Here is a 72,089-nt window from a genome sequence, read left to right on the forward strand (position 1 = left end):
CGAGCAAAGTTTGAAGGAATTTACTAAGCTTCAGTGATATTCGAAAAAATGGGTATTACATTGAAACATTGGATGAGGCATAAAATGAGTATCTCCTGATAACTCAAATTGTGAATGGCAAAAGAATTGTGAAAGAAAAATTGCCATCATTTTCTTCTGGCTTATATTATTCAAAAGTCAGTGCCGTTGAAATATATCACCTAGTAGACCAAATGGCTGCTAGCGAATTTAAAACTTGGCATGATCGACTTGAGCATCCTGGCAATGTAATGCTGAGACGAATTGTTGAAAATTCAAATGGTCACTCATTGAAAAAGAAAAATATTTTGAGTCCGAATGAATTTTCTTGTGTTACATGTTCCCAAGGGAAGTTAATAATCAGGTCATCTGCAACAAAAGTTGGATTTGAATCCCCAGCTTTTCTGGAAAGAATTCAGGGTGATACTTGTGGACCAATAGATCCACAGTGTGGACCCTTCAAGTACTTTATGGTACTAATCGACGCGTTAATGCGATGGTCACACGTATGCCTGTTATCTACTTGCAATCTAGCTTTCGCTAGACTACTTGCACAAATAATTAAATTGTGAGCACAATTTCCAGATCATTTTATAAAGAAAATACGTTTAGATAATGTTGAAGAGTACTCATCACACACATTTGATGATTATTGCATGTCAATTAGGATTACTGTGGAAAATCTTGTTCCCCATGTACATACACAAAATGGCCTAGTTGAATCCCTTATCAAAAGATTGCAATTAATTGTTAGACCATTGTTAATGAGGTCTAAACTTCCCGTATCATGTTGGGGACATGCTATATTGCATGCAGCAACCCTCGTGAAAATAAGACCGGCAAGTTATAACTGTTATTCCCCTACTCAGTTGGTTTTTGGAAAAGTACCAAATATATCTCATCTGCAAATTTTTGGGTGTGCTGTTTATGTGCCAATTGCGCCACCTCAACGCAAGAAGATGGGACCTCAAAGAAGGTTGGGTATATATGTCGGGTATGAATCACCCTCGATTGCAAAATATCTTGAACCAACAACGGGTGATTTATTTACCGTAAGATTTGCAGACTGTCATTTTGATGAATCTCATTTCCCGACATTAAGGGGAGACAGTAATCAACTAAAAAAAGAAATTTCGTGGAAAACACCACTTGAAATTTGATCCTCGTACGAAACATAGTGAACTTGAAGTTCAAAGAATTGTGCATTTGCAGAAAATTGCAAATCAATTGCCTGATGCTTTTAATGATGCTGCTAGAGTTACGAAATCATATATTGCAGCAGTAAATGCACCAGCTAAAATAAATATACCAGAAGGGAAGGTGCCGAGTGTCAATGAGCATACTGCCCGCGTAAAACGTGGCAGGCCGTTGGGTTCCAAGGATAAGAATCCACGAAAGAAGAAAATTTTAAATACTGGTGAAGAGATCAACAATGATCAGATACCTGAAAAGGTCAATACAACCCCTGAAGAGGTTTATACTAAAAATTCTGATTAAAGTGAGGATGGAGTTATAGAAACTTCTATTAACTATACCAACAGTGGAAAATATTGGAATAGAAAGAAAACAAATATTGATAATGCATTTGCATATTCTGTAGCACTCGATATAATGAAAGATGACGAAGATTATGAACCAAAATCAGTTGATGAATGTCTGCAAAGAGATGATTGGGCAAAGTGGAAAGACGCAATTAAGTCTGAATTGGACTCATTGAATAAACGGCAAGTATTCGGACCCATAGTCCAAACACCTGAAAATGTGAAACCTGTTGGCTACAGATGGGTGTTTGTGAGAAACAGAAATGAAAATAATAATATCACAAGATATAAAGTAAGGCTTGTAGCCCAGGGTTTTTCCCAAAGATCGGGTATTGACTTTGAAGAAACATATTCGCCGGTCATGGATTGAATAACATTCAGGTATCTAGTGAGCCTGGCAGTACACAATAATCTTAATATACGATTAATGGATGTAGTTACTGCGTATCTTTACGGCTCTTTAGACAATGACGTCCACATGAAAATCCCAGAAGGGATCAACATACCTGAATTATTCAAATCAAAGCCAAAAGAACCATATTCCATCAAATTGCAAAAATCTTTGTATGGGCTCAAGCAATCGGGCCGAATGTGGTACAATCGTCCCAGCGAAAGCTTAACCAAAGAAGGTTACATAAATGACCCTATCTGTCCATGTGTTTTTATAAACAAAAATGGGTCTGAATTTGTAATCATCGTTGTATATGTCGATGATCCCAATTTAATTGGAACTCCTGATGAAATCCAGAAAGCTGTTGAATATCTGAAAAAGGAGTTTGAGATCAAAGATTTTAGAAAAACTAAGTTTTGCCTTGGTTTGCAAATTGAGTATTTGGAGAGTGGAACCTTTATCCACCAATCAAATCATACGAAAAGGGTACTAAAACAATTTCTGATGGATAAGTCACATCCGCTAAGCACCCCAATAATCGTCAGAGCACTCGATCTAATAAAGGATTCATTTACACCAAAAGAGGAAAATGAAAAAACGCTTGGCCCACAAGTGCCATATATGAGTGCTATAGGCACATTGATGTATCTTGCTAACAGAACCCGACCTGATATATCATTTGCTGTAAATTTATTGGCAAGATTCAGTCCATCGCCTACTCGACGACATTGGAATGGGATTAAGCACATTTTTTCGCTATCTCCAAAGAACAATGGATCTCGGGTTATTTTACTCGAAAGATTCTCGACATGAATTGATTGGTTTTGCCGATGTAGGATACTTATCTGATCCTCATAAAGCCAAGTCACAAACTGGCTATATATTCACTTGTAGTGAAACAATGATCTCTTGGAGATCGATGAAACAAACTTTAACTGCCACTTCTTCAAATCATGTTGAAATATTGGCAATACATGAAGCTAGTTGAGAATGTGTTTGATTGAGGTCAATGACTCAACATATTCTGAAAAATTGTGGGTTAATACTTGACGATAAAATTCTCCCAATTACATTGTATGAAGATAATACGGCTTGTATAGCCCAATTGAAAGGGGGTTACATTAAAGGAGATAGAACGAAACATATTTCACCAAAATTCTTTTTTACTCATGATCTACAACAAAATAGTGAAATCAATGTGCAACAAATTCGATCAGATAATAATTTGGCGGATATATTAACCAAGGCGTTACCGACTGCAACATTTGAAAAATTGGTAAAGAAAATTGGAATGCGTCGGTTCAGTGATCTCAAATAATGCTCAGATCAGGGGAGAATCAATACAAGAATGATGTACTCTTTTTCCTTCACTAGGATTTTTTCCCACAGAGTTTTTTCCTAATAAGGTTTTAACGAGGCACATTCTTTGTATAAAGCATAAGGGGGAGTGTTATACACGTAGCCGCTACAAATCCATTTATGTAATGTATACGTAGGCAAAATGTGGTGCTTTCATAGCCGAATGTATTGAATGTATTTGCCTATAAATAGGCATTACACAATAAAAGGAATAAGATTCAGTTTCATTCACTCGCTTATGCTCTTTTCATCCCTCCATTTTATTAATTATTAGCCTAGCATATTATATATACATATATCACTACACTAACATACACACAACACATATATATATATATATAAAAGCATACACAGCGCCACACACACACTTATATCTATTTACATATATTTATATACACAATATATATAATATAATACAATATATATAAAATAGTGTTAACAGTAAAAATAATTAATATTTCTATTGGTTATCCCTATAATAATATTACAACACACATAATGTAATTTTTTTTTCTTAAGAAAAATTAAAAATATAATGTCAATCCAGATGGAGATTAACCTAACGCACTTAAGTTGGATAAAATAAACTTAAAGCAAAAGTTATTTTTGGTCTTATTGAATATCATTATTATTAGTTTTGTTCCCATATAAAATTTTCTTATCAATTTTGGTCAAACTCAAATAAAAATTTATCAATTTTAATCTCATTATAGTTGATTGAGACTGAACACAGCCGTTTTAATTTGAACACAACCGTATTTGATGACTCAAAAGGGTGATTAGAGGCCCCAGACCACCAATACGGCAATAGTGGGCTCAACACAACTGTGTTGATTATTCTGAACTGAACATGACCGTGTTTATGCCCCTGTTCACGACCATGTTCTGAACACAGTAGTTTTTTTGCCCGTGTTGATATCCTGTTCTCAATACAGCTATGTTTTTTCCCATGTTCACAATTCTATTCTAAACATAACCATGTTTTAAGCTAGGTTCATGACTCTATTGTAAGTCATATTTATGATTATTTTTACTTCTTTGTTAAAATTATTTGATATATATTTATAATTCAACAAAAATATTTTTGATAATTATTTCGTAATATAAAAAAATGATCAATTTTGTATATTTTAAAAAATAATTACAAAAAATATATATATAAAAATAATAATATATTAATATATATTTTTAATATATTTTATATTTCTAAAATTATAAATTAAAATTATTTTTAAAATTTTTTTATAAATTTTTAAATGTATATAAATTATTTTATATCTTATACTATTTCTAAAATTGTAAATTAAATTTATTTTTAAATTTTTACTATAAATTTAAAAAATTCATATTAATACATTATTATTTTTATATTAATTGATTTAAAATTTGATAAATTTTTATTTAAATAAAACCAGAATCGATAAAAAAATTTATTAGGATTAAAATTGACAATATTGAATGGGAGAAGTTTTACTCCTAAACTTAGCTCTTTTATTAAGGAGTGATAGGCTTTGAATGCTTTTGACGTCACCTATAAAATCTTTCTGCAATCGCTGGAAGGATCATTATTTCTGAAACCCTAGCCTCCACCGCACCGATCAAAACCCTCACATTTCTGAATCGCCATGGGCAGAAAGCGAAGATCCCGCGCTCCCGAAGGTACACAGGAGTCCGGGCTGGCGGAGGCCAATGAACCGGCTGTGGAGACGGAGCCGGATCGGGAGTCTGAGCCTCAAAGTGAGGATACGCACGAAACAGCGCTTGGAGAAGACCAACCTGTCGGTGAAGATGTGAATGAAGAGGGGGGAGAGGGAGAGGAAGATGGCGATGGCGAAGAAAGGGAGCTCGGGAAGACGGAGGAGATGGATAAAGACGCCGGTGAGGAGAAAATGGAGCAAGACAGTGAAATATCCGAGAAGCGGGCCGTTTCGGAAAATGGAGTTGAGAAGGAAGGTGAGGACGAGTTAGAGGAAGAGCCGCTGGAGAAGCTTCTCGAACCCTTTTCTAAAGACCAGTTGACGCTTCTGATTAAGGAGGCGGTTGCTAGGCATCCTGATATAATGGAGAATGTTCACAAGTTGGCTGATGCGGATCCAGCGCACTGCAAAATCTTCGTTCATGGCCTCGGATGGGATGCGAGCACGGAGACGATTACTCCTATATTTGGTAAGTACGGGGAGATCGAGGATTGCAAAGTTGTTAGGGATAAAAACTCTGGGAAATCGAAGGGTTATGGGTTCATTCTTTACAAGCACCGGGATGGGGCGCGAAAAGCTCTGAAGCAGCCTCAGAAGATAATTGATGGTAGGATGACCTCTTGCCAGCTAGCGTCTGCAGGGCCAGTCCAGACGCCGCCACCTCCTGCCGCAGTTTCAACGCCTCCTGTGTCAGAGTATACACAGAGGAAGATTTATGTGAGTAACGTGTCTGCTGAACTTGACCCAAAGAAACTATTGGAGTTCTTCTCGAAATTTGGAGAGATTGAGGAAGGGCCTTTAGGGCTGGATAAACAGACTGGGAAACCTAGGGGTTTCTGTTTGTTTGTGTACAAGAGTGTTGAGAGTGCAAAGAAGGCATTGGAAGAGCCACATAAGAATTTTGAAGGACATATTGTGCATTGCCAGAAGGCTATAGATGGTCCGAAGCACAGCAAGGGTTTCTTCAACCAGCAGCATGGCCAGCCCCAACAGCAGCAGCAGCAGCAGCAGAATCAAGGGTATTACCACCAACCAGCAAAGAAGGGGAGGTATGCTGGAAGTAGTGGTGTGGGGCACACTGGTGCGCACCTGATGGCGCCTAGTGCAGGGCCAGCTGTTCCTCCAGTGGGGTTTAATCCTGGAGTTCCTCCCGCTGCATTAGGGCAGGCTGTGGCGGCCTTATTGGCCACGCAGGGGGCTGGATTGGGCATCGGAAATTTGCTTGGTGGGATTGGAGGAGGTCCGCAAGGAGTGCCATCTATGATGAATAATCCAGGCTATGGTGGGCAGGGTAATGCTGGTGGCTATGGAGGTCAGCCAGGTATGCAGGGAGGCGGCTATGGTGGCCAGCCACCAATGGGTCAAGGTGGTGTTCGGCCACATCAGGGTGGTGCACCCTACATGGGCCATGGTCGCTAGGTAAGTGAAGGTATGTATCTGCTTGCTTGTTACTAAAATTCTTAAACTTTCAAGTAACATTTCACATGTGTTTGGAGCTAAGCTTTTTACCTGTTCTGGTAGAGGATTAGTTTGCATTTGAGATTAGGATCAAGTTATAATTAACTTGTCTTCACTTGAAAGATATGAAGTAATTGGAACGCAAAATGGAGCTTGAGTCTCTATCAATTTGTTGTAATTTAACTCATATGAGCTGAACTTATATGTAATTATGTTTAATTAAAGATGAACATGGGTGCATGGTCTCTATATTGGCTTGAGAATTCGTACTTGCTATTACGTAGACCTCCTTGTGGATCTTCCTGCTGTGAACCATACTGAATTTTCAAAATAAAAGAGCGATATAATTTTGGGATGGGATGGGATGGGATAAAAAAATTATATTTTCTGATATATGATATGCAAGGCTCATTATTATAATGTAATTGTGTAACCACTTTTGGCATCTTTCTTCCGTCTGGATTTGCTCCTATATAGAGAATAACTTGACTATATCCAGCACCTAGTATTTATGTGGTTTTTGTATTCAGGATATAATGTTTATAATTATTTTGGTTGGTGAATATTTTTTGCCTTGGTGGACTATCATGCTTCTATTCTAGTTAAATGTTAAAAACTTTTTAATGGTAAATGTTGGCTTCAGCTTATTTGTTTCTTTGAATAAAAATAAGTTTCTTTCCAAATGTCTTTTTATGATTTATGTATTCATTGTGCAGATTCTTCATAAATGCATCAAACTTTTAGTTTTGGACTCTGGTGACTCTTCTGAAGTTCGGGCAATCATGCAAATGAAGTCTTTCCTTGTAGCAAAAAGATAATGTTTGCCTAAAGAATAGAGTCTAAAACCTGTATTAGTTTACTGAACTCCTGTCTGTTGAATATTTTTAAAAATTTTATCTTATTTCGGTCTATTAACTTTTCAAGGGAGTGAGAACTATCGCTAATATTTCTACTTCTTTTTCTAATACTCTACATCTGTCTCTCCCTGATTTTGAAGGGTTTTTATTTGTCCTTCTCTATTTCCAACATTCATTTTCACCTGATAATCTCTTATAATTTTGCAATATATTTGACACTCTACACTTTATGTTGAATTCTTATAAATGCTTTTTTCTTATTCTGCACTGTCCAAATTTGGAATTACTGTGTTGCTTTGTGTTTTAAATGGGTATAGTCTGCTAATTGTAGCCAAAAAGTTAAATTTATTGCTCTTGATAATATACTGCAAGGATGACATCTTTAGTTGATGGATTGTTGACTAACACTCCTCATAGTTTGATCTTAACAGCTCTGTTGCAGGATATTTGTAATGCAGAGAAGCTAACAATATCAGTGCTGCTGCCACATATTGCCTTGTCTTGTTTGTTTATTGCTTGCTCATGCAGTTAGACTTAAGGGCAAACATTAAATACAAAATTTCTATTTCAACCAACATTGCCCATTCACTTGATTTAACAAAAAGATGCTGCGTCATAATTTTGCATTTTATCCACTCACTTCAAGCAAACCATTCTGCATGATGGCATTAACTTATTTTAACCACAGATACTTAGTCAAAGTTATGCATTTTGCCCTTTCACCTATTTTAAAGCAGATGTGATTCGGTTTGCATGTTGCCTTATTTTAAGCAGGCAACACTTCAAATTTTGTGTTTGATGCTGTAGGATGTTTTTAAAGTCTATATGCATTTTACTAAATTATAGCAGCCGGTTTTTGTTGAGAAAAGATTTTCTTCATGATTTGACTTGTCAACATTCTTAGATTCGGAAAGTTGGAAGGTTTCAATTTTGCTTCAGCTTCATTACCTTACCCAGATTATTTCTACAAATTTATGCTTCAATTTTTGGATTTTGCTTTAGTTGATATTTCCTTAAAGCTTAGTTAGAAACCCGAACTCACTGTTCCTTAAAAGCTCTAGTTTGATTTTCTTGGGTTTTTACTGTTTGGGGGTTGACCTTCATTGTGGCTGGGCTAATGATCAGAAGTTGATACCTGATGAGCAGCAGCAGCAGCAGCAGTATCTTTGCTGCAAATGGTTACTATAGGTTGAAGCGATACTTGTCCTGGAAGCCATGAATCATCTGGTGGTTAGATTGAGTAGGATTACCCTTGTGAAGAGCCTTGTCTCCATATTCCTATGTTTTTAAAGCAGGTCAGAATCCGGTAAATGTTACACACTTTGGATATTGTTTTTCTTTTTTTTTTTTTTTTGTTAAAAGAAAATTTATGAACCAGATATGCATTCACCTGTCAATTAGTGTGGTCTGTGGTTTTTTCTCACCTAACTGTCATTTAGACGTTTAGTTGATGGCTGCTAATCTTCCTGGTCGTCAAGTAGTTTTAATTTGGGAGTTGTGAAAAGCTTTTGGTCTTCAGTGACTTTGTTAGGATGGGTTGGCCCCAATCTACAGGCATTAAATGGGACCAATCTAGTCTGTCTTTACCATCTAATCTTAGGGGTTTTTTTATTTTTTATTTATATATATATATATATATATATAGAGTAAAAGTTGCATTAGCACAAGTCATGTTTCTAATGGAACATGCATTTTATAGAACACTACTGAACGTATCACTAGATATTTCTTTTGATGCATTCGTTGTTAATCTATTCCCTTTGTCTCAATAAGTTTTTGAAGAAAAGTTTTAGGTTTGACTGAGTATTGAAGTTCACTAGAATATGACCTTAAATTATAACGTCTGCTTATCCCACTGGTCTTTTAAGTCGCTTCAAAAGGTACTTGTATAATACATATATATATATATATGTGTGTGTGTGTGTGTATGCATGCAAGTACGTAGGCAACAGAGCTTTCAAGTGAGGAAGTGCTCCAAATCCTGCTTCTTAATCCTTCCCAAATATACCAAATTGGTTCTTGCTCTCGGCTAGCCTTTTCATATTGCCAATGCTACTTCTCAATTTTCTTTTACAATAATTTTAAAATGTATCACAAAATATTGCATAAGTCTGGTTTTCAATTCTTATGGCTTGGTTTGTCTTCATGTAGTTTAATTAGGTGCGTATTGCCTTCAATTGAAGTTATGTTGTGGGCATATTTTTCCTCTAGATGTCGAAATCAAAATCGTATGTGTTTAATATGTCCCACATTGGAAAAATATGGGATCTTCCATTGGCTTATAAGGGTGATGAAGGTCACTCCACCTATCAACAATTGGTTTTAGGTTGAAAGTCTGGATCCCTTCCTAATATGATATTAGAGCTATGATGCCCGTGTTGGGTTTGGATCCTGCATGAATTTTTGAGATTATTATCATCTCGAGGAGGAGTGTTGAATATATCCGGGTCACTCCACATACCATCAATTGGTTTAAGGTTGGAAGTCCGGATACCTTCCTATAAATATGGAAGAATAAATGTCATCTCTACTTGAGTATTATAATAGTAATCTCTTTATATAATCAGTTCTAAATTGAGCCATTGTATTTGGTGTTTCTGCATTCATGTTGGAATGGCGATTTCTTGTTCCACTAAGATTTGATCAGATTTTGTGAAATACTACTGCAATATTTTTATATTTGTTGTAAATATTATTATAGGAATAACAAATAGGAATATTAATTATGTGTATTGTTTTTCACTCGCGTGTGTGTATATATATATCTTATATAATATATATTATGTGTGTATATATATTGTTATATGTATGTATTATTGATGGATGTATGTATGGATGTATATATATATATATATATATGTTTATAGAGATGGACATGTGATTGAGAAATTGGTGGAGGAAAGTCTAGTGCTTTTATTTCATTTTACTCTCTCTCTCTCTCTCTCTCTATATATATATATATCCTATTTATAGGATGAATTAGCCGATTAAGTGAATGGCTGGAAGTTGGCCAATTCCTTTCTCCAATTACAAATTAATATGTAGTTAACTTGCGTTGTATAGACGCATGTGTATGATATATATAATAAAACATCCTCCCTTGATGCAAAAAACCCTGTGATAAAAAAAGTCTCAGTGAAGGAAAGAGTGCATCATTCTTTTAGAATGTGTTTGTTTCAAGGATTTTGAGAGATTTTCACTAATTCATAGATACATAGTTATGAGACAGAAAGGGAGTATAATTTTTTTTTTAATAAATATCAAATTAAATAACTGTATTTTTATTTTTTATATTATATTAAAATTTAATTTTATATTTAAAATATTTCATTAATATTTATGAGCAAGAATCAAAAGTGGTACTATTCAATATTACTTCTGACATTTTTAGTCTCATTAAAAATTAATCTCATTTAAAAATATTTTTATCAAGTTTAATCATTTTCTTCACAACCAATGGACAATAGTGACGGGGACATAACAAAATTTGGTATGGAAGCTAATAATTCGAAACAATGGACAATAGTGTCGGGGACATAACAAAATACGGTATGGAAGCTAATTCGAATAAAACATGGGAGTTCGAATTAAACACGGACATGGTATGAAAGCTAATTTGAATCAAACACGGACGTGTTTGAATTAATATGGCCGTGTTTATACAATCACCCACCCTTTTTTCCTTTTCTCTAGCTCGGCAATTATTATTATTATTATTATTATTATTATTATTATTTGGGAATGATCCCTCTGGCTTTGTTCAATGAAGATGCAATTATGGTATATTTGAATTGCAGCAGGGCATTTTCATGATCAGAAAATTAAATAAATGGTCGTGTTTGAGTATATACATACATATATATATGTGTGTGAAAGAAATGAGTAGCATTTAGAGATAGGAAGAAGTGAGGTGACGTGAAATGAATATGTGATAGGATAAGTATGACGTGGGTGTATATATATCCGGAATATTTAATATAGAGATGAGGGAGAAGTGGAGGAGGAAGTAAAAAAATTGTTGGTGATTACAAAAACACGGGCATGTTCATTGGAACACGCCTATGTTTGTTACAAATTAATTTACACATTATACTACGTTTCGTTAATGTTAGTGTTGTCCGTTAGCTCTGAATAAAAGGATCAAATTTGATAAAAATATTCTTAAATGGTACTGAATAAAAGGATCAAATTTGATAAAAATATTCTTAAATGGTACTAATTTTGATTAAATTTTTTGAATGAGACTAAAAATGATAAAAGTGATATTGAATTGTACCATATTTTATTTTGCTCGTTACGTATTTGTATTATATCATATAACTATTTCAATTCAAATTTTTTATTATTCAAATCTCAATTCAAAATTCAAACCTCCAAACAAACACACCCTTATTGATTTACCCTCATTGATTTGAATTTTACTTGAGATCTTTAAGCCGACATATTTTAATTCTTTTCACCAATTTGTTGAATGTTGTTGTCGGTATGACATTAGTTAATAAATCTGCAAAATTATTAGATGATCAGATTTGTTGCACATCGATTTCACAATTCTTTTGCAAGTCATGGGTAAAGAACATTTTTTGGTGAAATATGTTTTGTCATATATGTTTAATATATCCGCCTTTTAATTGAGTTTTAATTGAGTAATGCAAGCTGCATTGTCTTTATATATAGCTGGGGGGTTTTCATTTTTCGATATTAACTAACAATTCTTTCGAATGTGATGGGTCATTGACCTCAACCAAACACATTTCGACTGACTTCATAAATAGCCAATACTTCGGCATGATTTAATGATGTGACGGTTATTGTTTGTTTGGTGGGTCTTCAAAAGATCACAGTATCACCATATGTAAATATATAGTCGGGTTGAGATTTTGCTTTATGCGGGTCAGACAAATACCCAATATCGGCATAGCCTAATAAATCGTGTCGAGAATTATTCGAATAAAATAGGCCAATGTCACTCGTCCCTTAAAGATAGCGCAAAACATATTTAACCCATTCCAATATCATTTTGTAGGAGATGAACTGAATCTGGCCAATAAATTTATGCAAATGTAATATCTGGCCGTGTGCTATTTGCTAGGTGACACGGTCTGACCGTGTATAATTATATCCAAAGTATTTTTCTTATCCACAAAGTTTAATAGAATCAATAGATTCATGAACAAAGAAGAAAAAATAGTACAAAGAATGTCAATTAATATGGATGATAGCCAATCACGAGAATAAATTTCGGAGATCCGATTTAAAATATCTAAGTGGGAGAAAATCACATCCTAGCACTAAAAAAATATTGAGAATGAACAATAAATTATTTTTACTAAGATTTACTTTGACTATATTACAATTATATCAAAGGCCTTCTACAGAGGCAATTGGAAAATAAAAGGAAATATCCAATCAAAGAAATAAAGTAAAAGGAAACACTAAACAAAGAAATACCTACACAAGTCAACAAATAATAAGAAAACTCTAAACATGGAATACAGAAACCTATAATAAAAGGTAATATATAATAGAAAAAATTGTCTATAACTTTTTTGTGGTTTTGAAATTCAGCAGAAATCTCCCCTTTATTGCATGACACTCCCTTATACTTTAAAAAATGTTGCATTAAATCCCCCGTCATGCAAAAAATATGGATAGGAAATCATCTTTTCATTACACAAGGGAGGTTTTATGGGGACGGGGTTTCACGCAACGTTTTTGAAAGTATAAGGGAGTGCCATGCAATTTTTAAAATACAGGGAGATTTTACACAAAATTTCGAAATCACAAGGGAGTTATGAGAAATTTTACCTATATAATAAGGTAACTTTGAGATTTTTCCGTAATAATTTGTTGTCTTAGTCTTGAAGTTTTGGTTCTTGTGATCCTAGTCACGGAATGACTCGGCTGGGTGACCTTTGAGTCAATACAAAAAATTGTAATGCCTAGCAAGTCTATCTTCAATAATTTATTTTTCTAAGTTTGGATGGCCGTGCTATTCCCCTCTTCTTGAAAATTACTCTTGTTATCTCAAACGCGATATTCATCGACTATACAGTTCATAAGAAAACTCAATTTTTCCAAAGACAATGGCAACAAAAATCTAAAACAAAGTGGAGAAAGAAAATATTATAGATAACGGATGGTTGACAAATACCACAAATTGATTCTTTTCTTTTCTTTATTTTTTAAAACAAAATCGACTATGGACGATTCAAGTTGAGAGAAAACTTGAGCACAAGGCTCTGATACCATATGACACGGTCCGACGGTATATAATTATACCAAAAGTATTTTTCTTATCTACAAAGTTCAATACAACCAATAGATTCAGAAGATTGATGAAAGAAAAGAGAATGAAGAAGAAAATATTGTGCAGAAAATGTGAATTAATATGGATGATAACTAACCACGAGAATAAGTATCAACCTGAAATCAAATGATAGGTTTAAACACGAACAATAGGCTAAATCCCAAAACAAATGATTGGAAGCCACGTACCGATGGAATCACTCCAAAGACCCGATTTGAAATATCTAAATGAAAGGAAATCACATCATAGTTTAGACAAATATTGAGAGTGAATAATAAAGAAATTGTATTCAAGATTCACTCTGACTTTATTACAGTGATATCAAAGGCCTTTTATAGAGGCAACTAGAAAATAAAAGAAAATATCCAACAAAATGAAATAAAGTAAAAGAAAATACCTACACAAGACAATAAATAATAAGGAAACTCTAAACATAGAATACGGAAACCTACAATAAAAGATAATATTTAATAAGGTAACTTTAAGATTCTTCCATATTTGTTGTCTTAGTCTTGAAATCCAGTTCTTGTGATCTTGGTTTCAGAATGACTCATCTGGGCACTTTTACGTCAAATACAAAATAATTGTAATGTTAACCAAGTCATCTTCAATAATATTTTTTTCTAAGCTTGGACAACCACGTTACTAGGTACATGAATGTACCTATTGCACTGAAATATGATACTTTCGGACAAAGTATCTTTTCATTATTTTCTTTATATCTAAATGGATCCTTGTTAGAATCAAGTATCTTTGCATACAATGGATCTGTTGTCCCCACCCTACCGTATATACTTGTGCCCCCTCTCACATATGTGTATCTATACACCCATATGAGAGGGGATACAGTGAGGACAGGGACATCAGATCTCATTCATTTTTTGCATAGCACTGGATTTGTTGTCCTCAGGGAGTGGGACATCAGATCCCATCCTTTTTCTGCATATACTGATTTTGTTGTTCCTATCCCACAGTGTCCCATTATGTCCCTTCTCACATGTGAGAGGGGATACAGTGGGGAGAGAGACATCAGATCCCATCTCGTTTCTGCATAGTACTAGATATGTTATCTCCAACCCAACGTGTCCCCTTGTGTCCCTTCTCACATGTGTGTATTGATACAAAAATGTGAGATGGGACACAGTAGGAAGGGGGACATCAGATCCCATCCATTTTCTGCATAGAAATAGATCTATTGTCCCCACCACACCGTGTCCCCTTGTGTTCCCTCTCATATGTGTGTATAGATACACGCATGTAAGAGGGGACACAGTGGGGAGGGGGGCATCAGATCCAATTTTTCTTTTGCATAGCACTAGATCTGTTGTCCCAAGGGAATGGGAGATCAGATCCCATCCCTTTTCTACATGCACTGGATCTATTATACCCACCCCTATTGTGTCCCTTGTGGCCCATCTCACATCTTTCCATTCTTCTTTTTGCATAACGTTGGATCTGTTGTCCTCACCCCACCGTATCCCCTTGTGTCCCCTTTTTCACATGTGTGTATCTATATATCCATTGATGTGGGGCACAATAGGGAAGAGGAATCCCATCCTATTCTTTTTCTGCATAATACTTGATCCGTTGTCCTCACCCCACAGTGTCCCATTGTGTCATGTATCATATATGTGTATTTATACACACTTGTGAGAAGGGACACAGTGGGGAGGGGGACATCAGATCCCATCATTTCTCTACATAGCACTAACCTCTTGTCCCCAATGAGGGGGACATCAGGTCCCATCCCTTTTTTTTGCATAGCAATAGCTCTGTTGTCCCCACTCCACCGTGTCCCCTTACGTCCCCTCACAAATTTGTGTATAGATTCACACATGTGAGAGGGGACACAATAGGGAGGGGGACATCAGAACCCATCGTTTTTTTGCATAGCATTGCATCTATTGTTCCCACCACACTGTGTCCCCTTTTGTCCCCTCTCACATGTGTGTATGCAAAAAAATAATGAGATTTGATGTCTTCCTCCCCACTGTGTCCCCTCTCACTTGTGTGTATAAAGGGGAAACAAGTGGGAGGGGAACAGTAGGGGTGGAGGACATCAGATCTCATCACTTTTCTGTATAGCAATGGATCTGTTGTCCCAGTGAGGAGGATAACATATTCCATCCATTTTCTGCATAGCACTATATATGTTGTTCCTACACCACCGTGTCCCCTCTCACATGTATATATACACACACACACATGTGAAATGGAACACAGTGGGGAGGGGGATATTAGATCACATAACTTTTATACAAAGCACTGGATCTGTTATCCCTACCCTACTATGTGCCCTTGTGTCCCCTCTCACATGTGTGTATTTATAGACACATGTGAGATTGGACACACCGGGGAAGGGGACATCAAACCCCATCATTTTTCTAAATAGCACTAGATCTTTTGTCCTTACTCCACCGGGTCCCCTATCACATGTATATATAGATACACGCATCTGAGATGGGACACAATGTAGATGGGGACATCAGATCCCATCCATTTGATGGATTGCATTGGATCTGTTGTTCACACCCCACTGTGTCCCGTTGTATTCCCTATCACATTTGTGTATAGATACACACTTATGAGAGGGGACACAGTAGGGAGGGGGACATCAGATCCCATCCATTTTCTGCATAGCACTGGATCTGTTGTCCCTACCCGACTGCGTCCTCTTGTGTTCCCTCTCACATGTGTGTATCTATAGAAACATGTGAGAGGGGACCCAATGTGGAGAGGGATATTAGATCTTATCCCTTTTTTGCAAAGCACTGGATCTGTTGTTTCGAAGGAAGGGGACATTAGGTCCTATCCTTTTTCTGCATGCACTGGTTCTGTTGTCCTCAGCCCACCGTGTCCACTCTCACATGTTTGTATCTATACACCTATGTGATTGGGGACACAATAGAGAATAAGATAGCACTGAATATGTTGTCTCCCCACCCCGTGTCCTCTTGTGTCCTCTCTATGTCTATGTCCATAGACATATGTGAGAGGGGACACATTGAGTAGGGGGACATCAGATCTCACCTACTCTTTTGCATAGCATTGGATCTGTTGTCCCAACCCACCGTGTGCCCGTGTGTCCCCTTTTCACATGTGTGTATAGACACACACATGTGAGAGGCGACACAATAGGAAGGGGTACATCATATCACATCCCTTTTCTGCAAGAACTGGATTTGTTGTCCCAAGGGAAGGGGACATCAGATCCATTCATTTTTTAAATGCATTGGATATGTTGTTCCTACCCGACCGTGTCCCATTTAACATGTATGTATAGATACACATATCTGAGAGGGGACAGAGTGGGAGGGGGACATCAAATCCCATCCCCTTTCCGCATTGTACTGGATCTGTTGTGCCAAGGGAGGGAAACATCATATCCCATTCTTTTTCTAAATAGCATTGGATATGTTGTCCTCATCCCAACGTGTCTCCTTATGTCGTTTTTCATATGTGTGTATCTATACACCCATCTGAGATGGGACACAATAGGGAGTGGGACATCAGATATCATCTCTTTTCTGCATAGCACTGGATTTATTGTCTCCACCCCACCGTGTCCCCTTGTGTCTCCTCTCACAGCACACATGTGAGATGAGATATAACATTCCATTTCTGTATAGAACTGAATTTGTTTTTTTCATCCTTCCATCTCCCCTTGTAATAAATATTTGACGAGTTTGTTCTTTTTAAGTTTTTTCTTTACAAGTTTTCCCAAAAATATTACTCTATAACACATATTTATTATTTTTATATTCAATATATGATTTTTTGTACCTCACATAAAATATATTTTTTTAACTCATTTTCACAAAACAAACACACGTTTTCTGATTTTTTGAATTTTTAGAAAATATTTTGTATTTATTATTATTTTTGAAAAAAATGATATTTAAAAAAATGATGTTACACTAATTAAGTTAATTATTAATACTATTTTTAATAATTTATAATTTAATTTATTTTTAAATATTTTATATTAGATTATAATTATATACTTTTTATATAAATTTTTAAAAAATATATTATAATAATATGATTCAAAATATTCAACTAAAAATAGTTTAAAATATATATAATTGTATAATTTAGATATATAATTTAATTTATGTACAATATATATTGCTAGTATAATTTCCTTATTTAATAGAATAAAAAGAGTAAACATATTCATCCATTCCATTTAATTTGTACCATTTAATTTAGTTATGAGTTCTAAGTATTGTATAATTAGTAAATAATTAAAAAGTGTATTAATAAAAATAATTATAATTTAATAAAAATAATTATAGATTAAGATTAAGATAAATAAATAGTTTAATTAAAATAAAAAAATTATAAATTATAAATTTTAAAATATGATTAAAATGTATAATTATATTTAAAAAATGACAAATTATGTGATACTAACAAAAAAAAATAATAATAATAAAAAAAAATAAATTAATTAATTAAGTGGAATGAAAAGTGGCATGTAAATATTTTAAAATTTAAAAGATATTATAACGTACAAAAAAAAATAGTATATAATAAAATTTTATTCCGTCTAAATTTCCCCGAATCATGAGAAGAAAACTTTATACAAATTGTGTCTTCCCCTTCCTTTCCCTGACCTTCCCTCTTAAAATAAACCCTAACCTAACAATTACTAAGAAAAATGAAGTGAAATGTCTATTCTACCCCTCTTGATCTGTCGAATTTATTAGTACTATATTTTGGAAAAAGTAAAAATGAACTTTGGAGAATTTCGCGGATTGAACCGGTGGCTTCTTCCATTCCAAACACGGCCGAATTCCTCTTCTATCATCATCAGACAGCATCTTCGCTCGTGAGAACCCTAACCCCTCAGAATTCGATGAATCATCGCTGGCGAAAATCCCATCCGATTGCCTAGCCTGATCCTCGAATTCAAATCCTTAATTATGCAATTCCAACCCATAGATTCGGAGTCCAGGTTTTCTTTTATCTCCCCGCTATCAGCTCCATCTATGGCGGAAGCGTCCCTTTCTCCACCGCCTTCCGCCGCCGGAGATGGAGACGGAGTATTCGAGGACGCGTGGTACGGGAACATCCAGTATCTTGTAAATATCTCCGCAATTGGGGCGCTGACCTGCCTGTTGATCTTCATCTTCGTGAAGCTTCGTAGCGACCACCGCCGCGTGCCCGGTCCTACAGCGATTGCCTCGAAGCTTCTGGCGGTTTGGCACGCAACCAGCCGGGAGATATCGCATCACTGCGGCGCCGACGCGGCTCAATTTCTTCTCATCGAAGGCGGTAGCTCAGGCATTCTTCTCTTCCTCGCGTGCTTGTCTGTTGTTGTTATGCTTCCTGTTAATATCTATGGGGGAAATGCGCCTATTTCGGATGAATTTTCAAAAACCACAGTAAATCATATTGCCAAAGGTTCGCCTCTGCTCTGGGTACACTTTATATTCGTTGTTGTTATTGTTCTTCTGGTGCATTATGGCATAAATGACATTGAAAGAAGGTTGAGGATAACTAGGTTTCGTGATGGAAATGGGAATCCAAGTGATCCGAGTGCAAATTCGAGTGCCATTTTCACTATCATGATTCATGGGGTTCCGAAAACGTTAGGGTTTGATAAGACTCCACTTGTTGACTATTTTCAGCATAAGTATCCGGGGAAGATATATAGAATGGTTGTGCCTATGGATTTATGTGCATTGGATGATTTAGCTACAGAATTGGTGAAGGTGAGGGAGAATATTACGAAATTGGTTCAGAAAATCGAATTGAAAGGTTTGGCTGAGTATCACAATGATATTGGTATTGATGGAGAAGGAGGAGAAAGGTTGTATCCTCTATGGAGGAGAGTGAAAGAGACGTGGTATAGTGCTGTTCATGAGCTCGGTTTCTCAGATGAAGAAAGGCTGAGGAAATTGCAAGAGTGGAGAGCTGATCTTGAGATGGAAATGGCTGCTTACAAAGAAGGACGAGCGAGGGGTGCTGGAGTCGCATTTGTGGTTTTTAAGGATGTTTACACTGCAAATAAGGCAGTTAAGGATTTTCGCAATGAGAAGAGGTTACGCGTTGGTAGGTTCTTTTCATTGGAGGAGCTGCAGCTCCAAAGAAATCAATGGAAAGTGCAGAGAGCTCCCCTAGCCAGCGACATATACTGGAATCATTTGGGATCGTCCAAGTTTTCTTTGAAATTACGTAGAGTTCTTGTCAACACTTGCCTGCTGTTGCTACTTTTATTCTTCAGCTCTCCGCTTGCGGTGATAAGTGCCATCAACAGCGCAGCCCGAATTATCAATGCTGAGGCTATAGATAAAGCTCAGACGTGGTTGACTTGGTTGCAGAGTTCGAGCTGGATTGCTTCTATAATCTTTCAGTTTCTGCCTAATGTAATTATTTTCGTGAGCATGTACATAGTGGTGCCATCAGCTCTCTCGTACCTTTCCAAGTTTGAGCGTCATCTTACGGTGTCCCAAGAGCAACGAGCTGCCTTATTAAAGATGGTTTGTTTCTTCCTGGTCAACCTCATTCTCTTGAGGGCTCTTGTTGAGTCCTCGTTAGAAGGCGCACTTTTAAAAATGAGCCGGTGTTATTTGGATGGCGAGGACTGCAAGAGGATCGAACAATACATGAGTTCTTCATTCTTGTCAAAATCATGTTTGTCGTCTCTTGCTTTCCTCATTACATGCACTTTCTTGGGGATATCTTACGACCTATTGGCCCCAATACCGTGGATCAAGAACAAGCTTCAAAAGTTTCGTAAGAATGACATGCTCCAGCTGGTACCCGAACGAAGTGAGGATTATCCCTTGCAACATCAAGACCTTGAAGGCCTGCAACGGCCCCTGATAAGCGAAAGGATATCTGAGGTCATGATTGGGAATAATGCCTTCTCAAATGGCTCAGCTTCATCTGCAATGGACTTACCCGGTCAAGATCTCTCCGACTACCCTCCAGTCAGAAGCCGGACATCGCCAGTCCCTAAACAAACATTCGATTTCGCACAATACTACGCATTCAACCTCACAATATTTGCCCTCACACTCATTTACTCTTCGTTCGCTCCTCTAGTGGTTCCAGTTGGCGCAATCTACTTCGGGTACAGATATGTCGTCGATAAATACAACTTCCTGTTTGTTTACAGAGTGCGAGGCTTTCCTGCAGGTAACGATGGGAGGTTGGTGGATACAGTGCTGTGTATTATGAGGTTTTGTATCGACCTGTTCCTTGCTTCGATGCTGCTGTTCTTTTCGGTGCGCGGGGACTCCACGAAGCTACAGGCTATATTCACGCTTGGGCTATTGGTGTTATATAAACTTCTGCCGTCTGATCAAGATGGTTTCCAGCCTGCAATACTGCAAGGTATGCAAAGTGTCGACAATGTAATTAGTGGGTCCTTAGACTACGAGGCTTATGCGCAGCCGACTTTCGAATGGGATACTTGTAACTCATGATGGATGCTGTTTAACTATGGTAGCAAAGCATTCTTCTTTTATCTTGCTGGCTTCAAATGGCAGTTCTTAAGGTATTCTTGCTAGCTATCCTTTTTCTTTGTTATTCATTTCAATTGTTTACACTTTTGTTCTAAGTTCCAACCAGCACGTATATTATACTCCCTCCGCCCCGAAAATTAATTTTTTGTACTTTGGGTGGAAACGGGGACTAAAAAATAATAGTATTATTATGTCAAAGTGAGATAGGTAAAAATATATTATTGGAAATTTATTAAGGAGTTAATAAAAAAAATTGTGAGGTAAGGAGAAAAGGTAACGGCGGCAAAAACAGAATTATGATACAATCTTAGGGGATAGAGGGAATAGTTATTAGGAGTTCAGGACATAGGGTGTGTTCGATTTGGATTTGGATTTGGGAAATAGTAAAATTTAAATTGAAATACTGTTTCACCTTAGTACAAATAGGTGTTATGATGCAATTCTTTTAGGAAAAAATTGGGGTTAGCTTGGTTTTGGTTGAGTTTTAATTTAAATATTATTTTGATATATGATGTTTTATAATAGAAAATTCTCTCTCCTATCTTTTTGTCTGTCTCAAAATAATTGTTTTGTTTTTTTATTTATTTAGTAAATATGGTCCCCACTTTTAATAATATTTGATGTTATATAAATATAATATTTTGAATTGAATATTGATTATGTGAAATATATACTAAATTAAAAATAAGGGAGCTATTCTATTGTTGAGGTGAATTTTTTTAGAGCAATGATTTGTTTGATTATCGTTTAAATTAATTTGAAATAGAGTGTTTTTTGAATTTTTGTGTAAATAATATTTTTGATATAATATTTTGTGAGAGAAACTGGTATGTTTGTTTTGTATTTTGATTTGAAGTATGTTTTTTATGTGAGATATTGGAAATTGTGTAAGTAATATAAAATAATATTATTTTATATTGAATTTTTTGTTATGAAATGATAAAATATATATTATATAGTATATTGCAAATTGGAAGAAAATTGAAGAAATAACAAACCCAATATATTTTTAGAACAAAAATCAATATTCGTTCCAATCAAATTTATTTTTTTCATTTTTAATCCCACTTGATAATTATCAAATACGACTGTGATCAAACAGCCAAACAAATCGATTAATTTTTGTTTTACAACACAGCTTTGTTTGAATTATTAATTTGTTTTACTCATAGAAGAAAAAAATTATGTCTCATGGCTATGCAATCTTGTACAACCAGCAACCATAAGAGGTATGTGATTTGTTGGTGAAAACATTCCGAGAGTTGCGGAAGGGCAAGGGGTATCGTTCTCACTGTCGTCCCTCTTACATCAGTTCGAGGTAGCTAAAGCTGAGGAATTCAGGATCGGAGAAGCAGCCAGAATGTTGTTTTTCAGGAAAAGCTCAATTGGGCAGCATCAATTTAAGAATTTCAGTGGTGGCGGCAGCGGCGTCGTACAATCAAGGAGTGGATCATCATATGGTATGACGAATATGCTACAGTACTCAAAGTAGGTAAAATTGTTCATAACTCTCAGATTGTTTCAAAATTCAGCGTATGTATTTTAAAAGTTGTATTTTAAAAGTTGAATGACGTCCCCTTATAAACATTGCATGAAACTCTACCATCATGAAACATTCTCGTATGATGAGAAGATGATTTTCTATTTATATTTTTTTTCATAATGGGGGTTTTCATGCAATATTTTTTAAAGTATAAGGAAGTATCATTCAATTTTTAAAATACGCTGAATTTCAAAACCACAAAGGAATTTCATGCAACATTTTTTAAAGTATAAGGAGACGTCATATAATGTTTAAAATAAATAGAATATTTACTTTGAGTTTCATAACCACGAGGAAGTTATGGATAATTTTATTCTCAAAGTATGCGAAGGCAGCTCAGGAGTTGTTGGAAGAATTTTGCTGCATGGGAAGGGGTCAATTGTGATAAACATATTCGGGAGATATAATAGTAACAACAACAACAATGAAAAACCTAATACTAGGAATTCGACAACCGGTGTTGGCGCCGCCGCCACTTCCGATAATTCGATGTCTTTGTCAAAGGATGTTCTTCCTCTATTAGCCTTTGACCATCTCGAGCATCAGAGAAGAAAGGTCAAACTATTATCCATGTTTGACGAGGCAGTTGAACCTTCAAAACACAATTATTTTTTAATACGAAAAGTATCAGATTTGTTTAACTGTTTCAACTCGACTGGAAAATTTTCCACAATGGGCGGAAGCCTGACGAAGCAATGCCGCATGGAGGTAGAAAGCCCACAGGTCGTGAACTTCTTTTTCCCGAGAAGAAGCAATGACGGTATCTAGGGAATAAGCATCGGCTAACTTTGTGCCAGCAGCCGCGGTAAGACAAGAGGATGCAAGCATTATCCGGAATGATTGGGTATGTTAGGCCGTGTTCGTCCAAATCATCCGCCATTTTCATTTTTTTCTTATAGTCACGTCAGCAAATTCCGTTAAAATTTCAACAGTGGGACAAAAAGGATAATGTAAGTTTTGCATATGACTAATCCGTTAAAATTTCAACAGTGGGACAAAAAGGATAATGTAAGTTTTGCATATGACTAATCTTTATAATTATTTTTTAACGGGACTAAAAATGAAAAAAATTAAATTTTAGTGGGATCAATATTGATTTTGCTCATATTTTTACTATAAATAGTGTTGGTTTTAGTCTGAAATTACATCTAAACACACCCGTCGTAAAGAAACAATTTTAGTTGTATGTCCGCTAGAATTTATTAAGATGGCTTCGGAAAAATTGCTTCCGAATTTAAAAAGATTCTAAGACAAATTAATTTTGGCTTCAGATTTTTGTTTCTGAATCATACCCGAAAAGAAAAATTCATTGTCATTTATAATAGTTTGAATTTTTCAAAACCATTTGCCAAAAAAAATTTCTGAAGCAATTGTTAATTTTTTAAAAATAAATATATATTAAGACCCACGCATCAACATTAATAAATTCATTTCAAATGACCTCGAAATTTTTGACATAATTATTAATTTTTTTAAGAAAATAAAGATATATTGAGACCCACCACTACCCACCGCTACTGCCGGAGCGCCACCGATAAAAAGAAGAAAAAAGATGAGAAGTTATCGTTGCCACCGTCACCGCCATCACTGTGCCGCCGCCAGAGAAGAAAATTAAGGAGGAGGAGGAGGCTCTGTTGCCCTCCACTGCCGCAGGAAAAGAAGATAAGAAAGGGGCCGGTAGTCCCGTTGGAGAAGGAAGAGGCTCCCTCTTCCTAACGCCGCCGCCGGAGAAGAAGAAGAAAGAGGAGGGTCTACCGTCGCCACTGCCACCGCTATCATCGCCTGCCGCAAGAGAAGAAAATGAAGGAGGAGGAGGCTCCGCCGCACTGCCGGAGAAGAAGAACAAACATTAGGGGTTGCCACTAACGCTGCTGGAGAAGGAGGGTCCGTTGGCCCGCCGCTACCGGAGAAGAAGAAGAAAGAGGAGCCGTTGCCGCCATCTTTTCCGTTACCAGAGAAGGTAATCGAGAACTTGTTGCCGCCGCCGGTGCCGTCACCATCACCGTCGCCGAAGAAAAAGGAGGAGGAGGAGAAGATTAAAGTATAGGAAAAAAGAGGAGGAATGAGGGTGGGAGAAAGAAAGGAAATGAAAATTTTGATTTGGGAATATTAGGGTTTGGGCATAATATTTTTTTATTTTAATTTTTTTATGATAGACATGGGAATTCGCAACTGCTGAAAGTGCATAATTGGGTAAATTTTCAGTTGAATTTAATACCTTGCAAATTAGGACCGATAAAACAAGTGGTGAACCATGTGTGACTTGTTTTGAATTTAACCCCACCACTACGCTATCCCTTACGGAACGGGTTTGGGCGGGAATTTGAGAGAGAGAGATAAGTGGAGTTTGAATTTTTTATGGCCTTGGAAATGTCCGAAGCTATTTAATATAATAAATAATATATACTCTCTATGTCCTACATATAATGTCACACTTTCTATTTTTGTTTGTCCTACAGATTATATCACTTTCTTTTTTGTATGATACATTTTAATTATATTTTAAATTTATAAATTTATAATTTTTATTAGACTAATTAGTTATCTTAACTTTAATTTATAATTAATTATATTATATTATAATTAATTTTACTAATGCATTCTTAATTATTTATTAATCATACATCTCATAAATTCTCATATCTACGGTAACACTGACAAAATACTTGGGACAGAGGGAGTATAATATAGTTTCAAATTTTTGAGACTATTTAATATAATAAAATATATTTTTAATATGGTCTCGAAAATTTAGAGATCATTTAATATAATAAAATATATTTTTAATATGACATCAAAAATTTCGAGACCATTTAAGGAAATCGATTCATAGGCGAGCTCCTGAGAAATCGCGATAAAGAAGAAGACATATTAGGTAAATAGGAATGAATGAAGGAATGACCTAGACTAACCCTAATTTAAATGGATGGACACGATCATATTTTTGGTTATATGGGTCGCGGGCCGGGTTACACGGGTTTGAATTTGGATTTCAAGGTATGGGTAATAAACCCAGACATTCTCCACCTATATTTTGGCCAAAGTCACAGAAGGGCTATAAAGGATCATCATCACTTTACGAAATCTATATAAAATAAAAACACAAAATCAATTTATATTGTATAATACAAGCTAGAAAATTATCATTTTAACCATATATCCCACAATTTAAAGTTTTTAAACAAGATAAAAATGATGAAACAAATAACACTTTAATTCCCATATCCGATGAATAAATTTGAGATGAAATCTTTTTTAACTTCATCAAATTCTTAGACATAATATCTCTAATAAAATGGAACCGAACAACAATTTACTTAGTTCTATCATGAAATACCAGATTTTTACAAAGTTAGATTCCGTATTGTCTATTAGAATAAACTATAACATCATTATCCAAATAACCTATTTTAGACAACACAACCCTTTAAACCAAATAATTTCCTTTAAAACCTCAGTAATCGCAATATACTCAAATTCAGTAGTAGAAAGGTCTACAACATGTTGTAATTAAGACTTCCAACTCATATATGACCCATAAAAAGTAAACATATAAGAAGTTGTTGATTTTCTACTATATTAATCATTATCATAATTGAAATCAATATATCCCTTTAAATTTAAACCATAATCAGATTTAGTATGTAATAATCTAACATTATTTTGTGCTAACAAGATATTTAAATAACCACTTTAAAGCATACTAATGTTTCAAACCAGGGTTAGACATGTACTTACTCAAATAACTTATTGCATAGGAAATGTTGAGTCGTGTACTTACCATAATATACATTACCGAGCCAATGGCATTAGTATATGGCACATTCTTCGTGTGATCAACATCACTTTCAGATTTGGAACATTGTTGTTTACTTAAAACAAAGTGAGAAGCCAAATGAACACTAATAAAATTTGCATCGAACATAGAAAATTTATCCAAATTTTATTTGTATGTTTTGCATATTTCTTATGATATTCATTCCAAGAATCACTTTTGCATCACCTAAATTCTTCATATCAAACTTTTTACTCAAACAGCATATTATATGATTTATTATCTCCAAACTAGAGCTAATAAAGAACATATCTGGTAGCCTCGATGTTTCCAATAACGATACTCTAACACCACGATTGCCGCGTAGCAAATGGTGCCGAGGTCGATTCAAATGAACTGTGAGGTTTAATTCCTGTTTTGTCACAATTTCAAGTATTGGAGGGAGGGGGAGAGAGAGACTAGCAAATTCAATTAAGCCAATTTAAATAAGCGACGAAAAATAAAATTAGATTCCAAAGAGATTAAATTTCTAGCCCAATGAGTGAATAATAAACCAGATTAAAGATTCGATCTTTGATTTTATATAATCTTATTATTCAATTGATAAATTGATTTATAGGCATTAGATATATCATAACGCCTAATTTTTCTTTAGTTTATTGGAGGCAATGGTACAACCGGTTAACCGCATCCCTAATAAAAAAAAAAAATCTAAGTACGACCAATAAATTAATTTTTTCAATTGAAAATATCACGAGAAAAACCCAATTTAAATATGCAATCAATTGCGAAAAGATTAATATATTTGATCATGCAATTCCTAGGCTAAGCTTGTCAACCTACTTACCACTTTATCAAACAAATGCACAATTATGGATGCAAATGTTCGATTGGTAAACAATTTCTAAACCAATCTAAAATTCAGCCGTGATAAAAGATTAAATAAAACAATTGTAGACATGAATGATAGAAATTGTACAAATATTAATTTACTAAACAAGATTCAAATTAAATCAAAACACAATCTCACATCTCAATCCGGAATCTACATTGAACCTTGGACTAGACTAAAGGAAACTAGCTACTCGTGATTAGAAATAAATAAAAACGATAAAATAATGATCATTCGGTGGTGCTTCCTCTCAAAACGTCTCTCTCAATCCTCCAACATATGTTATAGAATGTGAGTGTAAGTTGTAATTAGTCATTCTCAATCATCATCCCTGCAATTACGCCTCGATCCCAATAAACCATCAATTTCCTTAACATGCAAACTTAATTCGAGTACTTCCATAATTATTTGATTGAAAATTTGGCATGGACGTGAATCACTCTATTCCCTTGCACCAATTAAGAACATGCAAAAAAATGAGTAAAAATCTATTCAAAACATTAATTATATTTTATAATTTATCTATACAAATATAGGATAATATATGTTTTATCAATATCATCTACGTATATTAACAAGAACACAGTATGCTTATAAGCTCTTTTTTATAAGCTCTTTTATAATAAAGACAATGGTCATATTTGCTCTTAGTTAAGTTTAGTGATAGCATACACTCATCAAATTAATAGTTCATTGCCGTGGAGATTGTTTTAAACTATACAATGATTTATTAAGTACACATGAACAAGCCTATTTTTATCAACATAATTTTTCGGCTGCTTCATTTCTCTTGCAAGTTTTCATGTAAAAAAGTTGTTTTTACATCTAGTTGTATTAATTATCAATTAAAATGAGCAACAAGAGACAACATAATGTGCACAGTAGTAAACTTAACCACCAGTGAGAAAATTTCATTATAATCAATCATCTTCTTTTTTAGTAAAACCCTTTCCAACTAACCTTCCTTAAAACCTAACCCTTGTGCTTCTTATTTTACTTTATAAACCTATTTATAATCTATTAGAAAAGAGTTCATAGGTTTAGGTACTAAAGTATAAGTATTATTCACATGCAAAGACTCTGTTTCTTCATTCATGACTTCAACTTATTTCTTTTTATTTTCAAATTTATTTGTTTTACCAAAAGGCTTAGATTCATTGTCATATAACTTTAAGATGAGGTTAATTTATCTTCTAGTTCTATCCTTGGTGAATCTATAATTCTCTAATTTTGGGGATTCATTTTCTTTACTTTCAAAAGTATTTTCTGTTTGAAAAACAGATTGTTCAGGGCTCGAAGGTGGTTCTGAAAATTCTATTTGGTTCTAGTCGTTTCAACAATTGGATTTAAAATATATCCTTACTCCACTCTATTTGGAGTAGGGTTATTTTTATCTAAAAAAAACTTTTGATTTAAACAAGGCATTTCAAACTCAATAAAAGTCAGATCTCTACTCATAATGGTTTAAAATGAGATTTACCTCTTAACTACAATTTATAATCTTTAACTCATTCGGAATAACCTAAAAATACACAATTCTCAACCCTAGGTTTTAATTTAACCTTATGTTTTAATTTATCCCCTTTAACATTAATAAAAACACTACATCCAAATATTTTAAAATTACATAAATCTAATTGTTTACCTGTCCATTTATTTTTCAGATAATCTTCACCTAAAAGAATGAAAGAAGCCCTATCAAATAAGAAGCTGTTAGCAAGGCTTCCTTTCATAACTTTTTAGACGGTCCAAAAGATGCCAAGAGACTTCTAGCTCTTTTTAAACGGGTTTTATTCATCCTCTCGGGAGAGATATTACGGTGAGATTTGAAACCCTTTGTCTGTGCGAATTCTGGTGGATGTCGAGACTCAAAGTAATGTGCTGACCTCTTTCTTGAGGTATGATTACCTCTGATCAAACTCGCACCACGGACTAAGCCTATAAGAGTGTTCCTTAACCTTCGGTGAAAGATCAATGGATGGAAGAAGTCGATCAGAGGTTTTCGTCTCTGTTGGAAGGAGTCTCGGAGAAGACGATCGGAGCCGCTGTTCTTGAAGGCTGTTCGCAGTTCATCGCTGCGCTACCGAATCGGTCGCTGTGGTCGATGTCGGAGGACGCCGCTGCCTGTCACCAATTGCCCGGAGGAGTGTCGCTGATTTGGAAGTCACCGGAGAAAGAGCTGCCGACATCGTTGCTGTTTGTCGTAGGAAACCTGGAGTCGCCGCCGCCGCAGTCCATCGTCGTCATCGCCGATCAAAGTCGTCAATCTGTTTCTCTCTTGAAATCGAATTCAATTATTTAATTTAGGATCTGTTCGTTAAGCTTTTCAATCCCTAAATTCAATATTCCGTTTATGCCTTCTGTACGTTTAATTGCGTTACTTCCAGTTTTGTTTTGGTATTAATATTGTTTTGAGTTCTATTCCAATTTGCTTCCTCTAATATTTGTAAATGTATATACGATATTGTTCGAATAAAATCCTTCGATCAGAGAATAAATTTACAACAATAATACGAATAATTTTAAGACATATAGTATTACGACATAATACAACACTACACTGATCCAACCAAGAGTGGAGTCTCCCATTCGTAAGTCATAACAGCAGCAACTAGTAGTAGTCGCTCCCAGGCCAGGCTAGGCTAGGCCGTTGGATCCAACACAAATGTAATAAACACGCAGACATACATACATACAAACATATATATATATATATATAGTCCTAGTTTCGAGTTTTTAACACACACAAACAAACAAACAGACAGACAGACAGACACAGACAACCTAGTGAGATATTACCTACCTACATCCTCCTCCTGGGAGGGAGGGGTCAAGACAAGACAAGACAAGACAGACAGGCAACCTCCCTCAGCAGAAAAACATGGAGTCGCGGACGCTCTCCTGCAGCTTGGGCATTGGAGGCACTGGAGGGGCGTGGGCGTTGCCTGATCCAGATCCACCACCATTCTGGCTTGAAGACGTTTCTGATGCGTCTTCCAGCTTCATCCACTGTCCTAATTGTGTTGCCGCCAAGTGGGCGTAGCAAATGGGCGCCACTGCATCCGAAGAAGAATATAAATCAATATGTCTGTCGATAGATAGATAGATTGAGAATATATATATTTGTATAGATATAGTTTTGTAGTTGGTTACCAATGGATATGGCTGTCGTGCTGCGCTGATACCTGCAGTAATTATTCATTTTAGTAGTAGTACTAGTTCAAAGAATGACATGTTTCATCCATTTAGGAATTACGATGATCGATTGACTGGTTAAGTTGGTTCGCTTACACGTAAGACAGAGAGTGCACGAGTTCCTGCATATCATCCGCCGAAAAGCCCACATCATCTAATAGCACATGGTAATGAGTCGGCCTCGTTGTTCCCTACAAAATTAATTATTAATTTAATTTAACACTTCGTGAATGCATGCATGCATGCATGCATTTTGAGATAGACATATAGATAGATTAAATCCGATGAAGATGATGATGATGAAGAAGATATAAATAGAAAGAAATCCTCACAATCATCCCGGCATGTGCGCACAAATAAAAGTCGTAATTTCTCGGGTGACAGACTTTATTATCGATGACAGTCCCTGATCAGAAATCCGAACCCAAATGGAAAATAATATTTCACTTCGTCAGACACAAACTTTTGTTGTTTCTACTTTTAAAACATTAATTACTATATACTATATCCAAAACAGAAACCGGACCTGGCTGCACATTGTCGGGAGAATTTTGCTGGAAGAATTTCGTGTGGTGATTTTTCTGCGCAATAATCACCACAAACTTGGGAGACCATTTCTCATCGAGGAACTTGCAAGCCTGTACGTACGTATATACGCAATGCAATGTCGACAAAATTAATTGTCCATTGATAAAGTCTGAAACCAACCTTTGGAATGAATGAATTACTTTAAAAAATAATAAATATCTAAATCAAATATCTAAAATATCTCAACGCAACACTGTTATTCGAGGACTGAGCACGGACTGACCTCTATTATTTGGCTCACTTCGATGTTCAGTACTTGATTGAACTGTGACTCGCTCACACCGTCTCTGAGATTTCATTATCCGAGAATAATAATAAGAAGAAGGTAAAATTGTTCATAACTCCTCCGTAATTTCGAAATTTAGCATAAAATCTCCTTATACTTTAAAAATTGCATGGCGCCTCCTTGTCCTTAAAAAAAAAACGTTCATAAAACCCTACTGTCATAAAACCTCCCTTGTGTAACAAAATGATTTCCTATCTATATTTTCTACGTGACGTGAAGATTTCATGCAACATTTTTTAAAATATAATGGGCCACTATGCAATTTTTGAAAATAAATAGAGAATTTACGCCGAGTTTCGAATAATAATAATAATAAGCCAAGGAATGTCGTCATTAGATACAAACATACATACAAGAGAACCCAACCAAACTGAACCCAACCCAAGATAGCATAGCATGGAAATACAACATTATATTCGGTAAATTTCACATTGCCTACCTGAATATAATTATTTGGTCTGGCTTTCTCTTCCCCGAACTAACATAGAAATCTAACAAAGTCTCCCTGCCGGTAAAACCAAAAATATAAATAGCCATAACGAACATAAAAAACCAACCCAAAAGTGAGCAAGCTTAAGCAATAGATAGATAGTAGTCTGTCTAGTCTCTCTCACCTCATAATGCCAGCATCCTCAGAGTCCGACACACGATTGTAGAGGGAATCTATCATTTCCACCTTTGGTGATTGGGTGCGGACACATGCTCGATACCGAGAAATTGAAGGCCACTGCCTCGAGCTAACAACCTGGATGGATGGATGGATAGATAGACAGATAGATTGTCAAATTGATCAGCTAATTAAATTAATTATTTTGATGATCGCAGACTGAATATTATTATTATTGGCTTAACCAACCAACCGCAGCAATGGAGGGGATATCGGACTGTCCAGGTGAGCCATGCGATACATCCATTCCAAGAATCAGTGTGGGCACCTTAGAGACCATTGGAATCGAAGGTGATATCTCAGCAGCTAGCACCGAGTTCAACCCACCCAGCTGCCACAAATCAATCTTGTTTCAAACACACAACACAAACTAGTCGCTTGGCCAAGGCAGAACAGAATGTTATTTTTATCACATCACAATCACCTTTGCATTTATCTTCAGTAGCAGATTTGTCAGATACTGATCATTAACTCTCCCCGGTGCCAAGCATTGAGTAACAACTCCGAAATCCGACAGGTTTTTACGCTTCCATGGGCCTAAAGAGAGAGGTTCTCTTCATTTTATTAATCGAATTTCATTGAAAATTTAACGACTGTGTATGTATGTATTGTATAGTAAGTATTACCATAAATGTCACAATTTTTCCGCTCAGGAAGCAAACATAGTAGGAACTTGGGTGGGCCGGGAAGCTTTGATTGCACATATTCAAACATTTTCTCCACCCTAACCATGGGAGGAGCTCGTCGGTACTGCTGGTTTTCTTCAAAAACATCGAATGGATCTTCCACAGTCTGATGAAACATAGAAAGCAATATGCTCAACATCAAATACCAACATGGGAAGAAAAAGAATAATAACGTAATGGTTCAGCTTGTGAATGGGCCGGGAACAATGGGAGGGAGCATACAATTCCTTTGTCTCTACCGAGTCTCATCAAATCTTTGACAAGGCCATGCACATCACAACGAGCCGAGAAGTTCACCACGGCCCAACGTTCAATCTTGCTTGCATAAACAAATTTCTGCAAGAATTCACAAATCAGTTTAGAGAAATGCAACATGCCGGCACGCAGCAAGTGGCCACCTTGCAGTAAAATAACTCAGCGGACTACCTTGTTATTGAAATTCCATCGTCCATTGCGAACAAACAGATCATCGCCGTTGGCAACTTTCAGCTGTTACACAGCATAATCATAGTAATCATGAAAAAAGAAGGGCACAGGCACCAAATCACACTTTTAACTATTTTTTTTTTTCAAAGAAAGTGTAAACAGTGGCCTTACTTTAGGCGGTGGCAGGACACGGCCATCAACCTGAGTGAATGAATTACTGATAGAAATCCCACAAGAACGGAGCATTGGCACCGAAGCATAGTCATTGATTTTCAAAGCCTGTATTGTACGAACAAAGTGCAGTATCATAATATATATATATATAGATAGATATAACATGAGAGGCTGGAGAAGGCTTTCCACATACATTGTTCAAAACCGACATCCTTTCTTGGGGTTTTTGTCGTGATTTCTCCACAAGGGCAGCTCTTTGAAGTGTGGTTAAAGCTTTTGTGTACCGTTGCAACGAAACAAGCGAGCATAGCTAGGAGAACCCCAAAGTTTGTCAAAAAGAAACCAGTGCAATTTTTTGTATAAAACAAATCAAATCGACAGTCCCACCTCAACAGGGAAGTAAGTCGGACGCTTTGGCCTTCCCACATTTATGCAAGGGAGGTCAGCCGAATATCTCAGCTCAATATTTCGGTGCTTTACAAAGTAGTCATAGACAGTCACTTCAGTAGTTTGAAATTCACCATCCTTACCTTTCTGCTTTAATTCAAACCTACAAATATCCAAAGGTTAGGGTAATAAGGAAAGATGAAAAAACTACCGAGAATGCATGGGAACCTTACGTTTGTTCGCAGCAAGGCTTCTCACTTAAACCCGTTATCCGGAATTCTTGGTTAGTGGGGATAGCCGTCACACGCAAGTTCTTCATAGTCCGTTTTGCCTGATAATTAAGGATTCCATAGAAATTTTAAAATTCATCAATTAAAAACAAAACATTTTACTCAAATAAGTAAATGCTTTGAATAGAAGCAAGGATTCTTACCTTTACCCAGTCCACGGAAAAGGGGTCTCTCACTTTTTGATTCTCGATCAGAAAATCGATGAGGGGACCAGGCTTGATAGTCATGGTTGTGGAGACATCTGCAAGTATAAAAAAAAATGTCGATTTTAATAGGTGGAGGTAAAAACAACCTTGTGGTGATAGAAAATTAGTGAAATAATACCAATGTTCAAAGATAAACCACTTTGTGTGGTCCTAAAGCTGGAATGAAATCCCCGGCAGCCTTGAATCCCGCCCCCGACATCAGCAAAGTTGTTCGGATCATTATGGAAGTAGGATTGACGCACCAGCAAGCAGCCCCTGACATCAAATCAAAGCGATAAAATTCACTCAAACTAAGACAAAAAGTTTAGCCAGACGTTGAAAAGAATGGAAACAACTAACTAACTGACGTACTGCTTGGCCGCATGCTGCCTTAATATGATGTCCAAAACACGTAAAGCTTCTTGCGAGTTTTCAGAGTCTTGGCCGCGCAATGCGTTTGCTATGGCCTGCATTGGGATTTTGGCGGCAAAACTTATCTCCACTTTGAAAGTCTTGGACTGATTAGACCGCTTTAGCCTCTTCTTATCGTCGTGGCCTCCAGGGCTAGTGTTTCCATTGTTCCTAATCACAACAAAGCCAAGCTGGTCAGTCAGTCCGTCTGTCCTTAAGGGTCCGTTTGGTTAAGGTAGGGGAGGGGAGGGAAGGGATTTTAATGGAAGAGAGGGGAGGCTAGGGGAAGGGGAAAGAATATTAAAATTGCAATAGCATGTGTTTGTTTGGGGGTTTGGATTTTTTATTAGGATTTGAATAGGAAAAATTTTGAATTTGAATAGTTGTATGATGTGATATAAATGTGTGTTGATATGATGTTTTGAATGTAAAATGGATTTTTAGTATAATATAAAAAAATGAAATATAGGGGTTTGATTCGATGTTTTTAGGGAAAAAAATTGGATGAATAGTTGAATTTAAATCAAATCCTACACACAACACACCCATAGTGTCTTTGGTTCACTGGAAAGGAATGGAAGGGAGGTGATAAAAAATAGTATTGTTGTGTTTGGTTAAATAAGAAAAGAAAGAGAAAATATAATAATTTTATTCTTTTATCTCTATATTGTATAAATAAATAAAAATAAAAGTTTTTAATAAAATTTTATTAATTTATTAATAAAACATCAAATTTGATATAAATATGACGTAGTTTGTTTAAAAATAAGTATATATATATACTTATATCATGTAAATAAAGCATAAATAAAAATAAAATTATATATAAGAGAATTGAATCATTTAATAACAAAATAATCATTGTAACATAAAATTTATTTATCTGAGAATAAATTACAAAATAAATATCTTTATAGTGTTAAATAAATATAATAGATATGAATTTATTTTATTAATTGAAACCTAACTTTAAGGGTTTAATTAAATGATTAAAAGAAAATAAATTTAATTTATATAAAATTTTGTTTTATAATTTAATTACATTATAAAGTTTAAAAATATTATAACTAAGATATCTATGTTTTTTTTTTACAAAATTAGTATTATATCTTTAATATTATATGTTACTTTATTGTATTAAATTATACATAAATTATATACTTAACATATAATATTAAGGATATAATACTAAGGATATAATAGTAATTTTATAAAAAGACATAGATATCTTTCTCTCCTTTCCAAATTCCTCCAATTTTGAGGGGAAACAATATAACATAAGTTCATATAAAATTCCCTCCCCTCCCTTTCCTTCCCCTCCCCTTTACAATAAATTGAACCAAATGAGGTAATTGTAATTTTTTTCTTTCCCCCCTCCCCTAGCTTCTCCTCTCTTTCCCTCCAAATTCCTCAAACCAAACAGACCCTAAGGGAGACGAGGGATTTTAATAGAAAGGGGGGAGGCGAAGGAAGGGGAAAGAATATTAAAATTGTAATAATGTATTTTGGTTCATATAGAAGGGAAGAGAGGCTAGGCGAGGAAAAATAGTATTTTTGTATTTGGTTTAGCAGGGAAGGAAAAAGAAAAATATAATAATTTTACTGTGTTACCCATATGTTATATAAATAAAGAAGAATAAAAGTATTTAATAAAATTCGTTTAATTTATTTATAAAATGTAATACAAAATTTATTTGTCTAATATATTAAAAGTAATAATTACATTATTACGTCTTGGAAGAATCAAATACTTTATACATTAGTTATTTATTAAATTTATCATTAAAGATAAACAATACTTTTACGTATAAATAATAACATTATAACAAAAATTATATAAATTAAGTATATTATAATTTATAATTTTTTAATATTAATTAAACTATTTAATTATCTTAGTTTTAATCTATAATTATTTTTACTATACAATAATTATTTTTACTAATGCACTTCTTAATTACTTACTAATTATATTTTATTTAAATTCTCGTATCTAGAATAATATGCTCATATTATATGAGAAAAAAGAAATAAAATATTAATATTATAGATATAATTATATGCTAATTTGTAATTTATTAAAAAATTATTATAATTGAATTTGATTAAAAAATTAATTAAAACTATTTCAAAATATATAATATAATCTCAATATATATTAATATTTATTTGATATAATTAAAAATAAAATAAATAAATATTAAAATTTCGAAAGATGTTGTAAAATTTCTAATAAAATATATAAAAAGGTATAATAGGTAATTAGATAAAAACAAAATTTTGGTAAAATCCTCCCCTCCAAATTCCCCCAAATTGGAGGGGAAAAAAATTTAGGGTGTGTTTGTTTGGGGGTTTGGATTTTGATTTGGGACTTGAATAATAAAAATTTTGATTTTGAATAGTTGTATGATGTGATATAAATAGGTGTCGATGTGATGTTTTAAATGTAAAATTGATTTTTAGTATAATATAAAAAATGAAAAATAAATGTTTGTTTTGATGTTTTTAGAGGAAAAAAATTGGATAAATAGTGTAAATCCAATTCAATCCCCCGAACAAACACACCATGAAGAAATTGACTCTGCTCCCCTCCCTTCCCCTCTAAAAAAGTTTGAACCAAACACAAAATTTTTTATAATTTCCTCCTCTTCCCTCCCCTCCCCTCCCCTCCTAAACCCTCAAACCAAACAGACCCTAAGAAATTAACAATGAGTCACAGCACACACACCTGCTCACTGTGGTGACATCTTCAAGCACAACGGTAAACTCGAGCTTGTTGCGTGGAAGTGCGCCGACCGTGAACAAACTCTTCTCCCCATCGTAAGCAAAGTCTTTCCCAGCCAGTTCAGTATCATACGTCTTGTGCACCCGCTCCATCACTTTTCTGCCAACGCCTTTGGTGTCCACGGGCCGACCATCCTCGTAGAAAAGGGCAACCTGAACACATAGATAGTTTGGACAAACATAATTACACAAACAAAAAAATGTCTGTCTCATTACACTATGAAAGAAATATAGACGACCCCCCGTACACTGTAATGGAAGAAATGCCCGTCCACGTTGCTCACATTCACTTTGAAATGATTGGTCAGAATGGTAACCTTGGTTCCCCGCGTTCCCAGGCCTCGTCTAGCCATTGGAGTACGGACAACCTTTTTTTTATCAGATTCTGCTGCTTTGATCGGAATAACATTTGGAGGAATCGGGGGAGGCAGAGGCAATTCATCTCCAGCCCCATTACCAGCGGGATCCATTTCTGTTTCGTGAATTTATAAACCAATAAGCTAGTTTATCACTAACTCTGCACATTTTAAACAAATAAACATCCTTAAATTTCATTACAAAATATAGGAAATTTTATACGCAAGAACTCATATTCGTCAATAAAGCTAGTGTTTCTACGCAAATTGCATGTCCAAATTCAAACATGTTGAAATTATTAATAGTCTTGTACACCTATTTTTCTTTTATATTAAAATAAAAATCATTTTTACCTTTAAAACATTACATCAACATATCTAACATCAACTTCTAATTCAAAATTTTACTATTCAAATCTCAAATTAAAATTCAAACTTCAAAACAAACACACATATGCGAATTCCCACAAATTTTACATAATCAAAATCCAACTTATGTTCGTTCAAATGGATGCGGTTAGCGTGTTATAAGGCCATCTCCAACCCAGCGCCCATAAATCCAACGCCATTTTTTGGGGTTGTGTTATTTTTATTTTTATTTTTTTTAAATTATAAATTTGATTTTTAATTTTAAATTTTTTTTTAAATTTATTTTAAATTATAAAAATAAAAAGTTTGGTTAAAATAATAGGAAAATTTGAATATTTGAAGAATGATGATGAAAATTGGAATTATAGTTGGAGTAAATCTACTGTAACAACTTGGAGTTAAAACTTGATAAATGGAATTGATGGATTGAAGATCCTAATAAGCCGCACTCAAAAATTACAGCTGCGGGTCCCATAGTAATAAAAAGAAAATGGAAGTAAATATACCCTCACTCGACAACAAAATGGGTAAAGGCAGGCCAGACTATTTTGAAAATATACATCAGCTTGCGAGTGGCTTATGAGCGGGAAAAAAATATATATTTGTACGACCGATTTAAAAGTCTTCTGTGTAATTTTTTTATTATTTTCTTTTTCAAACTCCATTAATATAAAAAAGAAAAAGACAAAAAAAATAAAAAAAAATTAATACAATCGTTAAAATGACAGCTAATGTGAACCAGTTTCTTATTTCGTTATTGCTATTTTTTCGTTGGAATTACAAGAACTTAAAAATATTAAAGTATGTTTCTTTTGCCAAAAATGGTAGATTTTTACTATTTGAATTTTCCTTAAAAAAAATTAAATACACTTTTTTTCTATAATAAAATATTTAATCATAAATTATTTTTATACCAAATTTAAATCAAAATTTTCCACCCATAATCTTTATATATTGTAGGTAAACTGTCTTTTTTAGTTCCGTAACTGAACCTCTTAATTATTTTAGTCCTGTAAGTGGAGCATGTCGCAAACTAGTTCCATAAGTGAAAAATTTTCGCTGTTTTAGTCCTCCGGGGCCGGAGACGCCCGCGTGGCTCACCGGAGGTGACGTGTCCGCCAAGTCAGCGACACCTGGCGGACACATGGATTTATTTTATTTTTTTCATTTTTTTAATTGTACAAAATAAAAAAAAATACAAATAAAATTAAAAATAAATTTTAAAAAAATTAAAAAATGAAAAAAAAAAAAAAAATCCACGTGTCCGCCAGGTCAGCGACACCTGGCAGACACGTCACCTCCGGCGAGCCACGCGGGCATCTCCGGCGCCGGAGGACTAAAACAGCGAAAATTTTTCACTTATGGAACTAGTTTGCGACATGCTCCACTTATAGGACCAAAATAATAAGAGAGTCCAGTTACGGGACTAAAAAACAGTTTACCCTTATATATTAAATAAAAATATATATATATACCCACACCAGTATGATATGCAAAAGAAAAAAAAAAAAAAAAAAAAAACTTGTTCTATTTTAAAAAAGAAAAAGAAAAAATTGAAATAAATACTATAGGTCTGCTTAAGGTGTGGTTGTTAGGAGATTCTCCAAGACTTCCACTACTTTATCAATTTTAACTTTTTTCTTCAAAACCATCAAATCAAACAGCTATTTTTATATTTTATATTATACTAAAAATTATTTTATATTCAAAATATTCCATCTAAGAACTATTTATATCGCATTGTACATGTTCAAATCCCAACTCTTAACTCAGAAGCCAAAACCCCAAACAAACACATCCTTAATAAATAAACCAGGCCAATAGGCGTTATCCCACCCCTAACAGCGAAGAAGGAAGTTAAGGTACATAATAAGAATCCGTACACAAGAACAACTCATAAGAGGCAAAGCAAGTGCAGAAATCGTGCACAGGAAGCAAAAAAGGCATACAAACAGAACAGATCCTGCCATGGAAACAAATGAGGGACAAAAGAAAGCTAATGCTATATTTTAATCTTATAATTTACTACTGTAACGGGAATAATTAAACCTAACCTAATCTGCCAGAAAATATTAAATTAAAATATCCAAAACCAGAGAGGTTAGGGAAAGTCAACAAAGCCAGAGAACGCCATTTTCGCTGCGAATTCACCAAAATTGCAGCGAAGAAGAAAATCTAAAACAGGCTCGAAACATTTATGAGCAAAAATCCCAAACAAACAATAATATAATTAAAATATTTCTGAAAAACGGAACTGAAAACACAACTCGCAGTGCAGACGACGACGGAGGAACTACACGTTAGGCAAATTCAGGAAGGAAACCCTACCTGCGAGTGGAGGCGCTTCGCAGCAGTGAGTAGAGAGAGAGAGCAAAAAGAGTGGAGAAATGGGGGACTGTGTGTGTGGGAGAGCCAACCACTCTATTTACTCTGAGTAGGGTGCTGTGAAATGTGACTACTGTGTGATGTAATTAATTGCTGGCAGTCCTCAACTATTGTGTTTGAAATATCACAGCCGTTGGATCTATACTTCTCTGCACGTGAATTCTGTACCCGTACACGTGGACGGATAACTACGAGCTCAAAGAAATGCGAGACTGGGCTGCGTTTCCCCTGCCAAGTTTCTTTGCCAAACTTCACCGAAACTCATCGGGTTTTTTTTTATATTTTAAAAAATATTGTAAAAAATTTCGTTGTTATGTTCAAAATTTAGTGTAAATGCCTATATTATTTTAAAAATTATATAGCATTTATTTTAAAAATATTACATAAAATTCTCATCATGCATAAAATATAAATGGAAAATTATATATGATGGGAATATATTATATTTAGAATTTGAAATTTTATCTTATGTTTGGTTGGTAAAATTATATAGGATTTATATTTCTCAAATCAGGTTTATTTTTCATATCAGTGGAAAGATTTTAATTTTTTATATTCTAAATAACATGATTGTCCTCCTATGGATTTTATTTATTTGGGTAAACTATTTTTTTTAGTCCGGTAACTGACCTCATTTTAGTATCGTAAGTGGAGTCTGTCGCAAACTAGTCTCATAAGTGAAAATTTTTCGTTGTTTTAGTCATTTGGCGCCGGAGACGCCCGCGTGGCTTGCTGGAGGCCACGTGTCCGCCAGGTCAGCGACACGTGGCGGACACATGGATTTTTTTTTTTTTTTTTTTAAATTTTTTAAAAATTTTATTTTTAATTTTATTTGCTTTTTTAAATTTTTTTATCGGACAATTGGGCAAAAATCCCTCTGTCCATTTATCATTTGGGATTCAGTCCCTAATGATAAAAAATTGTTCTGCACTCCCCCCTTTTTCCTTCTTCCTTCTTCTTCCTCCCTAATCGTATTTCTCTTCATTCTGTTTCTCTTCGCGCAAAAAATTCTTGTCAAGCCGTTGTCCTCTTCCGTGAGCTCGAAAGCCACATCCCGCACAGGTAAGGTTCTTAATTGTTCGCCCGATTTTACATCGCCGCTTCTTGTCTGGTTCGATTGAAAAATTTCCTAGGGCACTCTCCGAATCCTGTTCCGGTTCCCTGTCGTCGGCGGTCGGTTGATTCGGTCGAAGAACTACCGAAGGCTGTCACCGGTTCCGTGGCCCGTATTTCTTGGTCTCCGGTGAAATTAGATGTACCAAGTGTGTTTTTGTGTCGGTTGATTCGGTCGAAGAACTACCGAAGGCTGTCACCGGTTTCCTGGCCCGTCTTTCTTGTTCTCCGGCGAAATTAGATGTACCAGGTGTGTTTTTGTATCGATATCTTAGTTGAAAAATTATTATCTGGAAGAAAATGTTTGGGTATTATTTAGGGTGATTTTGATAATAAATTTTGTTGCTATTTAGGGTTTAAGGGTAATATTTATTTTGTGAAATGGGTAATGTGTTGCTATTGAGGATCAAGACATTTCTAGAATTCCGTAAGAACATATGATTTTAGTGTATTTTGTGTAAGATTATCTAATCGCCCATACGACCTAATATAGTTCATACATTCACCGGTTGGATCGCTAGGTTCCGATGGACATGGAGCAAAGTAGTCTGAAATTGGACGCAGGTACGTTACTCATCATTTGTAATTAAGAAGTCTTTATTAAACTTTGTTATAGAATGCAGTCACAATTGTTCCTTATGAAAGAATGCAGTCTGTAAGCACTTATAATGCAGTATGTAAGAATGCAGTCTGTAAGCGCTTATAATGTCATGTTCAACACATGTAAAAACATATTGTTTATAGGTTACGTTAGTAATAATTCTTTCATGATATTGGCATACAACAATACCGTGGTATATTGTTGCGATGTTGTTTGTAGGTAGTAAGTATCCACCTCCGCGATTTTGTAGTAGCGCGGTGCAGAACGAACCACTGAAGAGATTGTAAAGATATGTAGTGGGGCTATAACGTCTTGAAGGTATTTAACGATTTTCACTCCTTCTTCACACGCCACTGTCAATATCCTCTAGCAATCCGGTTTAGGTAGGTGTACCATGATCGATGCGTTAAAATTTCTGTAGCCCATGGCATTTACTGCATCACGTAGCCTGCTGCGGTGAATAGATGCAGTTGTTCTTTTAAATACCCTGGATGACACGGTAGGTAACCATAGACACCGTGGACATACTCGGTTGAGTAAGATGGGTACCCATGTTTTTCCATTTACTCTGAAAATATCTATTACCATATAAAATTAGAACTACTTACATCTGATATAATTTTCATTCTTATTATTGTATTTGTAATGTAGGGGCGAGGCCGAATGTTCTGGATTGAACGAAGATTGCGCCGATGGTATCTTTATTCCCGACGAAAGTACTAGTCTAATTGCAATGCAGAGATGCATTGTCGGGGAAGGGCAGACATTCAAGGGACCGCAGGAGTTTAGAAAGTTACTGAAGAATTATTCTATTGCCACTCAGAAACACTTCAGGTACCAAAAGAATGATTCGAGCAAAATTATTGCGGTGTGCATCGACAAAGGCTGTGGTTGGCGTATTTATGCATCCTTCCATGCTCGTGATGCATCATTCAGCATTCGTAAGTGCAATTTACATCACACATGTACTATGAGTCTATTGCAATCAAGAGATCATCCAGCAGCCGATGCGAACTGGATTTCTGAGGTCTACAAAGATAAGATACGTTCTATGCCAGCGTATAAGGCATCCGACATCCGGGAGCATATCCAAACAGATTATGGGATTGACGTGAAATATCATAAAGCATGGCGTGGCAAAGAGAATGCGATAAGGGCAATTAATGGTGGAGGTAGAGACAGTTTCTCACAACTTCCATGGTACTGTCATGCACTTCGGGAGTCAAATCCGGGAAGTATTATAGACTGCGAAGTTGAGCAGGCAACCAAACGTTTCCAACGCCTTTTTGTTTGTTTGGGTGCATGCCGGCTGGGTTTTTTGAGGGGTTGCAGGCCCCTACTCTTTCTTGATGGGACACATATAAAAAACAAACACAAAGGGTGTCTGCTAAGTGCAATTGCAGTGGATGGGGATGATGGGATGTTTACTTTAGCATTTTCTGGTACGTAATTTGATATTAGCTACAGTTGTCATTTTGTTAGAATGCTGGGTATAGCTGTTCGTGTATGCTGTTTTCCATGCTCTCTTTAGGCACGTATGTACCCTTATACGTTGGAAACCTTTGTAGTTATTTGTGTTCTTATTTGTTGACTTGCAGCTGTGTCTACGGAAAATGATGAAAATTGGGAGTGGTTTTGCTGGAAGCTGCGATCTGTTTTAGAATGTGAGGGACGTACGGATTGGAAACAGTACACATTCTTCTCGGATCGGCACTCGGGTTTACTAAAGTCAATCTCGTGCGTCTTTCCCGGAGCACATCATGCGTACTGTCTCCGACACTTAGTGGACAACTTCCGTACCCAGGTATATGTACGTCAATATTAATCTGTAATGAACATCACTGGTTATGATCAGCCATAAAATGTCTTTTTTTTAGGTTATGCGGAGATACCCAATGCATAATAAGAAACGATGGACCGCTGTCTTCAATAAGGCCGCCTATGCTCCGTTGAGGAGAGATTTCGAAAACCACATTAGTTCTGTGGTCGAATCAATGCCATTGGCCAGGGACTTCATTACCCAATCACACCCAGAATGTTGGGCAAATTCACTATTCAGAGGCACTCGTTGGGGAATAATAAATAATAACATTGCTGAGTCATGGAATAGTTGGGTGAGATCCGCGAGGTCAATGCCATTCGTTGGGATGTTGGATACCATTAGAAGGCAAGTGATGGTAATGATGAATGAACGCCGCGAAAAGTCGGAGATAATGCACGGAAGACTCTGTCCAAAACAGGAGAGCAAGTTGGCACTATCGTACATGGCGTCTCGACGGCTACAGTGCAGTTAATCCTCTAGAACTGTATTCGAGGTAACAGATTGTAATGAAAGATACGCAGTCGATTTGGAGGCGCGCAAATGCTCTTGTCGAGAATGGCAAATGTTCCGATTGCCCTGCAAGCATGCCTGCGCTTGCATTGAAAAATGCAGTATGTCAATTTATGATTTTTGCGATCTTTACTATAGCATTGAATCTTACAGAAAAACGTACCAGGAGCCAATAAATCCCGTACCGACGCATGATATGGACGTGATTGTTGAAATTCAGGCGGACCAAATTCACCCTCCTCCGTCGTCTGTCCAACCAGGCCGGCCAAAGAAGCGAAGGTTCGAGTCCCAGCAGGTAAAGAATGCACGGAAATGTGGTCGTTGTGGGCGTCTTGGACATAATAGAAGAAGTTGCAAGCAACAAATAGCTTAGCGAACCTTTTTTTCATTGTACATCTTTTTGGCTTCCAGGAGTATATATTAAGACAGTAGGTACATATTCAATAGCTATATTGTAATTGTTTTTTGTGTCTCTAGGATGTAACCGGTTGGATCCATCGACTTATTTGCAGTAGTAAGTGGTATGTAGCCCTCTCACGCAGGTATATGATGAAGTTGTGAAGGTTCATAGTTATATTCTGCAGGTATATTTTTCATGTACTGAGGCATTTGATGATGTAGCTCTGTAGGGACGGATGGTTAATGTAATCTCTAATTGTTTTGAAAGTACATGCTATCCTATTTTTGGGTTATTAGTAGGAGGTATAGTTGTTGTATTACACTCGTCATACTAACCAAGTGCATGTGTCATACAACTTAAGTATTTGTTGATGCCTTCTTTAACCATCAGCAGTAAATACATGCTATTTGAAGAAAAAAAAAAAAAAAGACCGTTTCCCCAGCCACAGGTAACCAGGGCATACATAATTGCAACTGAAGTATAATGTCACGGTTGTTGTAAGTACGCAATAGCTTACAGAGGGTATATGAATAATGATTCCAACATATAGGGTTGCGGTCCGAGTACAAACCATATTTTATTTTGTTTATACAGTATTCTAATTGTATTACCGTGTAATAACTTGGAGGCGTAGCATTGATTAAAATTCAGCACACAGCTACGTACCAGACTTCCATATGCCACACAACTATATTGCGGTTATATTATCGTGTCTATTCTATTGTGTTCTAATTCAATTAACGGGTAAGCGATGTAAGTATAATCTGTGGCCTAAAACACGCCATTCAAGATTATGGGGTTGACGAGCAACACTACCATGGTTAAGCCAATACACTCTTACCATCAGTTCATGAATATTTTAAGAGAAAAGGCCGAGTCCCCACCCGTAGGGTACCAGAGCATTTGAAATGGTAACGGAAGTATAAAGGCTATTTCCGTAGGTACATAATAGATACTATAGGGTATTTGTAATAATGACTCCGTTACTTATGCATCCGAGCTAAGTACCAGACTCGCTGAACGAGGTACACAGATTGCGTATGCGGGCATCTGTGTTGTAGTTGTAGGTATCCTAGTTGTAGGTATAGTAGCACTTCTCTGTAACCACGTGTTGCTTAGCATTCCGCAGGAAATAGTTGATTGTAATCTAGACGTTGGCCCACACGCAATTACCAGACACCTATGTCCCGCACAAATATTTTGTTGTAATATGATCATGTTTTTTTAGTATTGTTTGTTTTAAATTAACGAGTAAGCCCTTGCAGTATCTCCGGTCGATTAAAACATGGCGTCCAGTAGGGTTTTATGAGAAACGCCGACACGGTTGAACTGATTCAAAGTGAACGCTATTTCAGTGATCAGTGCAAAAGAAATGACCAGTCCCACAAACGCAAATGACTGGAGCATGTAATATATAAATGGAAGTACATACTAGTTTTCCGTAGGCACATAAAAGCTATCAACGGGTATCACCACACAACGCAGGTATATAATGAAGATGACAAATCAATCCACATAAAAGACATTTACCAATTCCATCACCTCGATACACAATGCAATAACTTCCCAGATCAATCCAAATTGAAGACGTTAAACAAATCCATCACCTCCACACAACACAATAACTTCCCAGATCAATCCAAACTGAAGACATTCAACAAATCCATCACCTCGCCACACAACGCAAAAACTTCCCAAATCAATCCAAATTCATTACATGTGTTAACCTGCCCTATTTTTCCATCGGGGTCTACGTTTCAGAAGGGGGGACCTTTCAATATCCTCGCCGCAATCGTGCCTCGGTAGCTCTTGACATCGCCGAAGTCCTCGCCGAGGACACCAACGAGATTGACATCTGGACCTGCCCGCGCATAACACTCTGCGAACATGCAGACTAAAGGTCCACAGTCCAACGTTTCACCCTGGTGTCGGCATCTAATGTACTCGGGCATGTCGCTGACCATAGGCCATAGTCGTGACGCGTTCATATACAACGATAAAAATCGCGTCTGCACAAATAACGTTACTCTTTCGTTAAGGAATTCACCCTACCCATAGGCAATTAATTATGATCATTCGAAAGACGTACCAATTTCTTTGCATTCCCCTGGCCGAAGGGGTCGCGCATTGAGTTACACTCCAACACAACACGTTTGACGGTATCCAGTATGCAGAGATGCCAGTGGAACCGGGTGTGTACGGGTAGAAATATGTACCGGCACCCAGACCGGATTTTGTCCATGATTCCGGCAATCTCTTGGCCTACGGTCACTTGCAGCGAGTTGGCAAACGCGAGTACATTACCCTTATTGATGCTCGGCTTTTTCGCTCCCTTGCTTGGTCGTGATAGCGCGTCGTTCACGGCTTTCTGAAAATCGAACACAGCAACCAACGCAATAATAACAATGTGATTTGTAATACTAACCGTATAAATTCCAAACAGGATACTCACCGCTACGAACCATGGCACACAACCACACCGCACCTGCGGATTGTGTTGGAGCTGATATTCATTGCTGCATAGATGATATAGGTACGCGTCGATGACTTCGCCTTTCACAGCTTCGTCAAACAGTAGTTCTAAAACGGCATCGGACGAGACAGACACGACGCCCTGCTGCCATACAGTGTCCCTACAACATGATAGTCGCAAACGGATAAAAACATCGATTGAGAAAAATATATAAAGCCTTAATAGTGAATAGCAATACCGGACAGCGAATGACGCGAGAAAATGTTCAATGGTGTTCGTCTCATCCTCAGATAAGGAACCCTTTCCACAGTAGCTGTCATTATTGCGATATCCCTCCCACTTTTGTGCTCCAGGGTCTGCTACAACCTTAGTATCCGAGTCCCCATCGTCGCCGACGACAAATGGTTCCTGAACCAACAATGAAGATAATCATGTTTCCGTAGGTATCTGTATTTATTGTACAGGTATTGACGCAGAAACACTAGGTATTTAAGAATCTATCTGAAGTATTTTGAGCCAGACGACTTATATTTGTATGGAACTACGTACCTGCTCATTATTGACGTCGACCGCTGACTTTCCTTTCGCCCTCCGTGTTTTTCTCGCTTTCTCAATTCGCGGTGTCGACACAGGTGTCACGAATTCAGGCTTCTTCTTTCTCTTCCGATCCTTACGTGCCATTACACCACGTACAATCGATGAATCTGCGGCCCTGCTACAAGTCTCACGGTCGGAGTCATCGCCCTGCTACAATTTCAACAAAGCAAATAATCATTCAACAGATAGACAACTACGACCTACAAATTGTACTTACTATATTAATTAGCTTACCTTGACATCTATCGGTGCAACATAAGGAACAATGGCCATCAATTGGTTAAACTCTAGCAGGCTACCAACCCCTTCGTCATCTGACTCGTTTATCGGATCAACTTCGGCCAAAAGGATGTCCATTTTTTTTTTGCTTCGGCGCTCGGTATTCGCTTGCTCTTCCGCTGCCTCCTCGGGATCCTCCTCAGTCTGCCTCTCCTCCTCCCCAGTTTTTTCCTCCTTCTCCTCCTCCTCCTCCTCTTCACCCTGACTCTCCTCCTCCTGACCTTGCTTCTCCTCCATGTCGGCCTGCTTCTCTTTCCTCTCAGACTCCACAGCCATCCGGTCTGCTGTCTCTTCATCCCCATAGTTTGCATCACCCTCCTCGCCATCGCTCTCGTCCTCACCCTCACCTTCACTGTCGTCATCGACAACACCGGCTCTAGATCTTTGTAATTTATGAGCAAGTCTGGCAATTGCAGTGTCTTTCTTCTGCAGCTCCACCTTCAATGCCGCAATTTGCTGCGCTGCTTCCTGCAACATATGTTAATAATGTCATATAAGAAATTATTTTATCCATTTACAACGGTAGCAACATTGAATAATGCATTTACCTCTGAAGCATGACAAATTGCACGAACGAACTTTTCTTCCGTGCCTATCCGATAGAATTCCTGAACATCTGACCGCTTTAGGGATGTCAATTCACCAACTGCATGAACCCTGGACATTGGACCGAGGCTATTCAGCCACCGAAAGAGACGCGGTACCTTCGGAAGGCACCGTGCCTTGTCCAGAGTTGGGACCCTCTCATTGAACCACGCCTGCACATATTGTAATAGACATTACTGCCAACAATAATACATATTGTGCAATATACCAAAATAAGTAGAAAAAATTAACAAATCCGATATTACATTGCTTACCAACAAACCCACGGTGCAGCCTGTCAAATATTTTTTCCCGGACTTGAAGTCGCTTATAGACTTCAACAGATAACGGTGACTCGCGGGTCCCCACGCGTAGTCACCAATCGCACTCAGGTCTTCCACATACGGTAACAAAAAAAGGGGTACAGAATAATTCGCAGAACAAAATAAAATATTTGCAAAAACAAACATAATAAAAAGACGAGCAACATCCGCAACAGAAAGAGGCTCCAGCCCCTGCAACAGAGCCTCACGCAGCTTCTGCAACACCTGCCCGCGGGTTACAGAACGTGGCTTGCTCCCAAAAATTCGAACAAACCATTCGCTTTCGACCGATGTATTTTCGGTCACGTAGACTCCTTTCGCGTGTAGTCCTAAGACTACAGAATATTCTTCAACTTCAAACGGAAGCTCAATGTCACTTCCAATCTTGAAGGACATAGATTCCGAACTGAAGCTATTGACGAGGGCAACAAGTCGGTGCCATGGAAACTTCATTTTCGGGCAATCCAGAAAATGCCCGAATGGTGTCATCTTTATAGCTGCGATGTGTTGGTCTCTCATGTGTTGCTTCAGTTTGGCCAGCTCATTATGAAAAAAAGGTAATGCAAATCGGCTGATCACCGATTTGTGCTCCTTGCCTGGCCTGTAAGTAAAAACCATAAGTCCACGTTATCCAAATCTCTAATTTAGTTAAAAGTTTTTCACAATTTAGCAGGAGTAAAAACGCATTCCGAGTATACAACAGTGCCGTTCAGGTATATTAATTGGCAAATTAGACCAAACAAATGAAACTCCTGGTGCCTAATATTACCGCATTTATCAACCCACAAATATGACTATTTACCGAACAATCCACCAAAAAACCTAAAATATGCAACTTCGAGTAACTAAACAAAATATACATCTCCAAAATTATCAAAATCAAAGATAAAAACAGATAAAATCACCCAAAATCGGCCGAACCGGGTTTCCTGGCCAAAAATTCGAACAATTTCAAACCACCCGTTGAACTAACACAACACCGAACACCCAGGGCTCCTCATCACTAAACCGAGGCATACAAACACGGGACCAAGGCTTCTACCCCAAACAATCGAGTAAACTACGATATAAAATTCGATTGTCAACAAAATCATAAAACGAAAAGGGTTTCGACCAGACACTTACTTTTTTGAACTCCTCGTGGGGGATCGCGGCGGATTCGCGGTTTTTCTCACCATTTCGCTGAACAAAATGTCTTACTGCTGCTCGTCGAGTTCGCGAGGGACGATTTCCTTCTCGAAGAACTAGGGCTTGAACGGAGAGTGAGTGAGGGGAGTTAGGGAATATTTCAGTTTTTAAATCGTGCATATTTTCTGTGATTTTTTTTAAAAAAAAAATCACAAAATAAGGTACGCAGTATTTAAATGGAATTATCTAATCGTATACTGGGGGTAGAGCGGGAGGTAATGTAGGTATATATTATAAAATTTGGAGTATTTATTAATCAATCGTAAGTACATGTTGCATATACAATTGTGATTGAGTAGAAAATACAAGAAGGGAGTTATAACATATCTAATCAATAAAGTAGGGACTGCAGATCAATTAATTTACAATGGGGACTGAATTGCAAGCAAAATACACTGACAGGGATTTTAGTCCAAGTCTCCCTTTTTTTATTTGGTCTAATTAAAAAAAATTAAAAAAATTAAAAAAATGAAAAAATAAAATAAAATCCACGTGTCGCCAGGTGTCGCTGACCTGGCGGGACACATGGCTTCAGGCGAGCCACGTGGGCGTCTCCGGCACCGAAGAACTAAACAACAAAAAAATTTCACTTGTGGGACTAGTTTGCGACATGCTCCACCTACGGGACCTAAATGATAAGGGGGTCCAGTTACAGGACGAAAAAAAAAAATAAAACAATTTACCCTAATTATTTTGATAAATTAAACTTCCAATTTATTATTAATATAAATTGAAAATGTATCAATAATTTTATAGAGATGATAATAGGTCCGATAAACACGAGATCCGACCTATTTATTTGAAATTAGGTCCAATTATTCGAGTATTGAGTCTGGATCTAGGTCTGGGTCATGTTCGGGATATTCTAATTGGGTCCGAATCGGATCTAGGGTCTAAGGGTGAAGCCGGACTTGATTTATAGTATTAATAATATATCAATTTTACTTATGAAAAAATATTTTCTAACAATATAATTATATTAAAAATATTTTTTAATTTAATTTTTCATTATTTTATCATAATACTTCCTTCGTCCCTTATCTACGTATCTGTTTATTTTTTACATGGAATTTTATGAATATTAATATTATATTGAGATACGGTATGAATAAAGTAAAAAAAACTAAAATAACTTTATTAGTATTGTGTGATATAAAAGTAATTATAGTTGTGTAATATATTATAAGTTGTAAAAGTATTTTTAATGTTAGGAGAAAGTACAATTACTAAAAAAAATGAATGGATACTTTTTTTATGAGACGGACCAAAATAGAAAAATAGATAGATTGTTAAGGGACGGAGGGAGTATTTTTTTAATAAAATAAATAAATTTTAATATATGTCGGGTCCGATTTGTGTCCAATTTTAAATTAAAATTTAAAAATCGTAAAAAAAAAAATGGATTTGTTAGATCTACCGGATATAGTTTCGGTCGGATATGGTATAATCGAATCCAATTTGGATCTCAGATCTCACAATATATATTCAGATCGGATCTCAATTTCGGTTGAACCCGACCCATTACCATCTATATAATTTTATAAGTCAAATAAAATTTATAATAAATAATAATTTTATTTTAAAAAGTATTGTACCATAAAAAATAATATAAACTTAATTAAATATAATTCAAAAAATAATTAAGCTTAAAATCATTTAATTTAATTTTATATAAATATATTTATAATAGGTAATATTCAATTTTTTTATAGGAGAATATAAAAGTAAAAGTTAAAATTCATCAATATGGGATTTAAAAGTAACAGAAGGTAACCCATCACGGGTTGGGATCATCGGTCCAAACTTACCCAGTTTAACTTGTTCACCTAATCAAAACTAAACACGTGTGTACTTGTTTATTTATATTTTTTATTTTGTTAAAAATCAAAATCTAATTTATTTACCAATATTTGTACAATAGTTCCCGGTATTCATTTATTTTATACCTATCATAGCATTTCATAAGCCCTAATCGCGCATCCCATCCTTACTCATCCCATCGCCCCCAAATTAGGTCGATCCTCCATTGCTCCCGCTTCCGCCAGTAGCAGTGCAACCGTCCGATCCAGCCACTCCCGCCCAAACGCCAAGCTCCCAGCCCCCTCTTTATTTATGCTCTTTATTTCTCTCTCTCCAAATTCGGTGAAGCTAAAATAAACACAAAACCCATGTTCTTTTTTCTTCTTTTTCCAATGAAAATTCGAAAATTTATAAAATTAGTAGATGATAATAATAAAGTAAGACACGTAGAAGAAAAAGAAAGTACCTTTAGGGTGTGTTTGTTTGGGGGATTTGATTGGATTTATACTATTCATTCAATTTTTCCCCCCAAAAAACATCAAATCAAACACCTATTTTTTATTTTTTATATTATACTAAAAATCAATTTTACATTCAAAACATTACATCAACACCTACTATATCACATCATACAACTATTCAAATTCAAAATTTTTACTATTCAAATCTCAACTCAAAATCCAAATCCCCAAACAAACACACCCTTAGAGAATCGGGAACGCCCAGATATAACTCATCATCCAAAGAAGACTAATTAAAGTAATTAATTATTTAATTTTATGGATATAATATTGTTGTGCCTTCATGTCCAATTTATGTTGCATTATTTTTTATTTAACTTTACGAAGATAATACACATTTATATATCTTGATGTATTTTTATAAAAATTTATATTTGATTGTAATTTATTATTTAATTTAAAAAAATATTGTTAGTATTGCACACGGTAAGAACGTGGACTTCATATTCCAAACACAACCTGAGAGCTTTCTATTGGTGTTTTATGAGAATGGGTATGTAAATTGGTTTGTGTGTGATAATTTTGTATTGTATTTTATGATTGTGAATGTATATAATTGGGATGTGTGTGATAATTTTGTAATGTGTTTTATGATTGACATTGTATGTAATTGGGTTGTGTGTAAAAATTTTATATTATATTTTATGGTTAAACATGTATGTAAATTGGTTTGAGTGTGATAATTTTGTATTGTGTTTTATGGTTGTGAATGTATATAATTGGGTTGTGTGTGATAATTTTGTAATGTGTTTTATGGTTGGCACTGTATCTAATTGGGTTGTGTATAAAAATTTTATATTGTAATTTATGGTTAAACATGTATGTAAATTGGTTCGTGTGTGAATGTCAAGCCTGTCCAACTTTCGACCAACCAAAAGATGATTGTTTTAAGATGATTGTCCATAGGTACAGTAGAAAGTCATAAACGAGCAGGGGCTTTCGTTTCCCACCAGCCTTAATCGACTTCTGTTCAAAACTTTTGTTAGGATCTTTTGTCTTCGCCTTTTGGCTTGATTTCCCGGGTATGTCTGGAATAGTTGTATATAACTCATTATTTATTATTATTATTATTATTATTATTATTATTATTATTATTATGATATGTATCATTCATCCATTCCTCACCCAATAATAAAATTTAAGTTCTCTTTATTGTTATGAAACCCTACTTGCAATCAATCAATCATTTCTCATTTTGTTTGATATGTGATATGTATTAGTTGCAGTTGCCAACAATTATATGTGAATAATTGAATTTGAGCAAAAGCTATATACTGAAGCTTAAGAAAACCAACACTACTTTACAAATCAGGTCATGACACAATATATATTCTTCTCTCTCTACATCCTGTCTCAATGAACAAAACTTTGTTTTTTTAAGTAGTTGGCAGTTTGATCATTTCACCCTTATGCTTCACTGTACCTATACCATATATATATATAGAACTACATCTCTCCACCCACTTTTATATATATAGTTTAATAATATTGAATAGTAATTCATAACAAGAAGGCTAAATAATAAATAAAATATTTTTGCAAGTTTTAAAGTTAATGGAAATTATAAATCTAATAGAAGTAGATACATATTTGTAAAACAAGATTTCTTCAAAATAAGCTAGTGGTGAACATGCCGAAGTTAAATATTAAATGTCATCTATTATGTTTACATACATCCCTTAGCATTAAAGATGGGACAAGTAAAATATGATCTCTTACTCTCAGTTCGAAGCACCATATAATTCGATATCCGAACTCAACTGCTACATATGATGATAATTACTATTTTCCCCACCGATATGCGATGACTGAACCTACATCAATGCACGATAAAACGGTTAAATAAAAAATGTAGTAAATTAATTAATTTTAATGGAAACACATATCATCATAAAAAGATACCTCAAACAACTCGGTGAATTTTATTGAATAAGACGGCTGACTGTGATAAAGAGATGGTATGCTTGGTATTAAATTAACTACTGTGATCTAAGAATGTTGAAAAAAATTATATCAAAATTATTACAAATCAAATATGAATTTTTTTTTCCAAACGACGAAAGAGCAAATAAATTTTTTGTAAAATTTTTGAAATAAAATTGAACCTGCTATGAAGGGATCTGATAAGGCTGCAATGGAACGCTACCAGGTAGATATGCCTCATTAATGCTTGGCTGCAAAGCAAATAAATTTATCATAATTTTTTTGAATAAATAAAGACTTTTACATTATAGTAAATAGTCCACACTTGGGTTGCCGTTAAGGCTGTGTTCGTTTGACGGGTTCTTATAAGATTTCACTGTTAAATTACTGTACAGAATTCGAATTACAAATCCTGGCCCTATAACCTACCCACGTTCGTAGACCGTAGGCTTCTTATCGCACGTTCCTGTAAGCAGAATTTGTCGGCAGAATCGGCTGTGTACTCACCTCTCCTTTGATTTGATTGACGGACTGGACGGTAGGTGAGGCAATAAGTAATCACCATTCTTATTACGAGTTGGATTTCGATTTCGAATCGGTGGTGTCCTCAACACCGGCGTCTCGGTGGGGAAGAATAGGTCTTCGGTAGATCAAGGTGCGACGGAAACAGCCAGACGACCCAGAGGTGAGTATATCTAGACACTGTCTCCCCAATTTTGCGTGATTTCGGTTCTACTCTGCAATTTTTTCCATAAATCGCTTGAAATTAGTTCGAATGTAGATGAATTTCATCAATATTGCGTGAAGTTTGTTTGATTTTCGTGATTTCTGTTCAATTTTGGGGTTCCTTGTGTACCTTCCGGAGCCGATTTTCCGGCGAGAGTCGTTCTGGCACTACATGTAGTTCCAGTGGTCTTTGTTAACCGGTCAAAATGATTGCGTTCTTCGCTAACTGAGACGATTCCCCTGTTCTTTATTAAAGTGGAAAGCTCGTAAATACTGCACTTACAAGCTACGCGCGGGGGGTGGGGGGAGTGTCGATTTGTTCAGGTCTTACACTAACTCAATCGAAACTAGGTCATAACTCGTCAATGTTATGTCCCTCGTTTTACTTTGCTGGAAATAAGGATGTTTGTCCGAAAGGAATGGGATGAGGTTTCTTCGATGTTATTATGTAATGAACGGTGTCTACTTTTACCAATATTAGGACCACTGTGTTTGGGGGATGGGAGTGTCGACTTGTTCAGGTCTTACACGGCCTCCATCGATAGTAGGTCATAACTCGCCAATATTGTGTCCCTCGCTTTACTTTGCCGGAAATAAGGAAGTTTGTCCGAAAGGAATGGGATGAGGTTTCTTCGATGTTATTATCTAATGAACGGTGCCTACTTTTACCAATATTAGGACCACTGTCTTTGGGGGATGGGGGTATGTGCTTAACAATAATACCCGCCGGAATAGTTGGCCGTTTCCGTTTTAGAGGGGGCCAATGTATGCTACATTTCAAGTTTGGCCAAGTTGTGGAAGGAAGAAATAATGTGGTCCAAGTGGCTTTAATTTCATCTCAGTCACACATAGCGAAGCGAGTTTCTACTCCTTAAGCAATGAGTTGTACGATTAGAAGTTCCATTTACGTCCTACAACATATTTGTATTGCCTAATGGGTTGGGAGATTGTATCTGTCCTTTGTTAGTTTACGTCCTAATCCCCAGACTTAGTTTTGAGGAAAGTCTATTTTAATCGGAAATGTGCCTAGTAAACATTACATTACGCAGTATGCCTTGTTTTACTACTTAGGTACTCAATAGTTGCGATAGATTCTTGTTGATGAACTTGTTGTGTTACCTACAAGCCAAAAAGTAACGTGGTTGGTCGATTACTAAAATAATATATGCATTGAAGTGTTATTGCCTGTAATCCGTCAAGGCATACCCGACTACCATTAGAACATTCACTTGTCTACACTAAAGACTGTCCACACCCTATAACGCTTATACAGTGACAAACTGGAGGGTGACGTTCCTGATGCGCAAAGTTCAACCGGGAGCTGCGACCAACCCCACAAACGGGGGGTAAAATGCAAGGTTAGTGCGCATGGTTTTTAGTTACATGAAAAAGAGTACTTTCCATAGTTCCTGCGATCTAGCTGGCATAGAAGTATTATTGGTAAATCCGATCTTGTGCGTAGGCAATGGCACGCGGAAGACGCGCAACGGAGGATCCTCCTGCACTGCAGGCTAATTGGACGTTGGCACAAGAGGAGTGTTTCCTCCACCTAGTGTGGTTGCAATGGCAACTGGAGGAGTATCAAGGAACGAGCTTCACAAAACCGGTGTGGGAAGATATAACCGCGAAGTTTAATGCGGAGATGAATGCGCATTACAGGCTAGAACAGCTTCAAACAAAGCTAAAGCGTACGAAGAAAGGGTATTTGGAACTTCAATCGTTGGTGGTTAATACAACGGGACTCGGATGGGATCCGGAGTCACGTTTGATAGTAGCAGACGAGGAGCGAAAAGCGGATTGGGCTGTGGTACATCATTTAGATGTTTTGGTGACCTCTTATACCGTTATCCATATAGATTACGATTTGTTGTTGACCAGGTTTAACATATCTTAGGCCCATAAAGACTTTGCACATCTCTTAACTAAACCGTTCGCCCACTTGGACTATTGTCACGATATGTTCGGTCCAACCGGGGAGGGGGCACGCAGACCTTTATCTTCTGGTTGGGATAGTGCATTCAACGGACCAGGTGGCAGAGCAAGTGCTGATCCCAATACAGAGGACGGAGCCACAGGCACAGAAACAGGGGTCGAAGGGACGGGCGGAACGAATACCGGGACGGGTCAGACAAGGCCCTCTGAGGCCGGGCCAAGTGTTAGGAGGGTTCGACGGAGGAGAGCATCGGGGCACGCAGAGGAGGTGTGTGCTGTGGTTCGAGAGGAATTGAGCGATATCCTTGGGCGCAACAACGCCGAAAGGGAAGCGGAGAAAGCTAGGAATATGGAGCTTGTTGGGGAGGTTAGCGCGGCCCTCCTTGCTGTGCCCGGATTGGAGCCCCATGTTAGGAGGAGGGCAAACGACATGTTTCTCCTTCCACACGTCCGGGACTACTGGTTGTCCTTGGACGCAGAGGCTCGGATTAAGTGGATCGATGCCTTCGTTGATGTGGATTGATAAGGAGAGGCTAACGGCGACCATATTATGTAGTAGAGATTTGTCGTATTACTTTGGACTACCTTTGTGATGTGTTGAAGTGTCTACGTCTCATCCCTGTGTCTCTTCCCTTAAGTAGTAGTACTTATGATCCTTTATTTTCGGTGAAGTTTCCATTTCTCACCTTAGGATCGTCTGCTTGGTGTCGTGACATTGTTCGCACTACTTGTCGACTGAGTCGACCTGTAACGTAGAATTCGGTTTCGTACATGTTAATTTTAATGGCGTGTTTCCGGAAGACTGATTGTTTCGTCATCATCTCACCTTGCAATGTCGCTTTAATTTAATTTGCGTCGAACGCAGGAAGTACATGGAGGGCACTAACCGACAACGTAATCTTCTTCGTCTGGCTCGTCGGTTCACAGAAGAAAATGAGAATGAGAGTGACAGGAAAGACACTTTGTTGATGGCTATGGCAACTACTGCCGCCGTGGCATTAGCCTCACGTAGTCCGATGCGTCGGTGCTACGACTTCGCACTCGGGGGAGAGGAATTCACCCACGAGCTGATGCACGGTCACCCAGCTAGGATTAAAAATTTATTGCGGGTATCATCTGATACATTTCATGATCTTTGCGCCACCTTGGTCGAAAAAGGCCTATTGGATTGCCACCATAGGCAACGGATAAAAGTTCATGAGCGCGTAGCAATATTTTTGCACACAGTGGCTCATTCGAACAGGCAACGTTCAACTGCGGAGCGTTTCCAGCACTCGACATCGACCGTGTGCTACCACGTTAACGAGGTGGCCAAAGCGCTTGTTCGCCTGGCACCGCACGTCATCCGCCCAGGTGACATGTCCAACCCGGCCACGAGGATACGTGACTCCCCAATTTTCTGGCCGTACTTCAAGGTAATTGCCTTAAATTGCATTCATCCATTATCCGTGCGGAGTTCCCATAATATGGTGACGTCTTTATTCACTAGAACTGTGTGGGGGCCATTGACGGAACATTGGTTCACGCTTGCCTGCCCGCCAGGGATCAACGAATGTTCCGCGGTAGAAGGGGTGACACGATGCAAAATTGTCTTGCCGTCTGTGACTTTGACATGAAGTTCACATACGTGTTAGCTGGGTTGGAAGGGAGTGCACACGACGCCCGTGTGTTAAGGGTTGCTATCCAAGAGCAAGGAGACTTCCCTTTCCCACCTGATGGTAGGGGCTCTTAAACTTCGGCCCCAACTTTCCACCGATGTGATTATGATCAACTAACATTCTCTCTTTGAAAAATAGGAAAATACTACGTCGGGGATTCTGGTTACATGAACGCTCCTCAGTGCCTTACACCTTATCGCACGTATCGCTATCACCTTTCGGATTTTCAGGGAAATAACCCACGTCCCCGAGGCAAGGAGGAATACTTCAATTACCGACACGCGCAATGCCGAAATGTAATTGAACGAGCGTTTGGTTGCCTTAAGCGCCGGTTCGCCATTCTGCACAGACCAATGCCAAACTACAAGTTTGATCACCAAGTCAACTTTGTAATGGCGTGTGCCGTGGTGCATAACTTTATGTTACTCCACGGTGAGGATGTGTTGGACCACGCTGCGGAGGGCCACGACCCGGCCGAAGATGACCCATTCCCTGTACCGGTGGTACACAATCGTCAGACACCAAACCCGGGGCGTCAGGACCGGGAAGATCAAAATGAATTCCGTGATATGATTGCGGAATGGTTTTGGATTAACAGATACGAGGATGTGTAATGGCCGCACGCGTCCGCCGTTGTCCGTTCTATTGTCTAATGCTAATATTTTTCTCTTGAATGCCAACCACTGGTGTTGTAAGGTTAACGCTAACGTACCTGTGAACCACTTTATTTATGTCCTTATTTTCGATTATCAGCAAGGAAACAACATTTCACTACAATGGACCAAAATTTACCCCTGTAACAGCACATGTGCGCGACCCGCTGAGATTTCCACCCACATGCATGCCAGCAAATTACGTGACGGACTGCACACCCTGTGCTGTCGGTCTGCCTATTTTCTGTTGACAGGAGGACACCATCAAACGCCTCACTTCGTGTGCACAGCCTGTGCTGTCGGTCTTCCTATTTGCTGCGTAGTTCTTTTCTGGAAATGTTGTCCCGTGTATTGTCTCAACCATTCAGTGCACATTCATAACATTCATAACGCATTGACATATGATCACCCAACACCACGGTTTTTATAATTGCTGGTAACTCTTACTTGGCTACATTCTTGCAGGTGGTATGGGGTCGAGAATGAGGAAATCGATGACCGGAAAACGTCTTCGCGGAGAAAAAAGTGCCAATGCGACGGAAGTAGAATGCGATGATGGTGTGATTCCTTTCAATCAGTTACGCAGCACTGATCCAGATACGGAGGCGAAATACGCGAGAATGAGCATGTTACCGATGCTAACGGACGCACAATCGATGATCAAGCCGTTGAAGCTATGGGTGCAGAATTGGAAATGGAGAGACTACTTTCGTGTGGGGCGTGGAGGAGGTTTTTTTAGATCAATGAGCCTGCGTACAAAGAATTGACGTTAGAGTTTCTCTGCACACTAAAGCATGACAGACCGAACTTGTATCTTTACGATAAACCCAATGCGCTGCAGTTTCGTCTGGGAGGCCGTAGCTACTCACTATCCATCACGGACTTCTCCGTTGCACTGGGACTATACGACCGGGAATTCACGGAGACACGCGAGTACAAGAACATGGCCCATACGATGCCTCTGTCTTGGTCAGTATATTGGCCTAGGATAAGCAGCAGTCGGAACTTCAATCCGGGAGCATCTAAGGCATCGACACTGAACTCGCCTATTTTAAGGTACGTCCACAACATACTTGCTCATACACTTTCAGGCCGAAAAGATGCAACTGCGGCAGTAAGCAAGGTAGATTTGGAGTTCCTATGGAGCATGAACGAAGGCGTCCCACTCCATCTGGGCTATTGGGTAGCCAAACTTTGTATAACTGCTGCCACCGACACAAGGGTACGCAGCATTCCGGTTGGCCCGTACGTGACAAGACTGGCGAAGGGGCTCGGGGTGGCGGAACTTCCGGACGGAGTTCCAGATGCTCAAATGGTTCCATGTGGGATGGAGACTCTTTTCAGCATGGGAATTTTGCAACGCCACCGCCGGGGCGATCCTCCAGCCCACACTGAACATGGGCCGCCGCAGCCAGGCTCGAGCCACTTCGATCTGCATACCTTGTGTAATGAACGCTTCGACAAAATAGAGATGAAGGTCGATGGAATGTGGACGGAGCTACGATCGTTCATGGCAGAGATGCGACTTCACCGTACTTCACCATCGGAGTAAGGATGATGTCGTAATGCACTTACGTTTCAGGTATTCCTAGTAATTTGTGTGTACTACTGAACACCGGACATAACACATTGCTGGTAATGGTCGGCAATGTCTGGAACCATCTATTACTTATTTAGGTACGATTTGTACGACGCTCAAAATTGTACCAGGCGTACGGTAACGCTTTCATATATTTTCTTGATCCGTAGACGTTGCATCCTACATCGGCGTACATGTTTAATCTCGACTCCACTACTAATTGGTTGTTGACGTATCGTGACGAATCAAGAACATAAACATAAAAACAATGGCCGATGGTTGCGTTACGTATGTTAACCAGATATTGTTTTGTTCTTGCTAAAACGTGATAATCGCATCGTATCTCGTTGTTGAGGTTCAATGTGGACTCAACTTCAAAGGGTTTAACCATAACGTAGTGGTAAATCATTTCATAGCAGAATATCCACATTCCCAAACCATAGAAAAATGCACTGTGTATCAAAAATTTTCCGTCCAAAAGTACCATTACAAACACGTACTTGATCTTTCTGATGTTACATTGCAAAAAAAAATTTACGTTTAAAATATCACATAAATCATATTGTTTTATCGCATCACACAGCAATTGAAATCACTATCCTTCATCGTTCAAATATCAATTCAATATCAAAACCTTCAAACAAACAAACCCTTAAAATAAATATAAAAATAATAATAATATCTCCAAAAAAAGTTATTTTAAATATATCAATTTCAACATCACTTTACTTTTTCACTTTTACTTATTTTAACAATATTTAAATATCATTCACTTCAAACTATCACATCAATACATCACCTTTTCTAATATAATAATAATTTTTTCAACATAATCATTACAAAATTCAAACCTTCAAACAAACACAACTTAAAAATCCATACTTACAAATCTTCAAAAATCCAAATCCAAAATCCAAACCCTCAAACAAACACACCCTAAACATTCATGTCCTCGAACTTCGGATTGTTTTTTCTTCATTATCGTGTTTTCGCCTTTTACCCAAACGTATCTTTGCCTTGTTCTTTATACCTTTCACATAAGTGTTTTCTTCTTTATTCATACCGGCATTATCAACCTCTTTCATAGATGATATGAATGCTCTTTTCGGCGATATAGCTATTTACTCACTTTTTCAGCCGTCCTCAACACTGTATCTCTGGCAAACTCATATGATTCCTTGCTTTCTAAAGCTATTGATGTCAGTTTATTGCATAATAGACTCAAATCCTTATAGCGCAAGGTTAACTCATTTTTTCGGTCATCCGTAACATGGTCATCGTCATGCATTCCATTATGCGAAACACCTACTCTTGCATCTTTTGTCCACCTCTTTAATATATTGACCAAGGATCTTAAAAACTTCATTTTTGGTGAGAACTTTTAGTCTATGTGAACATAATATCCCAAAAAAAATCAAATTTCTTGCAGCTGCATGCAACTGTCCCATCCGATGAATCGTATTTGACAAAATGGTACCTCGAACTCTCAAGATAGCTAAACCTGATATTCTGTAATGCTTTCATGTTTTATAGTAACAATACTTACACAATCATACACTTTCCCCAATTCCTTCTGGAAAATTTTAAATACTTCTGGGGTATACACACTCGCGGCATGTCTTAGGAGCTGAATTGGCATTGAGAGAATAGGTGCACTGGTACTTGCTTTAAAATCGGTCTGCAACTGTGCATATTGACGAAATTCGATCAGATTTTCAAACTTCTTAAAAAATAGACGCAAATTGTTCTTCGAACTAACATATCTCTTAAGGACACTATTGATAATTTCACTGCGATGTGTCTTCATAATATCAACACAAAAGAATTGAAGACCATATACCACAACCCATTTTTCTTTCACTTTAAATAACTTTCTCAACCATGCATTTTCCACCAAATTATACTGCACCAACATTTTATTCCATTCATGCAAAAACTCATCCTATTCATCAAAATCATAAATACATCTCCCAAATCCATGCACAAAGTTTTTATGCTCAACGAAGATACCACTCAAATGTATGGCAGCATTTTGATAAATATGTCAAATACATAACCTACAAAACAAAACAAATTACGGAATTATTCTACGAAAAAGTATCTATATGTTACAAAAGTAAAACTTTAAGTTTATTAAACTATTTATGCCTAATAAAAAACTTGTGATGAGTCTCATGCCACCTCGAAGCCAATGCATTTGCCATTGCTTGATCTTGATCTATCAAAATGGTAGTCGGTTTTCTTTCGTACATAGTTCTGGCGAATGTGTCAAACAACCACTAAAATGAGGGAATAGTCTCGTCGTATAAAAGTGTTGCACAAAAAACCATTAATTGTTTGTGGTTATTAACACCAACAAACAAGGCCAACGGACGATTTTCCTTAATCTTTCTATACTTAGTGTCGAAAGAAACTACTTCTCCAAAATTAATATAATCTGCTCGGATTCTCCCATCAGCCCAAAATATGTTTGTAATCATACCATCTTCATCCACTTGAATAGAATACGAGATATTTGAGTCTCTACTTTGCATCCCTTGCAAATATTCTAACACCCCTCCAATATCTCTCATCTCCATGTATTTTGTCCTCTTCGATCGCAAGTAATTTTTAATGTCTTGCCTTGTAAATCACAAGCTATCCCGACTTCCGACTTTCTTAACTATTAAACATATGAGACTTTTGGAGCAATTCCTACGTGTTCGGCTATATCAATCTGCGCAGCATGGACCTTATATATCCTTTTACGCGACGGGAAAAATGAGACTTTTGAGGAATAGTGAACTGATGAGTGTGTTGAGAAATAAACTCAAACAATTTGTATTTCTCATTATCTTTCAATCGAATTCTCATCATTGCCTTACACATGAATCTTGTTATTGCCCGCGGAGTTCTTATATTGTTATTTCTTTTATCTTCCCCCTTGTTATTTTCATCATTCATCCTTATTATTATTATTATTATTATATTTTTATATTTATTCTTATCGATATTTATCCGTTTAACTGTCTCTATAATTATAATTAATATACAAAATAGGAATAAAATTTATTCCAGAATATTAATTTCTTGATCCCAAAATATTATAAAAATATTTATTTGCTATAATAATATTATTTTAAACACTTCAAAATCGGGGCATTACAAAATATATCTCATCTACGTATTTTTTGGTGTGCTGTTTATGTTCCTATTCCACCCCTCAAACGTACAAAAATGGGTTTTCAACGTAGATTGAGAATTTATGTCGGATATGAATCGCGGTCAATTATAAAATATCTTGAATCTATGACGGGTGATTTATTCACTGCAAGATTTGCATATTGATGAATCATATTTTCCGGCATTAGGGGGAGGCAGAGATGAACCGAAAAGAGATATTAATTGGAAAATCCCATTGAAGTTTTGTGATCCTCGTACAAAGCAGTGTGAACTAGAAGTTCAACGCATTATACATTTGCAAAATATTACAAATCAGTTACCGGATCCATTCAATGACTCGAGCAAAGTCACTCGATCATATATCCAAGCTGCTAATGCTCCGGATAAAATAATTGTCCTTGATGACAAATTACAAGTGCTAACGAATCAGTGACATGCTTAAAGTATGGTAGACCACTCGGTTCCAAAGACAAACATCCTCAAAAAAAAAGAGGAATTAATGATGATAATCATGAAAATATCAAGAATGACATTGATAAACCTTAATCTAACGAGGAAGTCAACCCTGAAATAATTGCTCCAGAAGAGCACGATCTTGAAGAACATGATGAGACTATTGAAAACTCAATTAACTATGTTACTTCAAGAAAATATTGGAACCACAAAGAGGCAATTATTGAAAATGCCTTCGCATACAGTTTAGCACTTGATATAATGGAAGAAAACGAGGATCCAAAACCAAAATCGGTTCATGAATGTCGGCAAAGAAATGACTGGCCAAAATGAAAAAATGTGATCCAATCAGAGCTTGACTCATTAAACAAAAGAGAGGTCTTCGGACCAATTGTCCAAACACCGGATGGTATAAAACCAGTTGGATACAAATGGGTGTTTGTACGAAAAAGAAATTAGCATAATGAAATTGTGACATATAAAGTCCGTCTTGTAGCTCAAGGATTCTCACAAAGATCTGGAGTAGATTTTGATGAAACATACTCTCCAGTTGTCGATGGAATAACATTTAGATACCTTGTGAGCCTAGCAATGCGAGAAAAGCTCGATATGCGTCTTTTAGACGTAGTTACTGCATATCTGTATGGCTCATTGGATACTGATATCTATATGAAGGTTCCTGAGTGATTCAATATGCCTGAAGCATACAAATTAAACCCAAGAGAATCATATTCCATCAAATTGAAAAAGTCATTGTATGGACTTAAACAATCAGGGCGAATGTAGTATAACCGTTTGAGCGAATGTTTATAAAAGAAGGTTATACTAATGATCCAATATGTCCATGCGTCTTTATAAAGAAAAATGGATCAAATTTTGTCATTATTGCTATATATGTTGATGATCTCAATTTAATTGGAACTCCTGAAGAGATCCAAATTACAGTTGAATATCTAAAGAAAGAATTTGAGATCAAAGATTTTAGAAAGACAAAATATTATCTGGGATTACAAGTGGATCATGTTAATAATAGGATATTTATTCATCAATCCACATATACCCAAAAGGTATTAAAGCAATTTTATATGGATAAATCTTATTCTCTGAGTACACCAATGGTGGTCAGATTCCTTGATCCCAGTAAAGATCCATTTAGGCCAAGAGAAGAAAATGAAGAAATACTTGGCCCCGAGGTTCCATATATCAGCGCTATTGGCGCATTAATGTACCTTGCAAATTGTACCATGCCAGATATATCTTTTTTCAGTAAATCTACTGGCCAGGTTTAGCGCATCCCCCACAAAGCGCCATTGGAATGGTATCAAACACATTTTTCATTATCTTCAGGGGACTCATAACCTCGGTTTATTTTATTCGAGTGAATCTCGAAATGAATTAATTGGTTATGCTGACGCTGGTTATATGTCTAATCCACACAAAGCAAAATCTCAAAATAGCTATTTATTTACTTGTAGTGGAACCGCAATCCCTTGGAGATCTGCTAAACAGACAATAACAACTACTTCTTCAAACCATGCTGAGGTTTTAGCAATTCACGAAGGCAGTCGTGAATGTGTTTGGTTGAGGTCTATGACGTACCATATTCAGAAAAATTGTGACTTGATTTCAGATGATGTATTACCTCCTACAATATTATTTGAAGATAATGCAGCTTGTATAGCTCAATTAAAAGGATGATATATTAAAGGCGATCGGACAAAGCACATATCTCCGAAGTTCTTTTTCACTCACGATTTTCAGAAAAGTGGTGAAATTAAATGTGTAACAAATTCGATCGTCTGAAAATTTTGCAGATTTATTTACGAAGACGCTACCGACTGCAACATTCAACAAACTAGTACAAGGAATTGGAATGTGTCGGATGAAAGACATCAAATAAAGTCCAAAATAGGAGGAGCGCATTAATACAAGAATGATGTACTCTTTTTCTTTCACCATGATTTTTTTTCCCATTGGGTTTTTTCATAGTAAGGTTTTAATGAGACACATTCTTTATATAAATGCATCCAAGGGGGAGTGTTACACATAGTGAAGACGTATGTGTTAGTTGGATGCATATCATCGTCGACCTAGTGTCAACATCACCCTTCCTTTGCCTTTCTTTGCCTATAAATTGGTTGTTGTAGCTCATTCAATTCATTCAATAAAATGAATTTCAATACATTAATTGGATGTTTGTAAGAGAAATTTTTTTGGCTAAATAGTAGAATTTTAGACAAAATCTTCCAAAAGAACATACTCGATAAATACTTATATTTGAACTAAAATTGATATATTTTAATTATATTATGATTATTATTATTTTTTTTTCCATTTTAACTATATCAACTATTCTAAATTAAAAAAAAAAATTAAAAATATAACAAAATATTAAAATTTTAGACCGAAATAGAAAGATACACGGCCGTGTAGAATTATACATGGCCGTGTAACAACATGGTCATGTATAATTATACACTGAAATATACATGGTCATGTAACAACATGACCGTGTATAATTGTACATGGCCGTGTAACAACATGACCATGTATAATTATACACTGAAATATACATGGCCCTGTAACAACATGTCCGTGTATAAATGTACATAGCCGTGTAACAACATGGCCATGCATAATTATACACTGAAATATACATGGCCATGTAACAACATGGCCGTGTATAATTGTACATGGCCGTGTACTTTCCAGGTCAACTGCCATGTCACCTCCGTCATGTCCACGTCAGCAATTTCCGTTAGTTTTTTAACGGTGGGACCAAAATTGATAAAAATTGTTTATAATAGGACCAAAATTGATTGAAATGTTTATATTGAAACCAAAATTGATGAGTTTTTTATATTGGGACCAAAATTGATAAATTTTGGTTATATTAGGACCAAAATTGATGAATTTTTTATATTGGGATCAAAATTGATTAATTTTGATTATATTGAGACCAAAATTAATTTTTTCCATTTAATACGTTTGAAGGAAAAAAAAATTGAAATAATAAAATCAGAAGTGAAATTTCACAAGTAGACAGAACTATAAATATAATGAACAAATAAAAATATAAAAGAAAATGTTTCAACCTAATAAATGTAGAAATAAATACTAGTATTTCATAAATAATTTTATACTCTTACATTTTATTTTATTCGCTGATTTTGAATAATTTAAATTATGAATATTTATATTGTGTCAGAGAACAGCTTAAGCCTTAACGAGAGACGATTACTTCGTTAGGGTTATAAGTTTGCAGAAAGGAAGGCATCGATTCAAGGAAGCAGAAATGGCGGATCAGCTCACGGACGATCAGATCGCCGAATTCAAGGAGGCCTTCTCTCTATTCGACAAGGATGGCGATGGTTAGTCAGTTCCCTACGCTTGTAATTCATTTTTTTAATCTTTTTATACGCTACGCGATTTTCGATCTGGTTTTGTATTTTCATCTTCTCTCGAGATCGGGTAATTTATATAACGTCGTATGTTCGTAGCTTTAATTTCCTTCCGATAACTTGGAGCTGATTTCTTTAATTTGCGGACGAGATGTAGATCGATCACTCGATCGATTGATTGATGTGCGTCGCAAATGCGAGCCACGGATCATCAGTTCGAGTTGCCTGTGTTTTGTTGTGGTGCGTGTTGTGTTGTGTTTTTCAAAGTCTATTGATTTAGACGAGCCTTTGTGATTCGACTCTGGAAAGGCTGAGAAACCAGATCGAGAAGCTCGCGAGGTGCCTGCGCCTAAGTTCTTCTATATATAGTTTATGGTATAATTTTCTGGATTAGAAAAGTGTGAGATGTAAATTCTAACAGGATTATGCTCTTTTTTATTGAACTGGGAATTTGTATAGATCTTAATTACTTGATGGTTTCTCGTATAATGAATGATTTGTTGCATCTCTAGTTAGCTAGCAATAGGTTTGAGTGAAAGAAAGGTGTCAGATGTGTTGAAGGTTTTCTAGGAATCATAGGTATTTATTATTGTTTATTTGCTGGAGGTTCAACTTCAATTCTAATGGGATTTATTGTTCGTATTTTTGGGTTCGCTCTGTGATGAAATTGTTGCTGCTGGATGTGATATTTTCTATGCAAAATTAGAATGCTTGTAGAGCCTTGGTGTTTGAGATACTTGGGATTTGTTTGCTTTTTGATGAAATCGTTGGTGTTGGATATGATGTTCTGTATGCAAAATTAGAAATAGTAAAGAAACTACAAAAATATATTCAAAGAGAATAGAGCCTTCGTGTTGAGATACTTGGAAGCTTCTCCATTTCGGTTCTAATTGAATCTTGTTTATGTTTACAAAACAGTTTAGGGAGTTCCTGCAATGCATTTTAATTCAAATGTTGTTACTATTAGCGACTATATTTATCTATATGTTTGCACTTGTACGCCACTTAATAGTTGAAAGTGTTCTTGTTTAGTGTAATACTTGGTTCGTTCTTGATAGGTTGCATCACTACCAAGGAGCTTGGCACTGTGATGCGCTCTCTGGGGCAGAACCCGACAGAGGCGGAGCTTCAGGATATGATCAATGAGGTTGATGCAGATGGCAACGGTACAATCGATTTCCCTGAGTTTCTAAACTTGATGGCCAGGAAGATGAAGGACACCGATTCTGAAGAGGAGCTGAAGGAAGCTTTCCGTGTTTTCGACAAGGACCAAAATGGTTTCATATCTGCAGCTGAACTGCGCCATGTCATGACAAATCTAGGGGAGAAGCTCACTGATGAGGAGGTCGATGAGATGATTCGTGAGGCTGATGTCGACGGTGATGGGCAGATCAACTATGAGGAGTTTGTGAAGGTCATGATGGCCAAGTGAGGTTAGAACTTTCCATTCATCTTTAAAATTCATGGGACAAACAAAGAATCAGGACATTTAAGTTATGATTGATTGATGAGATTTATATTTTGGTTAATGTTGTCTGAAATCTTGTTTCTTTCTGTGGATTACCTATTCCAGTTTGCATTGCTTCTTTATACATTCTTTTTTGTTTCTTTTTTCACCAGTATATTTGTTGGTTTTGATTAAGGGGTTTCCATTTGATCTTTTGTTTATGCGGTATTTTGTAAGAAAAAAATAATAGTAGCATATTTTTGTCGGTAACATGTAGGTTAAAATAGTAATATTGATTTGTGTTCGAAATACAAATCAACACACCCTAGATTGTTTCATACTATAATTTTGCAGCTCTCACTATTAGGGATGTCAAATGGCCGGTTAGCCCCGGACCCGCTCCTAATGGGGCGAGTTCGAGTCTAAATAATATATTTCGGGACGGGTTGTGGATTTAAAATTTTAAACTCGGCCAGGTTCGGGACGGGTCACAGGTTTTACTAAAAATCCGTCCCAATCCGGACCCGAACCCGGATATTTTTTAAAATTATTATAACTTATATATATGTACATTTATATAATAAAAATATATTATTTATTTATTTATCTTATTTTTATGGATCAATATTTGATTTTTTTAGATTTTTTTTTGTGCTTTTAATGCTATTTGTTTTAGTATTCAATTGTTAAAAAAATATTTATTATTATATATTTTTAAAAAAAACGGGTTTGTCGGGTTGGCCCCGGCGGGGCGGGTCCTAGGGCCTGGTGGAAGCGGGGCGGGGCGGGTCGGGTCTCGGAGCCTAATATTTTCTAGCGGGGCGGGTCTCGGGGCCTGCAGAACTCGTCCCGAACCCGCCCCATTGACATACCTACTCGCCATACACCTTGAAGGGATAAATAATTTTGTGCACTATACATATAGTACTTTTTCCGTCTCAATTTAAAATATTATTTTTTATTATTTTCGTCTCTAGTATTTAAAAAATATTTATTTACTATTTTAGTAGAGGTAATAATACAAAAAGTACATTAGAGTGTGATGAAGGAAGCATATAATATATATATTTTTGTAAATAGTAGTCATAAGTATATTCTCTTCGTCCAAGTGCAAGGTTGTCATTTCCTTTTTGCACGGAGATTTTTTAATATTAGTCATAAGCATATTCTCTTCGTCCAAGTGCAAGGTTATCATTTACTTTTTGCACGTAGATTTTTTAATATTAGTATTATAATGAGTTATAATGAAAAAGATGAAAATATCATTATTAGTATTGTGTAATATAAAAGTAATGATATTTGTGTAATATAGTGTAAATTAAAATGATATTTATTATGTTAGGTAGATAAGTACAATTATTAAATTGTTTTGGGATTGACAACTTTTTCACGGGACGAGAGAGTAAATACTAATGATATTGTTATTAGTATACACAATTCAAATTAATTCATTTATATTTTTAATATTAATATATATTACAAAATCAATTTTTTAAAAATAAATATATTATGTGGGTGATTATTTTACTTTGGAAAATCTTTTTAATCTATAAATAAGGGGTTTATTTGCCCAATTTACTTTTTTTGTGGCATGATTTCCTATAAATATAATAAAAAATATATAATATATATAATTAATTCACTGAAAAAAATTAATATTTTAATATAAAATATTATTTTTATATTATTGATATAATTTTTCGTATCTTGTATAAAAATACATTCATGAACAAATTCAAGATTTACACGAGGTTTTAAATATATACTCCCTCCGTCCCGACGAAAGAGTGACGTTTGTTTTTTGCACGTAAATTTTTTAATATTAGTCGTATATTCAATTGTAGTAAAAAAGACAAAAATAGTCCTATTAGTATAGTATAATACAAAAGTAATGACATTTGTGTAATATATTGTAAGTTGGAAGGATATTTATTATGTTAGGTAAGTAGTACAATTACTAAATTAGAAAATTGTAATATTGTTTTGGAAGGGACGAAAATGAAAAATAACAACCTTTCAATAAGACGGAGAGTATATTTTGTCAGGGGGGGAATGTTGATCGGGGGATGTTGAATATTTTTATTTTTTGTTTTGCATTTTGATAATAAGGTCATTTCCAACCCAATACTCCAAAATAAAACAACCGTAGTAAAAATATTGTTGATCTAGTATAATTTTACTTTAATCATAAATTTCAATTTTTATTTTGAAAAGTACTAAATCCGTCCCACCAGACTCATTTTCCTTTTTGGTACGTTCTACAAAATATGACTCAATTTTCATTTTTTTTAAAAAATTTATTCATCTTAAACACATTTAATAAATATAAATCAATCTAATTAAACTTGTAAGGTCTTACGTGTAGAACTTACTCAAAACTCCTTTGTTTATATATCTATCTATTAACAAATATTTTTTTCTACCTTTGAAACTCA

At 36.3% G+C, this 72,089-nt stretch overlaps 6 protein-coding genes across 7 annotated transcripts; 4 read left to right on the forward strand and 2 right to left on the reverse strand.

Annotated features, from left to right (window-relative positions):
• The first annotated feature begins 4,831 nt into the window (after positions 1-4,831).
• LOC127253630 (UBP1-associated protein 2A-like) lies at positions 4,832-7,652 on the forward strand. Of its 2 annotated transcripts, none has more exons than XM_051278296.1 (2): positions 4,832-6,425; positions 7,181-7,652. In XM_051278296.1, the coding sequence occupies exon 1, from the start codon at positions 4,935-4,937 to the stop codon at positions 6,423-6,425; it is 1,491 nt and encodes a 496-aa protein (XP_051134253.1). In that variant the 5' UTR covers positions 4,832-4,934; the 3' UTR covers positions 7,181-7,652. The 2 variants fall into 2 exon arrangements, with proteins under 2 accessions (XP_051134253.1, XP_051134252.1); XM_051278295.1 differs by having other exon boundaries at positions 4,833-6,435.
• Positions 7,653-18,215: 10,563 nt separating this feature from the next.
• LOC127253689 (CSC1-like protein At4g35870) lies at positions 18,216-21,141 on the forward strand. Its single transcript, XM_051278403.1, has one exon. It carries the CDS (start codon positions 18,560-18,562, stop codon positions 21,068-21,070), a length of 2,511 nt encoding a protein of 836 aa, XP_051134360.1. The 5' UTR covers positions 18,216-18,559; the 3' UTR covers positions 21,071-21,141.
• An 8,666-nt stretch (positions 21,142-29,807) lies between these two features.
• LOC127253679 (protein argonaute 4-like) lies at positions 29,808-40,588 on the reverse strand. The gene is made up of 23 exons (XM_051278386.1): positions 40,452-40,588; positions 37,647-37,915; positions 37,343-37,551; positions 34,576-34,785; positions 34,343-34,479; positions 34,162-34,259; positions 33,962-34,059; positions 33,729-33,891; positions 33,535-33,651; positions 33,339-33,446; positions 33,168-33,230; positions 32,964-33,077; positions 32,682-32,847; positions 32,480-32,592; positions 32,249-32,386; positions 32,003-32,133; positions 31,828-31,893; positions 31,326-31,389; positions 31,041-31,152; positions 30,847-30,920; positions 30,611-30,705; positions 30,473-30,504; positions 29,808-30,375 (listed from the first exon to the last, which is right to left on the reverse strand). The coding sequence occupies exons 2-23, from the start codon at positions 37,866-37,868 to the stop codon at positions 30,188-30,190; spliced, it is 2,718 nt and encodes a 905-aa protein (XP_051134343.1). The 5' UTR covers positions 37,869-37,915; positions 40,452-40,588; the 3' UTR covers positions 29,808-30,187.
• A 1,560-nt stretch (positions 40,589-42,148) lies between these two features.
• Positions 42,149-45,183, forward strand: LOC127253571 (uncharacterized). The gene is made up of 9 exons (XM_051278222.1): positions 42,149-42,185; positions 42,442-42,505; positions 42,874-43,664; positions 43,821-44,026; positions 44,100-44,399; positions 44,545-44,655; positions 44,775-44,849; positions 45,032-45,034; positions 45,139-45,183. The coding sequence occupies exons 1-9, from the start codon at positions 42,149-42,151 to the stop codon at positions 45,181-45,183; spliced, it is 1,632 nt and encodes a 543-aa protein (XP_051134179.1).
• A 1,383-nt stretch (positions 45,184-46,566) lies between these two features.
• Positions 46,567-47,281, reverse strand: LOC127253859 (uncharacterized). Its single transcript, XM_051278653.1, has 2 exons — positions 47,044-47,281; positions 46,567-46,963 (listed from the first exon to the last, which is right to left on the reverse strand). Exons 1-2 carry the CDS (start codon positions 47,194-47,196, stop codon positions 46,712-46,714), a joined length of 405 nt encoding a protein of 134 aa, XP_051134610.1. The 5' UTR covers positions 47,197-47,281; the 3' UTR covers positions 46,567-46,711.
• Positions 47,282-68,009: 20,728 nt separating this feature from the next.
• Positions 68,010-69,821, forward strand: LOC127253862 (calmodulin-1). The gene is made up of 2 exons (XM_051278658.1): positions 68,010-68,177; positions 69,266-69,821. The coding sequence occupies exons 1-2, from the start codon at positions 68,102-68,104 to the stop codon at positions 69,637-69,639; spliced, it is 450 nt and encodes a 149-aa protein (XP_051134615.1). The 5' UTR covers positions 68,010-68,101; the 3' UTR covers positions 69,640-69,821.
• The last annotated feature ends 2,268 nt before the right edge of the window (positions 69,822-72,089 follow it).

Source organism: Andrographis paniculata, unplaced genomic scaffold (genome assembly GCF_009805555.1).
Source record: "Andrographis paniculata isolate CXL003 unplaced genomic scaffold, ASM980555v1 Contig51END, whole genome shotgun sequence".
Taxonomy (NCBI): domain Eukaryota; kingdom Viridiplantae; phylum Streptophyta; class Magnoliopsida; order Lamiales; family Acanthaceae; genus Andrographis; species Andrographis paniculata.

Excerpts from the sequence above, each read along its gene's own strand:
- LOC127253679 (XM_051278386.1), bottom strand. The coding sequence starts at position 37,868 with ATGGATCCCGCTGGTAATGGGGCTGGAGATGAATTGCCTCTGCCTCCC. Across the intron at positions 33,447-33,534 it reads GGATGTCGGTTTTGAACAAT|GCTTTGAAAATCAATGACTA; the intron begins GTATGTGGAAAG and ends CGTACAATACAG. Across the intron at positions 32,593-32,681 it reads GAAAAATTGTGACATTTATG|GCCCATGGAAGCGTAAAAAC; the intron begins GTAATACTTACT and ends CTCTCTCTTTAG.
- LOC127253689 (XM_051278403.1), top strand. The coding sequence starts at position 18,560 with ATGCAATTCCAACCCATAGATTCGGAGTCCAGGTTTTCTTTTATCTCC.
- LOC127253862 (XM_051278658.1), top strand. The coding sequence starts at position 68,102 with ATGGCGGATCAGCTCACGGACGATCAGATCGCCGAATTCAAGGAGGCC. Across the intron at positions 68,178-69,265 it reads ATTCGACAAGGATGGCGATG|GTTGCATCACTACCAAGGAG; the intron begins GTTAGTCAGTTC and ends CGTTCTTGATAG.
- LOC127253630 (XM_051278296.1), top strand. The coding sequence starts at position 4,935 with ATGGGCAGAAAGCGAAGATCCCGCGCTCCCGAAGGTACACAGGAGTCC.
- LOC127253571 (XM_051278222.1), top strand. The coding sequence starts at position 42,149 with ATGGACATGGAGCAAAGTAGTCTGAAATTGGACGCAG. Across the intron at positions 42,186-42,441 it reads TAGTCTGAAATTGGACGCAG|GTAGTAAGTATCCACCTCCG; the intron begins GTACGTTACTCA and ends TGTTGTTTGTAG. Across the intron at positions 44,400-44,544 it reads CCATTAGAAGGCAAGTGATG|ATTGTAATGAAAGATACGCA; the intron begins GTAATGATGAAT and ends TCGAGGTAACAG.
- LOC127253859 (XM_051278653.1), bottom strand. The coding sequence starts at position 47,196 with ATGGACAAAATCCGGTCTGGGTGCCGGTACATATTTCTACCCGTACAC. Across the intron at positions 46,964-47,043 it reads AGGGGAATGCAAAGAAATTG|ACGCGATTTTTATCGTTGTA; the intron begins GTACGTCTTTCG and ends TTATTTGTGCAG.